Source organism: Macaca fascicularis, chromosome X, assembly GCF_037993035.2.
Source record: "Macaca fascicularis isolate 582-1 chromosome X, T2T-MFA8v1.1".
Taxonomy (NCBI): domain Eukaryota; kingdom Metazoa; phylum Chordata; class Mammalia; order Primates; family Cercopithecidae; genus Macaca; species Macaca fascicularis.
In genome coordinates, this window is record NC_088395.1 from 77,843,992 (window position 1) to 77,914,748 (window position 70,757).

Here is a 70,757-nt window from a genome sequence, read left to right on the forward strand (position 1 = left end):
AACTCCTGATCTCATAATCTACCTGCCTCAGCCTCCCAAAGTGCTGGGACTACAGGCGTGAGTCACCGCGCCTGGCCTAAATTTCTTACTTCTAATTGGATTGCTACCCTCTCTTCCTCTTCTTCAACATGGCAACACGTTAAAGTACAGGGGCCCTTAGTCTCTTTTTATTTATTTTTGAGACGGAGTTTTGTTCTTGTCGCCCAGGCTAGAGTTCAGTGGCACAATCTTGGCTCACTGCAACCTCCGCCTCCCAGGTTCAAGTGATTATCCTGCCTCAGCCTCCCGAGTAGCTGGGATTACAGGCATACGCCACCACGCCTGGCTAATTTTTGTATTTTTAGTAGAGACAGGGTTTCACCATGTTGGCCAGGCTGGTCTTGAACTCCTGACCGCAGGTGATCCGCCCACCTCGGCCTCCCAAAGTGCTGGGATTACAGGCATGAGCCACCACACCTGGCCCCTTAGTCTTTTAAGAAGCGGCAGTGAACCTTCTCAACTAAATGTTGCAGCCATAAGCTTTCCTCCATGGGGGATATACCATTGGGATTGAGGAGGGGCCCTTAGGCCAGGGGAAACATCAGTGGAACCTGATTCTTCCACAACACCCCAGATGTTGGGCCTCAAACAAGCTGGGGAGGGTGGAGATGACAGACACTGCCTACGCTTCTTGTCATCTTGTGTGGTCCCCATCATGCACCAAGTGGCATACCTTTCATAGGACAGAGAACTTCCCTGAGAGTCACATGCCTGGATGAAAAATTGCCCTCCATTGGCATGTGCCATCATAGAATAGGTCGTGCAAGGACCGCTTGGTTCTAGGAGGAAGAAAGACCAGTAAAAATAAGCACCCTTTCTCTCTCTGCCCTGCTGCCAGAACTGCCTGTTCTCACATGACCCACCTTGGCAGTTACCCAGGATGACTGTTGCTCGCTCCCATTTTACAGTAGAGAAAACTCAAAACTGTTACCCCAGAGTCACATTTGGAGCTGTGGCAGGGCCATTCTCGCCCTCTTGCTTTCCAGTTTGAGTTCTAGATCCAAGGCTGTCCAGGAGAGCCAACTCGTTTACTACAATGGAGTCTTGGAGTCTTGGAGTCTTCTGCCCTGCCTAGCTAGGGCTGGAAGAGGATCAGCCTCAGCCTTGTGAGTGGGTGGTACAGGATGATTTGACAACTTAAGGATAACATGCAAGCCATAGTTGCACCCTATTACTGGGAAGTGTCTAGTGTGCTGGCAAAAACCAGGAGCGCCAATCAATACCCAAGTTATAAAAAATAAAATAGCCCTCTTTGAGGCCCACGAAGCCCTTGCTTATATGGGACTTACCAAGTTTAAGAGTTGCGTGCACAAGGAATGGAACTCCTTGACAGCGTAAAGGCAAACGTGACCGAAACTTTCTTCTCCCTTACTCTATCCTGACAAACATTCTGAGGAGTCACAGGAGTACAGGCTTGGCTGGGATGAGGGACATTCAGCGGGGCTTGGGGGTTGCTAAACAAACGGCAGGTGCGCCACATACAAAAACACAAGACACAAAGACACTGAACCTGGAGGGGAGAGACTGAAATGGTCAGACAACTGGCATGCTGACAGTCTGAGTCTGACATGCCCCAGCAGAAGCAGCAGAAGGGAAGAGCACTGACCTTTGGGAGAGTGACAGGATGAGAGCAGAGTGGCCCCACTGGTTGCTGCTTGGGTAGTGCTGGTGCTGAGAAGGGATGCTGACTGAGGTGGAGGTGTGTTTTTGTGTAGTATGACTGAGGGTTCCTGCAGGCAGTGCCTCAGTTTCTCCCTTTGGGTCAAGGTCTCAAGCTTTGCAGGTAAAGATTGGGCTAGCTGCCCTGGAAGATCACCTGTCTGATAGCTTGCAATCTGAGGTGTGTGTGTGCGCGTGCATGAGAGGGAGCGGAATGTGCCTGAGCATGGGGGGAATTGGGCCATGCCCCAGGACTTGAGCCATCTCTGGCACAAAAGGAGTTAATGGCAGGGACCGCGCCCCCCCGTGTCCGGGCACGCGCAGCGCGCCCCCTCGGTGCGCGGGCACAGCAGCCAGGCTGCCGGAGAGCTGATCTCGGGGATTCGGGTGCGGAGCCCTTGGCCTGGAGGCGATATGGGTGGTCCGTGGCCCGGTTCAGTCGCTTGCAGCAGCCCGGGGAACAGGTGAGGCCGCCTGCCCCGGTCTCTCATCCTCTAGCTGCCCATACCTTGCCCCCATCCTAACCCCTCCCAATCCCAGGCTCCTCCACTCCCCAGCCAGTGGCCCCCATCCCTCTCAACCCCATGTTCTCCATCGGCACCCCTGACCCCCGATCCTCCCCTGCTTCTGTTCTCTCCTCTACCTCCTCCCTAAATCCCGCATCCCTATCATCCTCCCGCCCATGGTTCCTCTATTTCCACAGCCCATCCTGCATGCTCATCAAAATACCCCTATTGAGGGCCCCCAGCCCCATCCCGGGATTGCACATTGCCAGTCCCCCCTCCCCTGCAGTGCAGCTCCATCCCCCTTCCATCATAGCATCTCATAGCCAGGCTCCCTCCCCCACTCTCTGCAGCCCCCCCACCCAATGGAGGCCTTTATCCTATCCTCCCCCATTCCAGTGCAACTCCATCCCCCAATCCGTTCCAAGCCCTCATAGCCCCCAATACTGCAGTTCTCAATATTGGTCCATTCCTGCACAATGCCCCGCGCCCAACACCTCTGCAGCCCCAAAAGTACCCCCAGATGCCATTCTCATCCCCGGCATTGCTGCCTCCCCTTGTCTTCTCCCAAATTGCAAGTTGGGCAAGGATGGAGATCTTGGCCTTGGGGATTCACAGTGGGTCCTAGGGTACAGAGGGCGTTTGGGGGTCGGTCCGATTGTCTAGGTGTTCACGGGGGAGGGGCTGCAGGGAATTGACTCAAAGGAGAATTTGGCATTTGGCGCCGAAGGGTTACTGGAGAGGGGGTTATCCCGAAAGGGTTAATGGAATTTGTGGGGTGGGGGCAGCACCGAGGGGGTTAATGTGGGGGGGTTGCTGGCGGGGAAGCTGTGTGAATGAGCGGTCTGTGCCCTGGAGTTGCCATGGAGACGGTGAATGGGGGGATTGTGTGAACTCAGCTGCGGACTATCCCCCCCCATACACACACCCACCCACTCCCTCCTGCCCCACCTCCCTACTCCTACCCCTTCCTTCCCCTTCCCCTCCTCCCCCGACCCGGGTGCATTCTGGGCAGTGTCTGGGATCTTCCCCCTCAATACTTTGCTCCCCATTTCCTCATTTCCTCTGAGCCCCCACCCCTTAAGCCACTTTACCCGCCCTCCCTCCTCTTCCTTTTTCTTCTTTCTGTCTCTCTCTCTCTCTCTCTCTCACACACACACACACACACACACACACACACACACACACATTCTCATTCCCCTCTCGTGGTGGCTGATTGCCGGGCGTTCCCAATCTCCCTCCCCCACCCCTTCAACCAGTTCTTAAAGGAGCAGGCCTGCAATCTGGGAAGGCGGGAGAAATGGAGGAAAACTAAATGTGCATGTGGCGTGCATGTGGCGTGCATGTGGCGTGCGTGTGCATGTGTGTGCGTGTGTGTGCGGGAGCATGCGGGAGTATCTGTGTGTGCCTGTGTCTATGTGTTGACTGTGTAACTGTGTCAGAAGGCCTGTGTGTCTGAGTGTGTTGCTATTTCTGTTTCTGTCTCCACCTATGTGTCACCATTATGCTGCATGTGTCTGGATATTTACCTATGCGGGTATGTGTGATTATATTTCAGTAAGTCTCTGTGTGTGTCTCTGAATGTATCACTCTGTGAGGCTCTGGCTGTGTGAGGCGCTCTGTCTCAGAATGTGGGACTATATGAGGGGATCTCTGTGGGTTTGGAATGTATGTCTCTGTGAGTGAATATCGCAGTGTCTGTGATCCTGGCTTGGTCTCTCTCATTCCCTCTTTGAGTCTTTGTGAGTTTATTTCTATGAGTCTCTGAATATGTGTTCCCCACGCTCCGTTGTTTATTTTATAATACACCGGAAGAGCATCCACAATGCCTAGGGTGCTCGGCAGAACTCTTTCTACCTCACTTCTGGAATTCGGTGTGAATTAAGAGAGAGCCAACTGAAAGGACCAAGGCTTAAGGATTTGGGAGCAGTGAGGGCTGAGGAGAAATGTACAGAAGGGGCGCAGGAGGGTCCAGGGACTCCGGTGAATGGCTGTCCTGCCCTCTGCCCTGCCTGAGGGTGAGGGAGTCTCTCTGTGGGACTCTGCCGATTCGCTGCTTTCTGTTCTTGTGTCTTAGTGTCCCGGAGTGAGGTTGACAATCCCACCCTGTCCTGAAGTGGAGGTCCCTGTGTGGGCTTACCAGGTCCCAAGGGCTACACAGCTCCGTTCAAGCAGCATGCCCGGGGACCTGAGCTCCATCTTTGTTTCTCCCCACCCCCTGGCTGTCACACGCTACTCTGGCTCCAGCCGACCCTGATGAACCTCTTCGGCTGTGGGGTTGAAGTTGGGCACCGGGAACTTGCAGTGGCAACAACTGTCACTGTCAAACCCCTTGGATTTTCCAGCCATGGCCAGGCACATAGAATGGTTCTGATTGGCAGTGGATCATCTGTGAGTCCCTGGGCCCCTGGCCATGTGAAACCTCTCCTGCCTATAAGAGAATAGCCCAAGCCCAGCGGGGCCCCCAAAGACCAACTCTGTCGCCCTCCCAGACCATCTTGGATGACACATACTTCCCTCTTTCCACAGGCCTGTCTGGCCCTGAGGGAGTTCCCCTTTCTGAAGCTGTGGTGCTTGGACGACCCGCTCTCTACGTTGCTGGGCACCTGTAGGTGTCCCTCGAGAGCTCAGTTTTGAGGTTCAAGTCAGTGTGGCCATGAAGGGGCTGCCTATTGGGCTGATGCTGTGACCCTGGAGTCTGCCTCTCCTGCCAGTCCCCCTGCCCGGAACATGTGGCTGCGGCTTGGCCCGCCCTCGCTGTCCCTGAGCCCCAAGCCCACGGTTGGCAGGAGCCTGTGCCTCACCCTGTGGTTCCTCAGTTTGGCGCTGAGAGCCAGTACCCAGGCCCCAGCACCCACAGTCAACACTCACTTTGGGAAGCTAAGGGGTGCCCGGGTACCACTGCCCAGTGAGATCCTGGGGCCTGTGGACCAATACCTGGGGGTGCCCTACGCAGCTCCCCCGATCGGCGAGAAACGTTTCCTGCCCCCTGAACCACCCCCATCCTGGTCGGGCATCCGGAACGCCACACACTTTCCCCCAGTGTGCCCCCAGAACATCCACACAGCTGTGCCCGAAGTCATGCTGCCAGTCTGGTTCACTGCCAACTTGGATATCGTCGCTACTTACATCCAGGAGCCCAACGAAGACTGTCTCTACCTGAACGTCTATGTGCCGACGGAGGATGGTGAGTGCTGCGGCCAGGCACTGTGCCCTCCCTGCCTCCCGCCTGCCCTGTTGTGTTTGTGGCTTGCATGTGGTTGTGTGCCCTGCAGCATGCGTCTGTCTGTCTGTGAAAATGCTTCTAACCATCACTCTGCTTGGCCTCCCACCCCCCTCCCCGTTCTTCCCTCTCCCAGCATTGTCTGAGCTCCCATGTGTGAGTGACACTGTTGCCAGGAGGGGCCTGGCCCGGCCTGAGAGCTGTGATGGGTCTAGGTCCAGTGCTGGATGGGGGTCCCCTGGGGGAGTATGGGTCACGACTGGCAGCTGCCCGCGGGAGGATGCTGGCTCCACCAGGCCCCCCTGTTGCCATTCCACCTGCTTCGAAAGGTGGTAGGTGTGTGTGGCCAAGGACGCTGGGTGTGTGGGGGGCGGGGGGCAAGCCTGGTGGGCAATGCTTAGGTGCCGCCTCTTTCACTAGCTGATGCCTCCTCCCGCGGGGGTCACACTAAGGTAAGTGACAGAAACAAGGAGATGGTGGGACAGGCTCTCTGCCATGTGCCGCCTGCAGAGCAGCTCAGCTCTTGGGGCCTGGGGGGTGGGGGGTGCATGCCCCTGGGCAGAGGCCTCCTGTTATTTTTTAGTTTTTTATTCATTTTACAGTAAAGCGGATTTCCAAGGAATGCGCCCGAAAGCCCAACAAGAAAATTTGTAGGAAAGGAGGTAGGTAGCGAGCCGGCGGGGAGGGAGAGAGAGAGAGAGGGAGGGCTGCCTGCCCACCTGCCCTTGCCCCCAGGACCCAGCCTTCCTCTAAGTAGCCCAGGCTCAGGGGGCAGTGAGCAGGCATAAGCGCCACCTCATCCGAGGGCCCTGGCTGCCTTGCAGGGAGGATTTGGTGGCCTAAGGCAGCCTCAGAGCAGAAGCAGCAACCCTATTTCTTCCAATATTCCCAGCCCCAAATTCCACCCTAAAGTGTGTGCCAAAGGCAGAGCCAGTGGCTCTCTCGGTGACACCTCAGGAGAAACTCTAGGAAGCCAAGATGGAGCCAGAGGCTCCACCCTTTTCCTAGTGGGTGGAGCCAGAAGACCACCCCTTCTGTGTTCTTTCTCCTGGATTGAAAGTCTAGACTCAATTGTCCCACCCTGAAGCTTAGACCAAACACGTGTACACAGGTTTAATAACTCCTGCCATACACACCTCTGCCTCCCACCCCACCACCTCTGGCCAGAGTGTAGCTGATAGACCCAGGCTGCTCTGGTGGCAGAACTTGGGGGTCTCTGGGAACTATGGACTTTAAAGGAGGCACAAGATCCTGAATTTTAAATTTGCCCTCATGCTGAGAGGAGTTTCTCCCCCTGTATAATAATTCTTCCTGTTGGAATATCACTTTATGTTTTCTGTAAAGTGCCTTGGCATTTACCTTGTAGAATCCTCCCTACATCTCTGGAAGCATCTAAGGCAGGAATCAGTATCCCAATTTTACAGATGAGGAAACAGGCCCAGGGGAGTGACTTGTTGCTGCTCAAGGCCCCCGTCGCTGGTCTGTGGCAGAGCTGGGACCAAAACCTGGGTCTCTTGACCCTCAGGACATGGTTCTTTCCACTGTAGCACACGGAAGCAACTCCCATCTGCTCATTCCCATCTCCCCAACTCAAAAAAATGGTGAGATGTGGCTGGACTGGGGAGAATTGGAACAGTAACAGCCTAAGGAACAGGTGGAAAAATCACAGCTTGATCCCTACAACCCTCTGGCAAGCTGGGAGTTTGTTTTCCTTTGATGTCCTAGGGCAGGGTTTCTCAGAATGGGGTTGTCAGGATTCCTGGGATGGGGTGCTCCTTACTGAATAAGAATTTCTGGGGGCAGAGCCTGGGAATCTATATGTTGAACATGAGCCCTGAGTGCTTCTAATGCACACCTGAGCATGGAGTAAGACCCGCTGCTCTAGGGATAGTATTTCACCACAGCCCCATATCCCACCCAGGACCTCACACACTATAGGCAATTGATGTTTTTCGTGTAATTCAGAAGCATCATGGTGCTGCAGAAAGAGTACAGGTCTGGGAAGCACAAGGCCTGAGTCCCAGCTCTGCTGCCAACTCACAGCGAGACCTTAGCCAAGTCTTTTCCTTCAAGAACCTCTGTTTCCACATCTGAGGTTGGTAGGGGACAGTTCTGGCCTTAGCATTCCATTAGTCTATAAATGAATTCAGGAAGAAGGTCTCTTAAACCTGCAGGAGCGGCTGGGCACGGTGGCTCACGCCTGTAATCTCAGAACTTTGGGAGGCCGAGGCGGGCGGATCACGAGGTCAGGAGATCAAGACCATCCTGGCTAACACGGCGAAACCCCATCTCTACTAAAAATACAAAAAATTAGCTGGGCGTCGTGGCGGGTGCCTGTAGTCCCAGCTACTTGGGAGGTTGAGGCAGGAGAATGGTGTGAACCCGGGAGGCGGAGCTTGCAGTGAGCCAAGATCGTGCCACTGCACTCCAGCCTGGGCGACAAAGCAAAACTCCGTCTCAAAAAAAAAAAAAAGAAAAAGAAAAAGAAAAGAAAAGAAACCTGCAGGAGAGGAGATGGCATTCACATTAACCATTTCTTAGGAAGAATGATCTCCCAGTAAGAGCCTTGGGCTGTCCAGTCCAGCCCTGAGAGTGTGGCCAGAGAGCAGACTGGAAGCCCCGGCTCAAACATGCACATTTACCAATTGTGATTGTTGACTGTGGGCAAGGCCATGTGCTAGGTGTTGTTGGGATGTGGAGGGATGTAAGGTAGAGGAAAGATCTAGAAATGGCTAAAGGCCTAATCACTGCTCTGAAGAAGCTCTTAGCCTTGTATTAAAACTCAGCTGGTTTGGCCGGGCGCAGTGGCTTATGCCTATAATTCCAGCACTTTGGGAGGCCAAGGTGGGTGGATCACTTGAGTTCAGGAATTCGAGACCAGCCTGGCCAATCTGGTGAAACCCCATCCCTACTAAAAATACAGGTGCATGGTGGCACGCACCTGTAGTCCCAGCTCCTCAGGAGGCTGGGGCAGGAGAATCGCTTGAACCCGGGAGGTGGAGGTTGCAGTGAGCTGAGGTGGTGCCATTGCACTCCATCCTGGGCAACAAGGGTGAAACTCCATCTACAAAAAAAAAAAAAAAAACAACTCAGCTGGTTTCCCTAAGTCCCATGGGCCAATCAGGAAGTGGGTTCCAGACAGTGCAAGGGAAGGCATTTGGTCATTTCGCTGTTCAAATTAGTTCCCTACCCAGGACCTGGTGGCCATTTGGAAGAGTGACAAATCCCGCCTCTTGAGGGAGACCCATCCCCAGAGGTCGTTAGGGTTGTGGTGTGCAGAGGTCTGGGGGCTGGCCTGGCTGGGATCCCTCAGCGGCACAGGGTCTGGGAATGGTGGTCGGCAGTCAGGCTGGCCTGGGTAAGAGGCATGGCAGCTAGGAGCCGCTCAGCAAGTGCCAGGCTGAAGGAGCAGAGGCATCTGTGTGAAGGAGGCTGGGACAATGCAGCAACCCAGGGACACTCTCAGAGGGGTTCACACGGGATGTATCTTCTAAGTCAGGGATGATGGGAAATGAAGGGTTTCCTGGGGAAGACCTGCCCCATCTCCCAACACCCCACCCCATCAAGTTGGAAGGAATTCGTGTCGGGATAAGTGACTCCTTTCCGTTTGGTAGGCTGTCCACAGTGTGAGGGATGATACCCATGTCCCATTAGGTTTCTGAGGACAGCAGTGGCAGGTGTTGAGCTAATGTATTAAGACGGTAGGTGCCACCGGAAGTTCAGGGAGCCAGAGGCAATTTCTCCCCTAGAGCTGTGCTCTTGTCCTAGTTGAAAAGCCATTTTGTAGGATGAGGGCAGTTCCTGTTTTGATGAATGGCTGTAAGGAAATCTAGTCATCAGAGTCCAGACCGGCTGGGAAAGAGGGCTCTTTGCTCCTTCCAGGCTGAGGGTATCTGATGTCATAGATGCAAGAGAGCAAGCCCTGGGGTGGCAGCACAGCCCCCTCTGTTTCCACACACTGACCAGCATCCAGACAGCCGGTCCTCTCCCTCCTTGGCCATCACCAGGATGCGCTTCTAGCCTCCTTAGAACAGGAAGGAGAATTTGTGCCAGCTTAGCCCCAGATCCTAAATGTTTCCCTTCTCACCTCTAGTCTCTTCTTTTCTCTCTACCCTCCTTTCCCCTTCTCTCCCCTCCCCTCCATGCCCCACTGCTTTTCTCATCTAATTCTTCCCTCCCCTCCCCTTTCCCCCACCCCAGAAAGGTGGCATGATGCAGTGGAAAGATCATGGGCTTTGGAGTCAAGCAGACCTGGGTGTGAATCGCACCTCTAGCACTTCCTAGCTGTGTGATCTTGAGCAAGTCACTTTACCCCTCTGAACCTCAGTTTCCCCATCAGTGAAACAGGAATAAAGATAGGACCTATCTCATTGGGGTATAAGGATCAAACAATATGGCAGAAATAGAGTGTCTGGCACATGGTGAATATTCAGTACATGGTTGGAGCTGTGACCATTATTCCTATCTCTTTGTTTCTCTTCTATTTTTTTTTCTCTCTCTCACCATCCCTTTCTCCTCTTCCCCTTTCTTCTCTCCCTCTGTCCCTCTCTGGCTCTCTCTACATCTCAGAGCAATGCTTGCTGCTCTCGACACTGGTTCCTGTGGGCAGGAACCCCATTTGCCATTAACCAGAGCAGGGGCTCCAACAAGGAAGACCAGAGGGAAACTTCATCTCCCATTTTCTCCTGTGGGGATCAGGGTCAGCTGAGGCCCAGCTTGAACCTGCCCACTGGGCCCCAGGAGCTCAGGCCTGGGGTCCCTGTACACATCTCTGCCCTAAGTACCTCGTATCCACAACCTCCACACTTGCTGGCAATGTCGCCCCTCACCCTTGGTACCTGACCCTGCTCTCCAGCTCAACCTGCCTGTGTACACACGAGCAGCCCCTTCCACCCAGAATGAATCCTTCCCCTGAGTGGGTCTCTGGCTCTGTGCCCTGGCCCACTTGCTGCTACCTCCTTCCTCACTGGAAAGGTAGTTGGTTGAGATGGGCTGTTGGGGACAGGGAGGCGGGGCAGGGCGGCGCAGAGAGGCCAGCACAGCAGGGACCTGCAACACCATCATCCTGGTGAAGGTCTGGGCCTCAGCCCACCCATTCCCTCAGTTCTTGCCATCCCTCCTGCCTGTCCTGGGCCCAGGCCCGGAGCTGGCTTGCTGGGCCACACTGCAGTCATGCTGTTTTTGAATTCTCTCTCTGTTTTGTTCTCTGTTCTGTGCTGTTGTGTCTCCCCGTGTCTGGTCCCCAGGATCCGGCGCTAAGAAACAGGGCGAGGACTTAGCGGATAATGACGGGGATGAAGATGAAGGTATTTGGGGGCTGCAGGGCGCGGCGGCTGGTGCATGGCACAGAGCCCCTCCCCTTCTCGATGGGGAGAAGCCCCGTCTGTCTGTCTGTCTGTCCGTTGGTGTGTTTCTGTTCCTGTACAAGGCCGTTGGGCTGTTCATCTGTCTTTGGCCCCGTTGGCCACTGGGAGTTCCGGGGTGATGGACATGGCTGGCAGGAGCAGGGGACCACAAGCAGAGCCATGGGGAGGACATCCTCCTTGCCTGGGTCTCCCGCCCCTTTCCCATCTTCTGTGGTTCAGAGGCACCTGCCCCTACTGAGCAGCAGGGAGAGTGGAGAGAAAGCAGGACCACTGAGGGTGGGGAGAGGACAAAGGCAACGGAACGGCAAGGAGATTACCTGTGTTTCAGTGAAGAGACCCCTGTGTCTCACAGGGAGCCTGGCTTCTGGGAAAGGGACCCCGCAGGACGGCGAACTGGGGAGTGAGGCAGTGACAACCAAAGGGGCTGGAAAAGCAGCACCAGAACCTCCCCAGCCTTATCCTAGAAAAGAGAGAGATGGTCTCGGGGCCAGGGGCTGCAGTAGGTACAAGACAAGGCCAGAAAGAGTGGGCTAAAATGCCAGGCTAAGGCCAGGACACCACAGCCATCAATAAATGGCATGAGATCCTTGGGCAATGATCGGACCAGCCTTCCTCCTTGGAGAAACAAGTTCTGTTTGCTCTGCAGCAGAGAGCATCCCTTCCTCCTCCATGCCCTGGCCCCGCCCCTCTGTCCCGAAGGGGCCAGGCAGCTCAGGGGGGCCCAGTGGTGATGGGTAGGGCTGTGCTGGCATGGCAGAGAGTACTGGTCCAGTTCACAGACTGACAGGCTACAGGCAGAGGTGATCAGGCCTGGAGCCTTCTCTTGACTGCCCCAGCCCTGATGCCGTGCCACCTGGGCTTGGGAGCAGCTGCTTGATGGTCCCTTGTTGAATGGCCTCTGGGGAGGCTCCATCTTCATCTTGGTGCTGACTGGGAGCAGGCTCTGTCATTCTTAGTTCTGCCCCATCCCCAATGCTTCTGGTTAAGTCTGCCCGGGGAGAATGGGGAAATGGGCACATGGCTAAGAAACCATGTCAACAAGGTTCCCCCCACCCTATCTCTGCCATTCACTCCCCTTTCCCCACATCCTTCCTTGTTCTCTCCCTGTGCCACCCCTTATTCCCACACCTCTTGTCTCTGTCTGCACTGGGGGGCCAGCTGCTGCCAATGGCCGTTTTTCCATGTAACTGGTCTAGTCTTGGGGGTTTCAGGGCTCCCCAGCTCCTGCTCTCTAAAGCCATGTCAGGTCCCAGGACTCCTGGGTGCCCAGGGCAGCGACTCACCTGATGTGGCTAAAGGACCAGCCCTTCCTCTTTCTGCTGCCCCCCGCCCCCAGGGCCCAGCCATGGCCCACTGAGGCCTGGCTATATCACATGCCTGGCTGCCTTCAGCTGGGAGACACTTGAAACCAGAGCCTTCAAAAACATCACTGAAGTCCCACTGTCTCAGGCTGATGCTTGAGCTCCAGGTTGAGCAGCCTCATGAGTCCTGCCCTCAGGGATGGCGGTGGTGTCCTGGCACCTGGGATAGCTTTGCTGCCCGCACCCACCCCCCGGGCTGGCGGGGGTTGGGGAGGAAGGGCATCCCACCCAGCCTGTGTCTCACCCCTTCTCCTTGCAGACATCCGGGACAGTGGCGCTAAACCCGTCATGGTCTACATCCATGGAGGCTCTTACATGGAAGGGACAGGCAACATGATTGATGGCAGCGTCCTCGCCAGTTATGGCAATGTCATCGTCATCACCCTCAACTATCGGGTTGGAGTGCTAGGTATGGTTCCCTGTCTGGTGCCTAGAAGGAAGACTGGCTTCTTAAGGAGGGGAGGAAAGAATGCTGGAGAATTTAAAAACAGAGAGCCTTGCTTCTCTAGCTGGTGCTAATAACCACAGTCAAAATGGTGTTATCCTCTGGCCCCTACCCAAATGCTAGGGGCTTCCCCATATCCCCAGGCCCTTTCTTAGAAGGTTTAGATGCCACTGGAAATTCAATTCAAACTTCACACCTTCTCTCAGGTCCCAAGCCAGGTCTCTGCTTCCAGACTTTCACTTGGCTGGGTTTTGTAGGATGCTTCAATTTTCCACTGTCCCGTCTTCACCTCTACCCACCCGCCCCACATCCCTAAACACCCCACACATGTACAGATATTCCTTCCAGTCCACTCCATGGCCACACACCTATTTACCTTCACGTGTTTACACATCCACCCCGCCATGCAGCTGCAGGCAGACGGTGCTTTCTCACTCACCCCCACAAAGTACACACACCTAGCCCCACATTCACATCTCCAGGCCCCTCACACAGAAACACATTCTCCCAGCACTCCAGGTAACTCCACTCACATAGTCTCTCCAGAACACACACCCGCACACCCGCACACCCGCACACGCGCACACGTGCACACCCGCACACGCGCACACCCGCACACGCGCACACGTGCACACCCGCACACGCGCACACCCGCACACCCGCACACCCGCACACGCGCACACCCGCACACCCGAACACCCGCACACGCGCACACCCGCACACGCGCACACCCGCACACCCGCACCCGCGCACACCCGCACACGCGCACACCCGCACCCGCGCACACGCGCACACCCGCACACCCGCACACGCGCACACCCGCACACGTGCACACCCGCACACGCGCACACCCGCACACCCGCACACGCGCACACCCGCACACCCGCACACGCGCACACCCACACACCTGCACACCCGAACACCCACACGGTCTGTGTACTCCACATCTGCACCCCGCAGATGGCTCTCACCCTCTGCATGTGCACACACATGCTCATGTGCTTCTCCCCATGTCTCTGGAGCCACATCCACACCCATACCCACGACGCATACACACCCACACCCACACTTTACCCCCGTATTTACAGCCCACACAAAAACCTACACCCTGCACATCCACGTCCACACCCAAACTCCACACATATGCACCTTAAACGTATATAAATATTCCTTCCACCCACCCCGCACACATACCTGTACACGCCCGTATCGCCCTGCACACCCCACTTCTACATCCACTTTACACACCCACCTGCTACCACACACACCTGTCCCTATCTCCTCAGAAACACAAACCAACATTCCCCTTCCCTACACACATATACTCTTACCTGTTTGTCCACACTGTCCCACCCTACACATACACAGATACTACACACACACCATATCCACATCTACATACATCCCACATACTGCCCTTATGTCATTCCCCTACACATACACTCCCCCACACACACACATCGTGCATGCATGCATATACATGTGCACACTCTTCCATACACAGCCTGCATATGTACACCCAGCACACACCCACGCACTTCTCCCCTCACCCCACCCCACAAATACATACACATCCGTGTACATGGGGCTGCACCTGTATCCATACATGCACACACACCTCTACCCATGCCCAACCGCATCCCCCCAAGTCCCACACTTCCTTACCCCGTATATGCACACATACACACTCCTTGTACTCTCTCTATGCATGTCCCCTGCACACTCCCACCCATCGCACACATACTCCCATTCATACGCGCTCATTGCCCAAATGCCTCCTCATATGCACCCATACACCTCCCCACCCGCGCATTCTCTGCTGTGCACAAGCTTGTGTCAGTCATTTAGGCTGCCCCTGAACCCTGTACCTTCCTTGGTGACCACCCATGCCTATCTATGGTGAAGGTCTTGAGGTAAATGAGGTGCCTCAGAGAGGGTGACTAAGCACACAGGGCCCTGCTCATGCTTCCCCAAGCCCCGCATCCCTGTAGTGGCATGAAGAAGCCAACTTCTTCCTGGAGAAGAGTTTCAGCGAGAGTATAGGCTCTTGGTCAGGTCTGTAGGCATATGGGTGCTAAACCAGCAGTTAGGCATGGCTTATTCCATGGCTAGTTAGGGTACATGACCGTATTTTATTTCATTTCATTTCATTTTTATTTAATTTTTGAGACAGGGTCTCACTCTTGCCCAGGCCAGTTTTGAACTCCTGAGCTCAAGTGATCATCCTCCCACCTCAAGGGCCTTATTTGAATTTTTTTTTGAGACGGAGTCTCGCTCTGTCACCCAGGCTGGAGTGCTGTGGCCGGATCTCAGCTCACTGCAAGCTCCGCCTCCCGGGTTCACACCATTCTCCTGCCTCAGCCTCCAGAGTAGCTGGGACTACAGGCGCCCGCCACCTCGCCCGGCTAGTTTTTTGTATTTTTTAGTAGAGACGGGGTTTCACCGTGTTTGCCAGGATGGTTTTGATCTCCTGACCTCGTGATCCGCCCGTCTCGGCCTCCCAAAGTGCTGGGATTACAGGCTTGAGCCACTGCGCCCGGCCGGCCTTATTTTAATTTGCTTTTTCTCTTTTTTTTTTTTTTTTTGAGACAGAATCTTGCTCTGTTGCCCAGGCTGGAGTTCAATGGCACTATCTTGGCTCGCTGCAACTTCCACCTCCTGGGTTCGAGTGATTCTCCTACCTCAGCCTCCTGAGTACCTGGGATTACAGGCACCTACCACCATGCCTGGCTAATTTTTGTATTTTTAGTAGAGACAGGGTTTCACCATGTTGGTCAGGCTGGTCTCAAACTCCTGACCTTAGGTGATCTGCCCGCCTCAGCCTCCCAAAGTGCTGGGATTACCGGCATGAGCCACCACGCCTGGCTCTTAATTTTCTCTTGACTATATTGCTTTGTCAGTTCCAATCCCAGAGGCCCCGGGGCTGCATTTCACTTCTGGGTGCAGTTGTATGCGCAGAATGGCAATCTTCTCTTGGCTTACAATTAATACTATGTGAGATAGGAAGGTACCTTTTTGGGGTTCAAACTGCAGAAATGATATTCCTTGAAAAAAGCAAAGTCTGTGTCCCCTTCATTGGCACCTGGGACACTGAATATGGAGCATGCAGGCCATTCACGCTGGTCTCCCCAGGGTCTGGTAGGCTTGGGATGTTGGGATGTCATGGTTCTGTCCCTGCCCCTCTGTCTTTCTGCATTACCTCAGACACCATGGTGAGGCTCTTGTAAGCTGTTCTGTCCTGTTGAATCTCATGGTACCGTGAAGGTGGCTGGAAACCCGCACACTAGGGCTGCACACTTTCTTTTTTAATTAATTAATTAATTAATTAATTAATTTTTTTGAGACAGAGTCTCACTCTGTCACCCAGGCTGGAGTGCAGTGGTGCAATCATGGCTCACTGCAGTCTTGACCTCCCAGGCTCAAGTGATCCTCCCACCTCAGCCTCCTGAGCAATTTGGGATTATGGATTACAGGTGTGCACCAACACACCCAGCTAATTTTTGTATTTTTAGTAGAGACAAGGTCTCACTGTGTTGGCCAGGCTGGTCTGGAACTCCTGACCTCAAGTGATCCGCTTGCCTTGGCCTCCCAAAGTGCTGGGATTACAGGCGTGAGCCACCGCGCCCAGCTGGGCTCCATAGTTTCTAGAGAGGAATGAACGTGCAAATGTAATCACAAACAGATATACAGACACATGTACACGGTAGTTCAAAGCCAAAAGTAATTTTGCTACTTTCTTTCCTTAGAGTGACAGAAAACACTCAACTCAGCTGCTTAAAAAAATATAAACACAATGCTCCATTCTATAAGGTTTACTGGAAAATACAAAGAATATTAAAAATGTGCTTCAGAGCAGCTAGGGATGAAGAAAGAGAGCACGGAAAAGAGGGCGAGAGACAGGAGAAAGCAAAGAAGAGAAGAAAAGGAGAGGACGAGAGAGTCAGGGAGAGGAAGCAGAGAGGAGACAGAAGGAGAGACTTAGGATTTGGAGAGAGGCTCGGCATTTCACGTAGGATGTGAACTCTCCACAGTGTCAGTTGGGAACTGCGGGCCGCACAGAAGGCTGTCGCTGGTGAGCATTCCGTATGATATCCTGATTTGCTGATTACTTCAGAGTCCTTCAGCTGCTGTAATCCTTAAGCTTCTACACCAGAAGTTCTTAACCTTTTGGGGGGTCTTGGACCCTTTTGAGATTCTGATGAAAGCTCTGGACTCTCCCCTGGAACGATGCACACATGCACGCGCACACACACACAGACACACACATGCTTAAGAAAACAATTTTACAGGGCCGGGTGCGGTGGCTCATGCCTGTAATCCCAACACTTTGGAAGGATGAGGTGGGTGGATCACCTGAGGTCAGGAGTTCAAGACCAGGCTGGTCAACATGGTGAAACCCTGTCTCTACTAAAAATACAAAAATGAGCTGGGCGTGGTGGCGGGCGCCTGTAGTCCCAGCTACTCAAGAGGCTGAGGCAGGAGAATCGCTTGAACCTGTGAGGCGGAAGTTGCAATGAGCCAAGATCATGCCACTGCACTCCAGCCTGGGCAACAGAGTGAGACTCCATCTCAAAAGAAAAAGAAAGAAAGAAAGAAAAAACAATTTTACAGATCCCTCTTAAGTTCATCCATGAAAATCAGGTTAAGAACTCGCACTTGACAGCCCCCTGTCATTTGGATAACCAGAACAGCACATCTGGGGGGCAGGAACATTCTTCTTTGGGCTTAAGCAGTTGATGATCAAATATTACTGAAAACTCAGAAGGAGTCCTACACTGAGATTTGCTCAGAAGTTCCTCACCACTTCCTACATACCCTTCAGTTCCTGTTTTGGAACACAAATATAATCAATAAGCCCATATTGGATCCTGGGTACATATAAGATGTTTTTGTCTCTTGACACCAGATGTAGAACATGGGTTTGTCCCTGATGCTTGGGAATTTTCCTGTGTAGTGGAGCCTTTGTTGTTTTGTTGCCCAAAGCATCCCAGAACAGGTGGCTTGTTTTGGACCCCAGTCACAGGCATTCATTCACTCTCCTTCCCATCAGCTTTCCTGAGCACTGAACTCATCAGGCGGATCACTCTAAGGTGCTTTTCTTTTTTCTTCTCTTTTCTTTTTCTTTCTTTCTTTCTTTCTTTCTTTCTTTCTTTTTTTTTTTTTCTTTTTGAGACAGAGTCTCGCTCTGTCACTCAGGCTGGAGTACAATGGCGCGATCTTGGCTCACTGCAACCTCCGCCTCCCGGGTTAAAGCAATTCTCCTGCCTTAGCCTCCCAAGTAGCTGGGACTACAGGCACCTGCCACCACGCCCGGCTAATTTTTGTATTTTTAGTAGAGACGGGGTTTCACCATGTTGGCCAGGCTGGTGTCGAACTCCTGACCTCAGGTGATCTACCTGCCTCGGCCTCCCAAAGTGCTGGGATTATAGGCATGAGCCATCACACCCGGCCTCTAAGGTGCTTTTCTAGATATCTTGGGTGATTCATGCATGTTGAGAATGTCACAGGCTAATCCATGAATCCTCTCCAAGGCAGAGGGGTAGCTATTATTTGAGAAGGCCCCACTGGGCTTGAGGCCAACAAAGAAAGGGACTCCAGCAGGATATAGGATGTGGATATCCCTGAGGCTGAGCAAGCAGGAACTTGCCAAGTTTTTACTCCAGGTTCCAGAATTGAATCCTACGTGCTTGCTCAGGTACCCTCCAGGCAAACCGAAAACCCAGTAAACATCAAGTCTTGAGTGACACAAATATCTGGTTTTGTTGCAATCTGCCAGATTCCCCCATCTTCTGTTGACGAGCAGTTTACCATGAACTACAGTATAAACTTGGGCCCAGGGAGACTGGCTCCGATTTATTCTGACAGTTTATGGAGTTGGATATTTCAGCCTTCATTCTCACACGGTTTCTGTGGATGGCTGAGTTACTGGGAACTAGCAGTGAGTGACCTCTCCCAGAATGCCAGATTTTGTGTGCTTGCGGTTGGTCAGGTTTGCTGTCATCTTCCTGAGCCTGTTAGAGATAGTATTTCTTTTTCTTTCTCTCTCTTTTTTTTTTTTTAAGATGGAGATTCATTCTTGTTGCCCAGGCTGGAATGCAATGGCACGATCTCAGCTCACTGCAACCTCCGCCTCCCAGGTTCAAGCGATTCTCCTGCCTCAGCCTCCCTAGTAGCTGGGATTACAGGCATGTGCCACAGGCGTGCCTGGCTAATTTTGTATTTTTAGTAGAGACGGGGTTTCTCCATGTTGGTCAGGCTGGTCTCGAACTCCCGACCTCAGGTGATCCACCGGCCTCGGCCTCCCAAAGTGCTGGGATTACAGGCATGAGCCATCGCGCCTGGCCTGGAGATGGTATTTCAAGTAGGACTCTTCGTGGAGTAGGGATCATTGACATGGCATCATCCACATGCTTCAGGGCCCCTTATCCAGAGGCTCATAGGATCTGAGGGAGCAGAGAGTGATGGTCAAAGCCTCTATCCAATCACCTGAGGTCAGGAGTTCATGACCAACCTGGCCAACATGGCGAAACCCCATCTCTACTAAAAATACAAAAATTAGCCAGGTGTGGTGGCGTGCACCTGTAATCCCAGTTACTTGCGAGGCTGAGACAGGAGAATCACTTGAACCTGGGAGGCGGAGGTTGCAGTGAGCCAAGATCGTGCTATTGCACTCCAGCCTGGGCGACAAGAGTGAAACTCCTTCTAAAAAAATAAAAAATCCAAAAAAAAAAAAAAAAATCCTCCATCCAGCCCTTTCAGGCCTTTGTTCCTAACCCAGGAAATTGATACATGTTGGAGAAGTCTGCTCTATTACATCCAAATGCAGGCTTTGCCTGCTGATCAGGGCAGACATGTTTGACACATTTCAGTAAATGATGCCTTGGAAAAGGCTGAAGCCAAGACCACTATTGCCTAAATGAAAGAAAAGGAAAAGAGAATACAGGGGAAGGAGAGAGGAGGGAGGGTGGACTGAAAGAAGGACAGTGATTTCTGCCAGAGGGTCCCAAGGCTTGGGCAGCTGGGTTGGATCATGGTCAACAGAGTTGGGGTTTTGAGGGATTTTGTTTGTTTGTTTGCTTTTTTAGAGATGGAGTCTCATTCTGTCCCCCAAGCTGGAGCGCAGTGGGGTAATAACAGCTCACTGCAGCCTTGACACCTAGGCTCAAATCATCCTCCAGCCCCAGCCTCCTGAGTGGCTGGGACCACAGGCATGCACCACCACAACTGGCTAATTTATTTTGTTTTAAAAATAAAAGGAGACAGGGTCTTGCTACATTGGTCAGGTTGATCTCAAACTTCTGACCTCAAGTGATCCTCCCACCTCAGCCTCCTAAAGTGCTGGGATTACAGGCGTGAGCCACCGTGCCCGGCCAAGGTTTTAAGACTCAAAGGAGCAGTTTCAATTTCTGAATGGGCCACGCAAAGGAAAAGCTGGTTTCCTTGTCTGGAAGAGCAAGGGTTCCTTTGTTCATCCTCATGCAGGCTTTCTCTAATTCATTCTCATTTCCTCCTCTGCAACCTGGGGCTAAAGGGGACTTGTGACTAGGGCCCGGGAGAAAGAACTAAGTACTTTACATACTTAATTGTACCAGAGGTAAATTAATAACACACTTGAAGAGGATGAGATGAGCTCTTTTGCAGAAGCTAGGTACAGAAGGACTTGAGAAAGACAGTGGTGAGGTCTTGTGACTGCTTGAGTCTATTTGAATTCAGCCTCTGCCTATGGACTGCAAGGACCACCAGAGAACTCCCCATGAGCTCTGGGAGCCTTCTCCAACATGGCCTCTCACAAAGTTGATTCCAGGTGCTGTGAATGAGCTTTTAACCGGGGAGTAAAAATACTGATCCAAGTGTGGGTTTCCAATGTGTAGGAGCTCCACAATTACCCACCTCCAAAGACTTCTTCCAAAAGCCTATGGCAGGAGAAGACAGAGCCTTCCAACGGACCCAAGGATTCAGGGAAGAGAGATGAAATAAGGCCGCAGGATCAGTCTAAAATGGAAGCAGAGTAGGGGGGAATATAGGACATCTCTGTGGGATAGCCAGCAGGTGGGCAGGAAGGTAGTCTCCATGGCAACAAGTCTCCACAGCAGCAAATCCCAGCAGGTGGGTGGGAAGGTAGTCTCCATGGTGACATGTCTCCTCAGCAGCAAATTCCAGTGGGGGGGCGGGAAGACCTGTTTCTGTGGTAACGCACTGCGCTACTTCCCTATTTCTCCACCAGATGAAAAAGATGGTCTGATCCAGTGGTTTCTCAACTTTAGCAGGTGTCAGCATCACCTGGAGAGCTTGTTAACACAGATTGCTGGGCCTCACCCCCAGAGTTTCTGATTCGTTAGGCCTCCAAGGCAGGGAAATGAGGACCTGCCCTGAAAATGAGGGGAAGGGGGCCATCGAGGCCCCAGAAAGAAGTGGAGAGGGACTGATTTGAACAGGAAGGGCAAGGAGAGTTTAGGGATTGTTGCCTCTTGGGATCATCTACACTTCCTTTGGAGAGAGAAGAACGGGGAAAGAGGAGTAACTATAGAGCTACAATGTGCTGAGCATGTTCTAGATGATTATATTCGTTTTATCCTTGTTACAACCCTGTGAGGTATTTGTATCCCCATTTTACAGAAGAGGACACTATGGCTCAGAGATTTTAAACTAAGTGCCCAAGGCTACATGGCTGAGATGTGATAGAGCCAGGATTCAAATCAAGGACTGTCTGACTCCAAGGTTTCCATTCTATCTGGCCAGATGTTAGGGTAAGGTCCTCAATAGTAGCTCAGAATGCTGAGTTCTAGACATTTGCAGTTTCTGCAGTTTGTCTCCTACCTGGAGGCATCCACTTCAAATGGTCTGCAGACCCCTCCTTCCAAGCTGGATAACAGGTGGGAGGCAGGGAGCCGACCCCTCCTCTGTTGACGATGCTGGACATTGCAGAAAGGAGCACTGGTTTAAGTTAGCTAGGTGGGAAGAACTACGCTGCGTGCTCATTCTCTATCCCCACCTCCCCTGTTGACCCTGCCTGCCGTCATCACCCAAATCCTCCATCCCTCTGCCTTCATTGTCCTCATGCCCTTTGTCGAATCCAGGTTTCCTGAGTACTGGAGATCAGGCTGCCAAGGGCAACTATGGGCTCCTTGACCAGATCCAGGCCCTCCGCTGGGTGAGCGAGAATATTGCCTTCTTCGGGGGAGACCCCCGCCGGATCACCGTCTTTGGCTCGGGCATTGGTGCATCCTGCGTCAGCCTCCTCACGTTGTCACATCACTCAGAGGGTGAGTAACTCCTGGGGCAAAACATGAACTAGCCAAGTGCTGGCTGCCCAGCGTGCTCCATCCATGTCCCAGGGCATCCAAGGGAATCAGCCAGCTCTCTTCTACCAGCTTGGTATCCCTTTGGCAAGAAGTGGAAGAGAAATGTTCCTCTGGGAGAAGTACTTCTCCCAAAGCTGGAGAGGGAAGGAAGAGAATCCCATTTATGTCCCGGGAAAGCAAGATTCTCCTTCTGATGTGGGAGTCTTATCTGGGGGAGTGGGAATAGAACAACTGTCCCCTCAGAGGACAATAGTTTGACAGGGGTTGGGGGAGATCTTTCAGTATGGGAAGGACATGTTACTTCTCAGTAGAGATATAGGGTGGAAATTGGTTTCTAGGTCTAAGAAACACCCATTCTCTGCCTTTCTCTCTGAAGAACAAGTCTGTACAAGAGGGGAAACGTCCTAGAGGGGAAAGTGGATCTGAAATGAGAGTCCCTAACCCGTGAGGTGGGCTCCTTCCATAGGACGATGGTCTATTATCGGACTCCAGACCTCTTCCTGGACTGTGCAAGCTGCCGGGGAGATTTTCATTTTTGGTCTCTCTCCTTGTGGTGGGTCCCTTTGCCAGTGACACTTCCAAGAGAGCAGAATAGGTCCTTTTTGCTCGGCAGGAAATGTTTTCTCCACCTCTGGACTACAGGGAACATTCTATCTCTAAGAGGCAAAGCTGAGCTTCTCAAGAAGGAAAGATCTTCCTGAAATAGGTGCCCTTTTTTTTTTTTTTTTTTTTTTTTTTTTTTTTTTTTTGAGACGGAGTCTCGCTCTGTCGCCCAGGCTGGAGTGCAGTGGCACGATCTCGGCTCGCTGCAAGCTCCGCTTCTCGGGTTCACGCCATTCTCCTGCCTCAGCCTCCTGAGCAGCTGGGACTACAGGCACCCGCCACCGCGCCCGGCTAATTTTTTGTATTTTTAATAGAGACGGGGTTTCACTGTGGTCTCGATCTCCTGACCTTGTGATCCGCCCGCCTCGGCCTCCCAAAGTGCTGGGATTACAGGCGTGAGCCACCGCGCCCGGCGTAGGTGCCCTTTTCTGAAGTAAGGAAATCTGTGAGCGAGGATGCTTTCTTTCTTTTTTAATTGAACACTAACCCCCTGAGTTAGGGACATTCTCACAGGAAGACCTTCTGTCTCTCGGAAGAAGTTATCTCTCTGAGAGAGAAGAACCACCTTCTTTGACCTAGAAATTCTGTCTTTGCCCCTCCAGGGACTACCCTGGTGAGGGAGGACTCAGGTGGGATCTGCATCTCTAAAGAGAGAGACTGTGTTCCTAGGTGACCATAGTGGGAACAGGAATCTCCCCTTTTTCCCCAAAGGAGGGTGAAATGACAGGCTGCAAGGGTGCCTTGGCCTGAAGAAACGTTCTGTGCCTCCTCCGACTGGGGACTCCTCCCCCTGGAGTGGTGCTATGCTTTGTCTCATAGGGGGCCTGTGTCTCTGGAGGTTTGACTTTTTTTTTTTTTTTTTTGAGACAAGATCTCGCTTTGTCCCCCAGGCTCTGTCTCCCAGTGCAGTGGTGCGATCACAGCTCACTGCAACCTCCGCCTCCCAGGCTCAAGTAATCCTCTTGCCTCAGCCTCCAGAGTAGCTGGGGACTACAGGTGCATGCCACCATGCCCGGCTAATTTTGGGGAGAATTTTTTTTTGTAGAGACAGGTTTTTGCCATGTTGCCCAGGCTGGTCTCGAACTCCTGAGCTCAAGCGATCCGCCTACCTCGGCCTCCCAAAGTGCTGAGATTACAGGCGTGAGCCACTGTGCCTGGCCAAGGTTTGACTTCTTTAAAGACCTGTTCTCTCTGTTTTTCTGTAATTGATGCATGGAGAATAATTTTTGGGAAAATGAGGCTGTCTTTTAAGTAGTAATCTATCATTTCTTTCCCTCTCTTTCCACTCATGCAAACTGGCTTTCTCTTAAAGGAATGGAATTGTGTGCCTAAGGGACAAATTCTCCCTTGGGAATGTTGGGGCCAGGGAGGGAATGATATCCTTTTTTTTTTTTTTTTTTTTTTTTTCCTAGAGGGGGAAAATTATCTTCTTTTTGAGTTTGGGGGACTGGTTCCCTCTCTGCTGGGGGAAAATCTGAATTTGAAGTATCAGTAGCTTCAGATAAAAGGAAAGCCTCTGCCAGGTGCGGTGGCTCATGCCTGTAACCCCAGCACTTTGGGAGGCCAAGACAGGCGGATCACCTGAAGTCGGGAGTTCAAGACCAGCCTGACCGACATGGTGAAACCCTGTCTCTACTAAAAGTACAAAATTAGCCTGGCGTGGTGGCGCATGCCTGTAGTCCCAGCTACTCGGGAGGCTGAGGCAAGAGAAATGCTTGAACCTTGGAGGCAGAGGTTGCGCTGAGCCAAGACCCCGCCATTGCACTCCAGCCTGGTCAACAAGAGTGAAACTCCATCTCTAAAAAAAAAAAAAAAAAAAAAAAAAAAAAAAAAGCAAAGTCTCAGTGGAGACCACAGATGGGGAGCACAGGTTCCCTGGAGACTTTCAGACCCCAAGGCCTTTGCCCTTGGGCTCCTTCCCCAAACCCTCAGAATGTGGGGCTCTTGCCTGCCTGCATTTCTCATCTCTCATGAAAAAGACTCCTTTGTGGTGCAAGTGCCAGCTCCCTGGTGGTGCGCTGGCACAGAGCTGGGCCCAGCTGGGCAGGAAGCAAGAGGGGAAGACAAGGAGAGATAAAGAGAGGCGGCATAAGGGGGCTGACGTCTGGGATTCAAGGGGTTAATTCTTCCTGACATTGCCTTAACCCCTAAGTTACCAGTCATTGCACCAGGACAGGGAAGGGATGGAGGAAGCTGTCAAGGAAGGGGTTCAGCAACCCCTCCTTTGGCCCTACATCATCCCCTGCCAAAAGAGTTGTTCCCCCTTCCTAGCCCATTTAAACCATGGGGCAGCCTCAGTGACAAAGGAATGAGGGGATTTATGGCTATGTATGACACGACAGATCTGACCTAGTGCTACCTGTCTTCTGTAGGACTTTTCCAGAGAGCCATCATCCAGAGTGGCTCTGCTCTGTCCAGCTGGGCTGTGAACTACCAACCAGTGAAGTACACCAGCCTGCTGGCAGACAAAGTGGGCTGTAATGTGCTGGACACCGTGGATATGGTGGACTGTCTTCGGCAAAAGAGTGCCAAGGAGCTGGTAGAGCAGGACATCCAGCCAGCCCGCTATCACGTGGCCTTTGGCCCTGTGATTGATGGTGATGTCATTCCCGATGACCCTGAGATCCTCATGGAGCAGGGCGAGTTCCTCAACTATGATATCATGCTAGGTGTCAATCAGGGCGAGGGTCTCAAGTTTGTGGAAGGGGTGGTGGACCCTGAGGATGGTGTCTCTGGCACTGACTTTGACTATTCTGTCTCCAATTTTGTGGACAATCTGTATGGCTATCCTGAGGGTAAGGACACCCTGCGAGAGACCATCAAGTTTATGTATACAGACTGGGCAGACCGTGACAACCCTGAGACCCGCCGTAAAACACTGGTGGCACTCTTCACTGACCACCAGTGGGTAGAGCCCTCAGTGGTGACAGCCGATCTGCACGCCCGCTACGGCTCACCTACCTACTTCTACGCCTTCTATCATCACTGCCAGAGCCTCATGAAGCCTGCTTGGTCAGATGCAGCTCATGGGGATGAAGTACCCTATGTTTTTGGGGTTCCTATGGTAGGCCCCACTGACCTTTTCCCCTGCAACTTCTCCAAGAATGATGTTATGCTCAGTGCTGTCGTCATGACCTATTGGACCAACTTTGCCAAGACTGGGTAAGGAGAAAATAGGGTTTTTTTCTTCTTTGAGACCCCAGCATGCCCTCCCCTCCGCTCCTCTAGCTAAATCTCTTCCATCATATCCCTTCCTAAGATGTTCCCAAAATCTTGCTTGGTACCCCTTCACTCATCTTCCTACCTCCCTTTCCTGAGTCTTTCATGCCATTTTTCCTTCCTTCAGAAATGTCGTTGAGGCTCAGAACTCAGTTAGCATCGGGACTAGGAAGGAATGAGAGTTACTGGAAGAACTGTGAGATTGAGCCAGGCCCAGTGGCTCACGGCTGTAATCCCAGCACTTTGGGAGGCCAAGGCAGGCAGATCACTTGAGCCCAGGAGTTCAAGACCAGCCACGGCAACATAGAAAGACTCTGTCTCTAAAAGGAAAAGCATTAGCCGGGCATGGTAGTGTGCACCTGTAGTCCCAGGTACTTGGGAGGCTGAGGTGGCAGGATCGCTTGAGCCCCGGAGGTTGAGGCTACACTGAGCTGTGATCATGCCACTGTACTCTAGCCTGGGTGACAGAGCGAGACCTAATCTCAAACACACACACACACACACAAACACACAAACTACGGGATTCAAGGTTTGCTGGTCAGAGGTCATGCGAAATAGGAATGCAGTACTTCAGAAAGAGCCTTCAGGGCCAGGCGCGGAGGCTCACACCTATAATCCCAGAAGTTTGGGAGGCTGAGGCAGGCGGATTGCCTGAGCTCAGGAGTTCGAGACTAGCCTGGCCAACATGGCGAAACCCTGTCTCTACTATAATACAAAAAATTTCCCAGGCGTGGTGGCAGGCGCCTGTAGTCCTGGCTACTTAGGCAAGAGCATTGCTTGAACCCAGGAGGCAGAGGTTGCAGTGAGCCAAGGTTGCACCACTGCACTCCAGCCTGGGTGACTCTGTCTCAAAAAAAAAAAAAAAAAAAAGAAAAGAAAACAAAAGAAAAGAAAGAAAGAGACTTCAGGTTCAGCAATTTCTGCTTGCTTAATGAAAGAAAGAAAGAGCCTTTATTAGGGGGCTCCTGGCAAAACTGGGCAGCTGAAAAGATTGATAAATGCTCAGTAGCATGTGCAAAGAAAAAGCATCTATAGCCTTAACATTAAAGGATGAGTGCCGGGAAGGAGGAGATAGGAGTTCAGGCTCTGGGGAAGAAGCAGGTGTGGGCAGAGCAGGGGGACCCTGAAAAAGATGGAAACGGTAGGAAGTTCTGAACTGGGAAAGAGGTTTGGCTGTCACAGGAAAAATGCTGGGCCTTGTCCTCAACCAGATAGAGTGGTGACCCCAGATTTCCATGTGGTATTTCAGGGATCCCAACAAGCCGGTCCCCCAGGACACCAAGTTCATTCACACCAAGGCCAACCGCTTTGAGGAAGTGGCCTGGTCCAAATACAATCCCCGAGACCAGCTCTACCTTCACATCGGGCTGAAACCAAGGGTCCGAGATCATTACCGGGCCACTAAAGTGGCCTTTTGGAAACATCTGGTGCCCCACCTATACAACCTGCATGACATGTTCCACTACACGTCCACCACCACCAAAGTGCCGCCTCCGGATACCACCCACAGCTCCCACATCACCCGCAGGCCCAATGGCAAGACCTGGAGCACCAAGCGGCCAGCCATCTCACCTGCCTACAGCAACGAGAATGCCCAGGGGTCCTGGAACGGGGACCAGGATGCAGGGCCACTCCTGGTGGAGAACCCTCGTGACTACTCCACTGAATTAAGTGTCACCATCGCCGTGGGGGCCTCCCTCCTGTTCCTTAACGTTCTGGCCTTCGCTGCCCTCTACTACCGTAAGGACAAACGGCGCCAGGAACCCCTGCGGCAGCCTAGCCCTCAGCGGGGAGCCGGGGCCCCGGAATTGGGAGCTGCTCCAGAGGAGGAGCTGGCAGCGTTACAACTGGGCCCCACCCACCACGAGTGTGAGGCCGGTCCCCCCCATGACACGCTGCGCCTCACTGCGTTGCCCGACTACACCCTGACCCTGCGGCGCTCCCCAGATGACATCCCACTCATGACCCCCAACACCATCACTATGATCCCCAACTCCCTGGTAGGGCTGCAGACATTGCACCCCTATAACACCTTTGCTGCAGGGTTCAACAGTACCGGGCTACCCCACTCACACTCCACTACCCGGGTATAGCTCCAGCTCAGAGCACAGCCAATGTCCCGGCTCCCTCCCTCCCAGATCCAGGAACACACGCACACACACACACACACACACACATGCAGACACACACGCACACACATATATGTATACGCACGCACCCACACCCTACAGCAGACCCACCCGCACAAACATAGACAGATGTGGACATGCACCCGCATGTACAAAAACACAAATACGGAAGTAAACCTGAACAAACCCTTTAAATGGGGACGCAGATGAGTCCTTGGGAAACCGAGGACCCATGAAACAGCAGCTGAAGCCAGCTCCCTGAGCCTGACCACAGACACTCCTGGGGGGCCTGAAAGCAACAGCCGGACACCCCCTTGGTGCTCGCCTTCGGCCTCTCTTGGAACTGCACCACCGACCAACTCCAGACTTGGGAGCTCTTCCTCCCCAGGACTTGGTCTTTTTTCTGGGTCTTGTTTTGTTGATTTTTCTTTTTTAATTTTGGAACAAATGCTTTTCCAACCCGTGAGTGCTAAGAGGCTCTGGAAGGGAGGGCTCCAGGCCCGAAGGTCTCTCTGGCTCTAGGACCCCCCAGTGCTCACACAATCAGACCAAGGAACAGGACCCCCAGGAAGGAAACAGATTCAAGCAAGACCATGGGGTGGAAGGAGAAAGGGGCTAGCACTGGATGGGGCTGGAGGGCCGTCGGGGAGAGATCTCCAACGCTCTCTGTGTCCGTGTGGAGGGCTGCAGAGCCTGCAGGGTGACCTGCTTCCCCAGAAGCCAACAGCGTTGGCCTGGCCAGACCAGGGGACCTTAGATTTGGGGAACAAGGTACTACGGAAGCCACGTCACTATTGGGCCCCCGGGTCTGATCTGGGTTTTGCCTCTGCCCTTGGGGAAATGCTATCAGAAATTCACCCCATTTTCTTTACAGTCTCTTTTGTGTCTGTCATTTCTCTTTCAAAAAGGCGGTGTTTTTGTTGTTGTTGGCTTTTTTTTTTTTTAAAGAAAAGTTCTTAAAACACTAACGGAAACCCATGGAGTTTGTCCTTTGTAAAAATTTTAAACACAGTGTCTTGATATAAAAATAAAAAATCCAGTTAGCACTCCCAACCTGCCTCCCTTGCACAGGCCTTGCCCCAACAGACCTCTGAACAGGGTGCCCCTGTGGGCTGGGAATCAGGCAGTCTCCCCCTGCCTCCTGTATCTCTAAGCTGATACGAGTCTGGGCTGCACTGTGCGGGGTTGGGCGGGGGGTTGGCGGCCCCTGCGTGAAGGCCTCTCCAATCTTAATCAGGTTGCTCTTCCCATCCCCCTGCCCCCAGCGCGCTGGGTTCCTGCAGCTGAAGCCTCATCTCAGCACTTCAGGCCTCCTAATGAAATGGCAAAAATACTTCCTTCCTCCTCTGCTATGGCTGCGGCCTCCTCCTCCTCTTCCTTCTCCTCCTCCTCCTCTGCTGCAACCACCCTGCCCTCACCTTGGACTGGGGGCTGGGAGGAAGTTTGACCTCTAACATGCTGAAATTCTTTCTCCTATCTGAATCCAGTGCAGCGTCAGACGTGGACTCCCTGGCCTTGAATGACTGACAGAGCAGGGGCCCTCTCCTTCCCCAGGAATACTTGTTTGCTGCTCTGTGAATTAGAACTGGAGAAGTCCTTGGGGCCCTGGGAGCGATTTTTCTACAGGATTGTGATCAATGACTCCCTGTCAACCCTGGGGCATGGATTCAGTGGGGCCCCACAGGGTTAGCATTATGGGATTTCATATTATTCTCAGTGACTTAAAAGACTGAACTGGGAGTGTGCTCAGCAAGTATGATAGTTGGGTGGGGTTGCTGATACCTCAGAAAGCAGGAATAGAATTCTTCAAATGACCCTGACAAAATGAGGGAGATGAACCATCACAAGCAGGACCATGTCCAGAGAGGACGAACACAGGTAGTGTGCACAAAGACCAAAACCCAGAACTAATACACTAATATGGTACACTGGACAAGGGAGATGGGCAGTGATTGACTTGACACAAGTATAGTTAAAAAGAAGAACTGGGGAGATGGTGTCAGGGTACATCACAAGTGAGTCCATGATATAAAACTGGTTTTCTCCCTCCTTTCCTCCCACCCTTCTTTCCTTTCTTTTTTCCAAAACTAATGTGGATCCTGCATATAGTAACAAAAACCCAGCATGGAGGAGCTGAGAAGCCATCCAAGTGTGAGATTTAGAACCAGAAGTCACCTGAGAGTCATCTAGTCCAACCCATTTATTTTATAGTTGGGGAAATGGGCCCAGAAAAGCCCGTCACAGTTAGTATTAGAAACAGACGTAGGATGCCACCCAGCACTACATGACCCTTGCCACAGTCCCACTCAACTTGTTCCATTCTACCTGCCATTGGTCATACCTTTCAAAGCATGATGGGTCTACCTTTGACCAACACATTTTTAGCATAAGTGGAAAGCTAGAGAGGATCTGGAGAAGAGCATAAATAATGCCACAGGACTGGGTGCTGTGTGCGTGTGTGTGTATGTGTGAGTGTGTGTGTGTGATCTAGAAAGGAAAAAGCTGATGAGGTAACATTCAATGGTTGTAGAGCACCTACCATGTGAAAAGTGTGCTATACCCATCTTCAAAATTTAACTCCTAAATAAGGACAGAGCTGATGACCTGTTCTCCATTTCTTTTGAGAATGATAGAAGGGAAAATGAGATCAAGTGACATACAAGGAATAACTTTGCTATGAATAGGAAATGATCACAAGCACCTAGTGAGTCCTCAATAACAGTTGCCAAATTGAGTGAATGGCTACTAAGGGAAGCACTGGTATTTCTCATCTTCCTGAAAGCAGAGGGCTAGATTATATGTCTTTTTTTTTTTTTTTTTAAACAGAGATGGGGTTTCACCATGTTGCCCAGGCTGGTCTCGAACTCCTGGGCTCAAGTAATCCTCCCACCTCAACCTCCCAATTGACCTTTTGAAGTCAATCCAGAGTCTTTGTTCTTATGTTCCATCCTTTGATTGGTCCATTTGAGATATTACGTGGCCTCCTATTTGAGACCATACCTGGCCTCCCGCTCTGGAGTGGGAAGTGTACCTCCAAGTTAGGAGGGCTCTCTATTTTGGGATGATTTAGACACTGCCTCTCCTCTAAGAACTCAAGGCGCCATAGCAAAACCAGCTCCAATCCTATTAGGGACCCATCAGTGAGAGATTACAATTGGTCTTCACACTTTTGAAATGTCTAGGTGGAAGAGGTGATCTCCAAGACAGGCAGGATTTCAATCTAATTGACAGTCAATTCCATGCCCATGTAGCTTCAGGTTCTCAGCCCTGTTGCTGACAGCTGGCCCTGGGCCCAGCTAAAAAGCCCAGCTCCTTGTTTGAAGTGAAGTTGAGGATATACTTGGATTTTATTTAACATTACAAAACGCATTAGTGCCTAGATGGGGTCAGTCCACATCCCTAGATTTATCTGGTTTCTATTTTAGTCTTTTAAGGAGCTGGACACAGCTATCATATGATCTGAATTTGTAGTGTGTGTGAAGGGTCAGAGGTTGGTCACTGGAAATCTCCATAGCTTGAAGTATGGTTACCAGGACCGTAGGCTTGGCCCTGTGCTAGTTTACATACTATGGGGGATAGAAGACACCAGTTGCATACGGTCAGGAAAACAAAACGGAACCACAATCAAATGAATGAAATGCATGTGCTTCAATTGTATGGTAAAGGTTAAAGGGATTGGAGAAACTGTAAAAGAGGCTATGATGGGATTGGGGTGGGTGGGTGGATAGAGTGGGCATTGGAGGGAAAACACAGCCAAATCATGGAGATGAGAAGGTCTAGGTGTGCTTGAGGGGACTGGCCAAAATGGTGGGAAATCAGCTTGGTGAGGCAGCTCATGAAGATCTTCACAGCAGAAGAGTTTGGCTACTATTGAATGAGCAACTGGACACCCTGATTGAACTCTTTTGCGAATGGTTTTATGGTGGAACAACAAAGCCTCCTCAGCTCCTCTTTCACTCCTTCTCTTCTACAAGGAAAAGGATTTTCACACTAGAAAGGACAAGGTGAACACCAGAGAGAAGCTCCTGAAGGCAGTCTAGTCCAAGAGAGCCGTAAACTGCCCTGAGTAACTCCATTTCATTGTCTGAGTCAGTAACATCCCAGGGCACTTAAGGACTTGCAGCTCAAATTGCAGGACAACGGGTGGTGGCCCTGAAAACCCCATAGAGAAGGGAAGAGATACGTGCTGCAGCCTAGAGATGGGCAAACATGGCCCCACTTTGACAGATGGGAAAAGGTAAACTCCACAAACTTTAGATCAATACGTTTGATATTGATGGAGGGCAAGATTCTAGGACAGATGATTAAAAGGATGGTTGGTGAGCACTTACAAAAAGAAGCAACAGCCGGGTGCGGTGGCTCACGCCTGTAATCCCAGCACTTTGGGAGGCCGAGGAGGGCGGATCACGAGGTCAGGAGATCGAGACCATCCTGGCTAACATGGTGAAACCCCGTCTCTACTAAAAATACAAAAAATTAGCCGGGCGTGGTGGCGGTGGGCGCCTGTAGTCCCAGCTACCCCGGAGGCTGAGGCAGGAGAATGGCATGACCCCGAGGTGGAGATTGCAGTGAGCCGAGATCGCGCCACTGCACTCCAGCCTGAGCGACTGAGCCAGACTCCGTCTCAAAAAAAAAAAAAAAAAAGAGGCAACGATCACGCAGTCCCCACATGGATTCAGGAAAAACAAATCATGCCCCGCTGGGTTAATTTCCCTTGACAGAGTGACCGGAGAGGTAGAGGAGGGAAAAGTTATCACCCACAGCGTATCTGGAGTTCAACCAAACATTCTCTCAATGCTTTTGGGACAACATGTATACATGTGGGGTGGGTAAAGGTAAACCTAGGCGAATTCTTAACTGGTTGAATGACTACATACAAAATAGTTCTGTTTTAATGTCACTAGATCAAATTTACAAATTACACAAAGTTGGTAAAGTCCCTTATTTGAACTTCAAAATGTGGCAGTACAAATGTAAGATGTGAGAGATGTGGCTTAGAGGGGTTTTAGAGTGAATGAAAGCTTATGAGTTGAAAGTGCGGTTTGGTTGCTATAAAAAGTATTGTGACCTTGGGCCATATTACTAAGAGTACAACTTTCAGAACAAAGGAGGTGATCATCTTGTGCTACTCTGCACTGCTCAGACCACATCTGACGCCCAGTGTTCAGTTATGAGCACCAGACTTCAAGGGAGATGTTAACAAAAGTATATCCAGAGAAGAGTGAGAGGACTGAAGAATCCCAGGAGAAATTTGTCTACTGTCAGTGAATAATTACTGGGCTCACAGTAGATTTGTTCTGTGTGACTTCAGGGCTCCAAGATCTAATGGATGGAAATTATAGGAAAACAGATTTGGGTTCAACATAAGGAAGAGGCTCCTTTTCCTTCCTTTTTTATAATGAAAAATTATAATAAAAGTTTCAGCTCCTGATTCCAGCCTCTTGAAGTCCTTTAAAATGTATTACCAACAGTTTCAGAAACAGAAGAAAAATGTCCTAATCCCAACATCTAAACGTAAGCATTTTGCTGTGTTTGGGAAGACCTTTCTAGTATTAGTAGTACTCTCTGCAATTAAAATGGACTGCCCCTAAAAGTAGGCAGCTCTCCATCACAGAAATATTCAAGCAGGGACTCCATGTTGGTGATGCAAAGACGATTAAAGCATCTGATAAAGGACTGAACCAGATGACCTTTAGGGTTACTGAGATTCTATCGTACATGAGCTGGAAGGTCTCATGGTAGAATATTCAAGAAAATATTTCTAGAGCCTACGTGCAAGGTGAGCTGGAGGAGGAAAGCCTGGAAGCAAAGATAATAACTAGTTCAGAGGTACCTACTCTGAGGGCTACAACTATTTTCGCCTCCAACCACCCCCCGCCCCGACTTGAATTTCCAAATTATAGTGTCAGAAGTAGCTTTAGGCTAGGTGCGGTGGCTCATACCTATAATCTCAGCACTTTGGAAGGCCGAGGTGGGAGGATCTCGAGCCCAGGTGTTTGAGACCCGCATGGGCAACATAGGAACACTCTGTTTCTAAAAAACAAAAAAATTAACCAGGCGTGATGATACATGCCTGTGGTCCCAACTACTCAGAAGGCTGGGGTGGGAGAATCACTTGAACCCAGGAGGTCGGGGCTACAGTGAGCTGTGATCGAGCACTGCACTCCAGCCTGGGTGACATAGAGAGACCTTGACTCAAAAAAAAAAAAAAAGAAAAGAAAAAGAAGCAGCCGTCTTACTGGTTACCTAGTTCCCCTCCCTTATGATCTGGTGCTTTATTCCCTTCTGCAGTCTCTTTGCCAAGTAGTTATTTTGCCTCTGCTTAAATATTAAATACTTCCATTGATAGGAAATTCTTGTCCTCCCCAAAAAGACTAGTGCATATTATAGCATCTTAAACCATTATGAAGTTCTATCTTATGTTGATTCAAAATCAGCTTTCCCACAGCACCCACCCATTGCTCCTGATTGCACACTGTTACAAAGCAAAACAAGGTGAATCCCCCTTCTATATGAGGACTCTTCCAACACTTGTATTGTTTTCTCTTTTTAATTTTTTTATTTATTTTAATTATTATCATTATTTTTAGATGGAGTCTTGCTCTGTCATCCAGGCTGGACTGCAGTGGTGTGATCTCGGCTCACTGCAAGTTCCGCCTCCCAGGTTCAGGCAATTCTCCTGCCTCAGCCTCCCGAGTAGCTGGGACTATAGGCACACACCAGCTAATGTTTGTATTTTCAGTAGAGACGGGGTTTTGCCATGTCGGCCACGATGGTCTCGATCTCTTGATCTTGTGATCCACCCACCTCAGCCTTCCAAAGTGCTGGGATTACAGGCGTGTGCCACCAAACCCAGCCAAAATTTTTTTTTAATATTTTTATAGAGAAGGGGTCTATGTTGCCCAGGCTGGTCTCCAACTCCTGGGCTCTTGTGATCCTCCCACCTCGGCCTCCTAAAGTGCTGGAACCACAGGCATGAACCACCTTGACCTATCCCAATATTTCAAACCTGTATTTGAAAACTGGATCCTGAACCACCATCATCACCCTGTTGATCCCTACTCCAGGTTAAATAGCTCCAGTCATTCATACACAGTGATTTTCAAGTCTTCCCACACTTCTGGTCTCTTGCTTTTGTACATGCTCCAGGTTGCTAACATCCCTGTTCATATACGGTAATTCAAGGCTAAAGACAATCATCCACTGTGGTCTAATGAGCAGACAGGAAAGCAGAACTGTAATCTCTCCCATTCCAGACCCTAACATATTAGCATTTGGGGCAGCTAGTGTCAAAAATAGTGAGGTTACAATTACTCCAAACACTTAAAACCTTTTCACACATGTCTCTCTTACCTTGCACTTAAGCATTTGGTTTCAAAAACTTGATTATGAAACTTTACATTTCATCTTCCTCGTTCATTATGGACTCTTGGGATTCTTTCTGAAGCCAGCTTCATGTCATTTGCAAATTTGATCAGTGTGCCATCAATGTCCTCATCCAAGTCATTAATTAAATTATTGGCTAGGCAAAGGACCTCCCTCCAGGCTGACAAAGATCCGTTAGTCACCAGCTGTGAATACACCCAACTGTCCTGTCTTCACCCCACATTTTTCATTCTTATCTACAAGGACATCTCACGCCAGGGCATTCTTCAACAAAACAAGATTGCATTTTGAAATTCTTTTTGGAAACAGGGAGTGGGGAGGAGAAGGGAGTGGGAACGAAAGGCGTTTGACCTTTAGATCTTCTCCTCCCTTCTCCCCAGCCCCCAGGATGAGCCCTGTGGCTTCAGTCTCCAAGAAGGAATTTTCCAACCAACAGCTCAGATGTAGAAAGTTGAAATAACTGGACTTAGGGTCAGGAAACATGCATTCAGATCCATCTCTGCCTCTTCCTAGCTGGATGACCTTGGTTGAAGTGTTTAACGTCTCTGAGTCTGTTTGCTCATCTGTAAAATAGGGACAGGCCGATTACACCTACCTCACAGGGTTGTTGTGAGGATTAAATGAGATGTATGTGAATGTGCTTCGGAAACTGTAAGCGTTATACAAATGTAAGATATTATTATTATGACTGACTGCCTACTGTGTTCCCCAGTATAGGCTATAAAAAGATGAATACGACGTAGTCTTTGCCCTCAGGGAGCTCACAGTTCTGTAGGGGAGATATGTTCACAAATAGCCATGGTATAAAGTATAACAGGGAAAATGACCCAAGTTGTTACAGTAATTCAGAAGAGGGAGCAGGCCCTTCAGACTGGGGGGAACCAAAAGAGAGGCTTCAAAGAGTTTGATCTGTACCCTGACAAATGGGATAGATCTGACACATGGACACGGCTGAGAGAAGACAGCATTCCAGGTGGAGGAGTCTAGGAATGGGTATTTATGGAACGCGTCTGTGGTGCTGGAAGCAGGCCTGTTTGATTGTAAGAAGTAATGAGGCTGGTCAGCCACATCACAACTTTTTTAGACACGGTCATTTTCAGCATGCCCAGGGTAGAGCATTCAGTCCTTCAGAATGAGGACTAGAATTTAAGCAGAGCCTCTGAGGTCTCATGTCCACTGTTCAACTGACCTCCTTGGAGAAAAACAACTCTTCTGGAGGGTGGAGGCATCCACAAAGGTTCTAGGAAAATCACCCTTTTCCTCTTCTGAAGCTGAAAAATAGGTCTCTGGGAAGAGCAGGGACTAAGGCCATATTTAAATCCTAAAAATTGGCCGGGCGCGGTGGCTCACGCCTGTTATCCCAGCACTTTGGGAGGTCAAGGCGGGCGGATCACCTGAGGTCAGGAGTTCCAGACCAGCCTGGCCAACGTGGTGAAACCCCATCTCTACTAAAAATACAAAAATTAGTTGGGCGTGGTGGTGGGCACCTGTAATCCTAGCTACTCGGGAGGCTGAGGCAGGAGAATCGCTTGAACCCAGGAGGCAGAGGTTGCAGTGAGCCAAGATCACGCCATTGCACTCCGGCCTGGGCCACAAGAGTGAAACTCCGTCTCAAAAAAATAATAATAATAAATCCTAAAAATCTTCAGCTGGAAGTGGCTCTGGCTTAAGAATTCAAGAGTTTTAATTGAAGGAGGGTCATCCACCATATCTGAAAGGCTTCACACTCTTCAATTTCATGTGGGGAGTGGGGAGGGAGAGGAAAATAGTTCAAGGGCTCTCAAGGTCCATTTCCTGATGGTTTCTTTGCAGCTATGGTTATGATTTGGTGCCACCTGGTGTCCAAGACAGAATATAGCGCCCTCGTGTAGAAGCTGCCTTCCCCCTCCTTCCTAAATCAAGAGCACTGAACTGCTTCCCAGCATCTAGGGATGGGACTAGCTTCCTTCCAGCAGGATAGAGCCAGTCATTCAGAGGCATTCTGGGGTCTGTGTAAATGGAAAAGAAGAGGAGGAAAGGGAAAGTCCTGCACCAGGCCTCATAGCCATCCTTTCCTATGTTACCAAAGTTTCTATTTTTTCCCAGAGCACCCCTGGGGTAAATGGAGTATCTTCCCCCAGAGTACCTTCCCCAGAATACTACAGGACTGGGTTTGCCATGTCCCCCTCTCTCCACCCACACACATTCTCTTATGATGGCTTGAGTATCCACAAAAGATTATTACAATACCTCTCTCTCAGACGTGACCAAGAGAAATTGTCATGATTGTCTAGGGTGGCCAAGGGAGGAACAGTAAATGAGTCTTGTTCCCCACTCAGCTCAAGTTTAAGTGCTGTTTCTTCCTGAGTGGGCTATACTATTCTAGAATGACTGAGCTAGAATAGCTCCTCCGTAAGAAACCTGTTTATTGAAACTACACTTAGAAATCCTACAGCCCCTCTTAAAGGTTAGGGGAGGGAGAAACGGTGCCTCTGATAATAGAACAGATGGTGGCCCCCTTTTCCCTCAAGCCCCTTTCCTAAATAGATTCAACAGGATCAATAAAACTGACACTGCGGCTGGGTGTGGTGGCTCACGCCTGTAATTCCAGCACTTTGGGAGGCTGAGGTGGGCAGATCGCTTGAGGTCAGGAATTTTCAAGACCAGCCTGGCCAACGTGGTGAAAACCCATCTCTACAAAAAATACAAAAAATTAGCCAGGCATGGTGGCAGGTGCCTGTAATCCCAGCTACTCTGGAGGGTAAGGCAGGAGAAGGCGGAGGTTGCAGTGAACTGAGACCGCGCCACTGCACTCCAGCCTGGGTGACAGCATGAGACTGTATCTCAACAACAACAATAAACAAACAAACAAACAAACAGGAAAAAACTGGAGTGGTCTGATGATGTCTTATAAAGGAGTATTAGTAGAGCATAGTTTGAGGGGATGGCTTGAACTGGGATGGCCAGAGCTGAGCAAGGACAAGACTGAGCTAATGAAAAGGTTAATCCTTCTGCCACTACTTCCATTCCTAGGTACCCTTAAAGTCTGAGTTTCTGTTGTGTCCACCTCAGGCTCTTCTGGGTGCTGGAGAATCCTGGACCAGCTCTCAGTTTGGATTGTCAATTGCAGGTGAGGGGCATGAAAATGGCAGAAGTGCAAAAGAAAGAAACCATCAGCTAGATTAGCATGCTTCAATTCATGGATCACTACTTTTATTTGCCTCAATTCTTCCCTGGTCCCTACATTACAGGGCTGCCAGAGTGCATGCCCTCTAACTGTACTGGCTAAGAAGTAAACAAATTCCTTTTTATCTTTTAGTTAAGACAAGGCTGCAATTTTTGAAAAGTAACATTTGCTAGGACACTAATGGATAAGAAAGTAACCAAAAAAGGTAACAAGAGAACACACAAACTAATGGGCTTACAATGTTCACATTTCTTATCCTGTATCAACTAAAGTTTAACCATAGTTGGCCGGGCCTGATGGCTCACACCTGTAATCCCAGCACTTAGGGAGGCCGAGGTGGGCAGATCACCTGAGGTCAGGAGTTTGAGACCAGCCTGACCAACATGGTGAAACCCTGTCTCTACTAAATAAAAATAAATTAACCCCATCTCTACTAAAATACAAAAATTAGCTGGGCATGGTGGCACACTCCTGTAATCCCAGCTACTTGGGAGGCTGAGGCTGGAGAATAGCTTGAACCCGGGAGGTGGAGGTTGCACTAAGCTGAGCCACTGCACTCCAGCCTGGATGACAGAGCAAAATTCCATCTCAAATAAATAAATAAAGCTTAACCATAGAGGAGGCTGGGTGCAGTGGTTCACGCCTGTAATCCCAGCACTTTGGGAAGCTGAGGCAGGTGGATCACCTGAGGTCAGGAGTTCGAGACCAGCTGGGCCAATATGGTGAAACCCTGTCTCCACTAAAAATACAAAAAATTAGACAGGCGTGGTAGCAGGCACCTGTAATCTCAGCTACTTGGAAGACTGAGGCAGGAGAATTGCTTGAACCCAGGAGGCGTAGGCTGCAGGGAGCCGAGAGAGTGCCATTGCACTCCAGTCTGGGCAACAAGAGTAAAACTCCGTTTCAAAAAAAAAAAAAAAATCATAGAGGAAGTTATCTGGTTCAATGTATAGGGCACCTTAGCAAATCCTTTTTTGCCAGGGCAACCTTTCCCAATTCATGATAGGTCAGAGGTTAGACAAAGCTGCCTAGACCCGAACCTGAAGGTTGGTGCAAAAGTAATTGCGGTTTTTGCAATTAACGTTAATGGCAAAAAACCGCAATTACTTTTGCACCAGCCTAACAGATCTACTGAGTTTCACAGTACCTGGTGGAATCAGTTTCCCATACTGCTCTGAGTGCAGAGACCCTAGTGGGTGCCTTCTATCCTGGCACGTGCTGCTTGCCGGTTCTACAGTCACCCTGGCCCTTGGGTTTCCCCCACCCTCCTCCCACCCTTTTCAGGCCTCCGGAAAGAGAAGACCCTCAGTGAAACTCTACCCCTTCACATAGTTTTGATGACTTAGGACATGTGTTCGGACAAATACAAATAAACGTGCTTACGATTCTAATTAGAAAAAGACACTTAGAATTGAGACTGCTTCTGAAAATCTGATCCTGTGCTGGCAGTTCCTGTTGATATCAGCTAGTATTTCGTTTTAGTCCCCTAAAGTGGCCATGTGACCTTGATGGCAAACGCCATCTTTCTGCGGAGCACGCCTGCGCTGCATCAGGCTGCTCTGACGGCTCTCTCGCGCTCCGCCTTTTCCGATTTCAAAAGCTTTAGACCGCCCACCAAGACCCTTTTTCCGGTCGGAGAGGCCAGGTAGGCTCTCAGTTCATTTGCGGAGCAAACGTGATTGACACAATCTGCGTCTAATGAATGTTCGTCTGCTTCCCAGCTCGGATTACTAGTTCCGCTCCCTTTCCCAGCTTCTTTTTGATGACTCATCCCTCAAATTCTTCACACGCTCGCCTGATTCCCGCCCCTCCCGTCCTCTCTCGCCTCGTTCCCACTTGACGCCCACCCCCCCACCTCCGCCGCCTTGCTCTAGGGAAATGGATTTGGTGAATCCTATCGAGGATCGTTTTTTACAGTGTATTTTGAACATATAGAAGCAAAAAGCACAATTTCCGCACAGGAAAGAGGAGGTTCATTTCCTTATAAGGAGCTTAACCCCTCATTGTTCTTTGAGCTTTCTCCCTTCCGCAAGATCGGGGTGGGGGCAGGGGCGGGAGAAACGACAGCGGGCCTTTTGCCTCTCGGTTTCCAGTTCAATTCCAGACCCCCCGCAGCTCTGAGTCCCTAGCAAAGGTCAGCTGCCTTGCCCCAACCGCCGGCCCCACCGAGAGAGGAGTCTGGGGAAGTACAATCCAGGGTTGAAGATTTACAAACATTTCTCCGGGTCTTGGGCATCTGCAGTGGGCACCTGCAGTGGGCACGTATGACAGTTTTGCCGGGGACTGCAAATGCAAAATTACAGCCCTAAAGAGGAAACAGACCTTCAGTCGTTACTAGGAGGAGGGGAAAAGGTAGGAGGAGTAAGAAAAGTAGGGAGCTGAGACTGAAATAACAAGCTGTTCTGGACCCAAACTCCTGAAATAGGCGAATGAATGGACTTCCACCTGCACAAGAAATCCTAGCTTTCCTGGATAGGGTCAAATGAAGCCAATAGAACATCCATAGTGGGAAGTTGGCAAGAGACTGGCTAAGTTTGCCCCCTTTGGGCTGCTGCTTGTAGTCTCATTTGCTTTTTGATGCTCACGCAACCATCACCACTTCTCTGCTGTGTGTCTTCATCCCACAGCTAAAGCATATGATTGAAAACTTGCAGTTTGACCTAAGTTTAACACTGCCTTGTATAGAGCTTTGTGAATAATGGGTGCAGGATCAATTCCCCGGAGCCTGAGTATCATACCAAAGGCTAGAGACTCAGGGGCTTCCCAGTCTGCAAAGTGCTCTCAGACTCAGGCACATATTCTGAGAGAGCTTTTGCATTTTGGTATTGGATCTCCAGGAGAGGGGAGGAGTTTCCGATTGGGAAAACAAAGAAGGTGCTAAGAAATAGGTGGCCACCTTATTTTTCGATTCCCTCCTAGGCAGCCCTGCTGCTCTCCCTTTGGAGGCCCCTTGGCTAAGTCTCATCCAAAGTTCATTTGCATTGTCCAGCTTGCCCCTCTGGCCTCAGAGAGGAATGTAGCCAATGAACAGGAAAGAGGAGGCATGCTTTCTGTCCCTGCTGGGGTGAAGAGTAAGTGGAGACACAAATCCTACCCCCTCCCCAGCTTCTGCTTCCAGCGCCTCTCCTTCATCTTCATCACAAAACGTTTCTAAGGCATTTGTCTGTCCAATACTCCGTCCACATTAGTTTACACGCAGTCGTTGCCTTGACAATCAGAGACAACAAGGGCTGAGTGACACTGAAAATGCAGAAAGCGGCCAGTCATGGTGGCTCATGCCTGTAATCCCAGCACTTTAGGAGGCCGAGGCAGGCGGATTACTTGAGGTCAGGAGTTCCAGACCAGCCTGGTCAACATGGCGAAACCCTGTCTCTACTAAATTACAAAAATTAGCTGGGCATGATGGTGCATACCTGTAATGCCAGCTACTCAGAAGGCTGAGGCAGGAGAATCGCTTGGACCTGGGAGGCGGAGGTTGCAGTGAGCCAAGATTGCGCCGCTGCACTCAGTGAGACCCTGTCTCAAAAAAATAAAATAAACAAAGAAAGAAAATGCAGAAAGCACATATATGCAGGGTGGGGAGAAGTAGGTTCATGTGTAAAATATGTAATCCACAAATGTTCACACCAGCCACACATCTGAGATCAGTGCAATTTCACGGGGAAGGAATCAGGATAAATGCATGTAACAGATGAAAAGTGGAAGTGGGCAATCGTGAGAGTTTTTGATTTATCTAGGCAGATTGGGACCAGGAAAGCTATTGGCTCTCGACTGCACAGGATTCCTAGAGGACATGGGATTGCAGAAATATCTGAGCGACAGAACCAAATGGTGATAAGGTACTTGCCTCCTGAGGTGGGAGTGGGATTAGCAAATGGAATAGACTTTGATCAGGAAATGGAATAACCAGCGATTGTTATTTCTTTTCCTCCTCCCCTCTCAACACACATTTGTTGAGTGCCAATTCTGTCATAGATACTGGAAACATAAAAACAATAATGATAGAAAATAGTTCTTGGATATTTACTTGGGTGCCAGCTACTATATTAAGCATGTTATCTTCTTTAAATCTCACAGTGACGTTCTGATGTAGGTATCATTATCATGCCCATTTTGCAGATGAGCCAGCTGTGGTTCAAAGAGATGAAATGACTTACCCCAAGACCACACAACTGGTTGTAAGTGAAAGAAGTGGGATTTGAATCTAGGAAATTAAAGTCTAGAGCCTGTGCATTTAATCAGTATGCTCTACCTTATCTTTTAGCAGGACAGTGATAGAAATTGGATTCCTTTGGTGACAGGGGATGCTAGAACAGGGAGGGTCAGGACTGTGAGAGCAGACAGATGGTCCAGGGTAAAGCAGATCCCAGAAGTAGAAGCAGAGCCTCAGCCAGCTATTTAGACAGGCAGGTAGAGCAAGCATCTGGGTAACCAGGATGCAGCAGAAGCCAGGAGGAAGCCCAGACAGGCAGGTGGTTGGCAGCCAGAGTGTCTGGCAGCCAGTGACAGAGGCCCTGCCATGGGGCCTGGGCTTCCAGGGAAGGATGCCAGGTGTCAAAAGGTCTGGCAAGAGCTAGACAAGCACTATCCCTGTGAAGATGAAGGTGCCAGACAGGGCACTAAGGTAGGATGCAGGAGCTGGGGGCACCAGAACAGATGCTTCAGGTAGGGGCTTCTGTACAACAAAGCAGGAAACAGTCTTATGAGAGCAGGGACCAGCTTCACTCATTCACCCTTCAATCTACTCTTTCAACAACATTTTTTGAGCTCTTGCCATGTTCCAAGTACTATGCTAGGCTCTGAAGTAACACACAGTCCGGCAGGGGAGCCAGACCTGTTTTACAGGTATCTCCAATACTGTGTGATAAGTTCTATATTAGAGGCATAGACAGTGTGGGGATGGGGGTGGGGAATACTAACTTAATCCTGACAGAGTTCTCAAATAATTTGGTTTTTTTTTTTTTTTTTTTTTGGATGGAGTCTCGCTCTGTTGCCCAGGCTGGAGTGCAGTGGTGCAATCTCGGTTCACTGCAACCTTTGCCACCCAGGTTCAAGCGATTCTCCTTCCTCAGCCCCCTGAGTAGCTGGGATTACAGGCATGGGCCACCATGCCCAGCTAATTTTTGTATTTTTAGTAGAGACGGGGTTTCACCATGTTGTCCAGGCTGGTTTTGAACTCCTGGCCTCAAGTGATCCGCCCTCCTCAGCCTCCCAAAGTGCTGGGATTAGAGCCAGCCACTGTGCCTGGCCCACAAAGAATATTAACTCTGAGCTGGGTCTTTAAAGAAGAGAAATTTTGGCCGAGCGCGGTGGCTCACACCTGTAATCCCAGCACTTTGAGAGGCCAAGGCAGGTGGATCACGAGGTCAGGAGATTGAGACCATCCTGGCTAACACAGTGAAGCCCCATCTCTACTACAAATACAAAAAAATTAGCCGGGCGTGGTGACGGGCACCTGTAGTCCCAGCTATTTGGGAGGCTGAGGGAGCAGAATGGCGTGAACCCGGAAGGCGGAGCTTGCAGTGAGCCAAGATCATGCCACTGCAGTCCAGCCTGGGCGACAGAGGGAGACTCCATCTCAAAAAAAAAAAAGAAGAAGAAGAAGAGAAATTTTCCAGGCTCAGAGTGGTGGGGAGGATTTCAGACAGAGGGAATAAAGTTTTGAAAGAGTAAGGCACATTTCGGGGACAGTAAGCAATTCATACAGGACAGTGGGTACATGGTAGGGAGGGGTGGGGAACATGAATCTGAAGAAGACCTAAGGCAAAATTTTAAAGGCTTTTCTGAGAGCTGCTGAAGATCTTGGATACTCTCCCATAGGTAAAGGGGAGCCAGCTGTGGTCTTTATGTCAGCAAGTACCTGGATTACATTGGGGTGTTTTAGAAAGACCGAAAGGGATAGTACCCGGATGCACTGGAGGCAGGCAGATAACCCAAGAGGTTCTTGCAATTGTGCAGGCAAAAAAAAAAAAAAAAAAAAAGAATGATAGGAGCGGCCAGGCGCAGTGGCTCACGCCTGTAATCCCAGCACTTTGGGAGGCCGAGGCAGGCAAATCACAAGGTCAAGAGATCGAAACCATCCTTGCCAACATGGTGAAACCCTACTTCTACTAAAAATACAAAAATTAGCTGGGCATGGTGGCACATGCCTGGAGTCCCAGCTACTCGGAAGGCTGAGGCAGGAGAATCACTTGAACCCAGGAGGCAGAGGTTGCAGTGAGCCAAGATTGCGCCACTGCACTCTAGCCTGGCGACAGAGCCAGACTCAGTCTCAAAAAAAAAAAAAAAAATGATAAGAGCTTGAACTAAGATAGTGACAGAGAAGATTAGTTTGGGAAAACATTTCTGAAGGAGAATTGACAAGGCTCAGTGATTGATGTTGTCAGTGAGGGGGGAAAAGGAGTCATAAACAACTCAAAAAATTTTGTGCTTGAGAAACTGGGCCTGTGGTGACATTATTCACGTAGGGACTGGGAATCTAGGATGGGGAGCAGGTTTTACGGAGGGAGATAAGTGATTCAGTTTGGCATATGTTGAGTTGGAGGTACCCAGTGGTGTGCTGGAAGACATTTAACTACTGGCTCTAGATGGTGGGAAAAGCCTTGACGAACCAATTCCTGTGGTAAATACTCCCACCCCTAATTTCAAGCCACCCCTAATGTGACATCAATCACTCGAAAAATTCCTAAAATTTTAACAACTGGTCTCAGAGACCCATGGAAAGAACTATACCAGATACTTTGAGAGCACAGGCTTCTGATGGCATTGCTTAAATAACTTTGAGACTGTACCACTGGACTAAGTCGAGATTTCCAGAACTCCAGTGGAGAAGCCGATGGGGTCACAAAACTGCTAACCCAGTATCTTAACAGAAAAAGAATTAATTACATAGGACTGAATAAACTGATGAAAGATTATTATGGTTTTTATTTAGAATATTGCTGCTGGATTTAAGAAAGCCCTTTTCTCTTTTCAGTTATCTATAGTCATAACAACTAGTAGATTATACTTTTATTTATTTGTTTATTTTTATTTATTTGAGATGGAGTCTCGCTCTGTCGCCCAGGCTGGAGTGCAGTGGTGCAATCTCAGCTCACTGCAAGCTCCGCCTCCAGGGTTTACGCCATTCTCCTGCCTCAGCCTCCTAAGTAGCTGGGACTACAGGCGCCCACCACCACGCCCAGCTAATTTTTTTTTGTATTTTTAGTAGAGACGGGGTTTCACCGTGTTAGCCAGAATGGTCTTGATCTCCTGACCTCGTGATCCGCCCACCTCGGCCTCTCAAAGTGCTGGGATTACAGGCGTGAGCCACCACACCCGGCCTATTTATTTATTCATGTATTTATTTTTGAGACGGAGTCTCACTCTGTCACCCAGGCTGGAGTGCAGTGGCGTGATCTTGGCTCACCGCAACCTCTGCCTCCCAGATTAAAGTGATTCTCCTGCCTCAGCCTCCCTAGTAGCTGGGATCACAGGCGGTGCCACCACGCCTGGCTAACTTTTGTATTTTTTAGTAGAGATGGGGTTTTGCCATGTTGGCCAGACTGGTCTCGAACTCCTGACCTCAGGTAATCCACTCACCCTCAGCCTCCCAAAGTGCTGGGATTACAGGCATGAGCCACCGTGCCCAGCTTTTATAAACAGAAATGAGATATTTATCTTCTCTCCCTGACTGATTCCTATGGAATTTGGGAACTCTTATTGAGTACTCTTATTTTCATGGCAATATAATTATCTGCATAAATTCAATAAGAATCTGTCCTCTTCTAACAGGACATAATTGAAAACATTGGTTCTATAACCGGGACTCTGACCGGAATGTCATATTCAAGAATAGTATGCATAGAATGAGATATGACCAAACAGTTTTAAGAAGCTAAGGTTGACTTTATGGACCAAATGCTTACAAAGCCCTCATGAGAAAACTGACCTGGTACCTGGCTTATAGGGATCCCAACCTTATTCTTGTTTATAAAACAAGCCTGGTCTCATTAGATTCAGTGTTATTCCCCGGGCATGATGGCTCATGCCTGTAATCCCAGCACTTTGAGAGGCTGAGGCGGGTGGATCATTTCCCCAGGTAAGACAAGGTCACTTCATGGCAGGCAGGCTCAAAAACCTTAGGATATTTATGGGACCTTGAGAAGAGAGGAATTCACCCAAATTTATAAGTACTGCAGGTAAAATCTGGTCACAAGTTCTTGGCTTGGCTTCCTAGCCTCCAGAAGGCTTTTAAAAATCTAATATGAAACTCCAGGCCAGGCACCGTGGCTCATTCCTGTGATCCCAGCACTGTAAGAGGCCAAGGTGAGTGGATTGCTTGAGCCCAGGAGTTTGAGACCAGCCTGGTCAACATGACAAAACCTCATCTCAACTAAAAATATAAAAAAATAGCCAGGGATGGTGGCATGCACCTGCAGTCCCAGCTACTAGGGAGGCTGAAGTGGGAGGATCACCTGAGGCCAGGAGGTCAAGGCTACAGTGAGCCGAGACTGCGCTGCTACACTGCAGCTGGGGCAACAGAGTGAGACCCTATCTCAAATAAAAAGAAAAGAAAAGAAAAAACTAATATGAGTTTCCTTATTAAAAGTTACAGCAAAGCAAACTGAAAAAGTCCTACGTGGCCACATACCATTCTTCCTGCTCTTATGTAAATAATAACCCCAAGTTATTTTATTTATTTATTATTTATTTATTTATTTTGTTTATGTGTTTATGTATTTATTTTGAGACGGAGTTTCGCTCTCGTTGCCCATGCTGGAGTGCAATGGCATGATCTCGGCTCACTGCAACCTCCGCCTCCCGGATTCAAGCGATTCTCCTACCTCAGCCTCCCAAGTGGCTGGAATTATAGGCATGCACCACCATGCTCGGCTAATTTTTTGTATTTTTAGTAGAGACAGGGTTTCTCCATGTTGGTCAGGCTGATTTCGAACTCCCGACCTCAGGTGATCCACCCGCCTCGGCCTCCCAAAGTGCTGGGATTACAGGCGTGAGTCACTGCACCTGGCCCATTTATTTATTTTTGAGACAGGGTCTCACTCTGTCACCTAGGCTGCAGTGCAGTGGCATGATCTTGGCTCATCGCCACCTCTGCTTCCTGGGTTCAAGCGATTCCCCTGCCTCAGCCTCCGGAGTAGCTGGGATTACAGGCATCTGCCACCACATCCAGCTAACTTTTGTATTTTTTAGTAGAAACGGGGTTCACCATGTTGGCTGGGCTGGTCTCAAACTCTTGACCTCAAGTGATCCACCTGCCTCAGCCTCCCAAAGTGCTGGGGTTACATGCATGAGCCACCATGCCCAAACAATAACACCAAATCTAATGAAACCAGACTTGTTGTGTAAACAAGAATAACCTTACTGGCCTGGGTGTGGTGGCTGGCTCATGCCTATAATGCCAGCACTTTGGGAGGCTGAGGCAGGTGGATTACCTGAGGTCAGGAGTTCGAGACCAGCCTGACCAACATGGAGAAATCCCATCTCTACTAAAAATACAACATTAGCTGGGCGTGGTGGTGCATGCCTGTAATCCCAGCTACTTGGTAGGCTGAGGCAGGACAATGGCTTGAACCTGGGAGGCAGAGGATGCGGTGAGCCGAGATTGCGCCATTGCACTCCAGCCTGGGCAACAAGAGTGAAACTCCATTTCAAAAAAAAAAGAATAATCTTACTCTGATTATTTTTTGTTTGTTTGTTTTTGTTTTTTGTTTTTGTTTTTGTTTTGAGACAAAAAAAAAACGACCCTCTGTCACCCAGGCTGGAGTGCAGTGGCACCATCTTGGCTCACTGAAAGCTCCACCTCCCAGGTTCACACCATTCTCCTGCCTCAGCCTCCCAAGTAGCTAGGACTACAGGTGCCCGCCACCATGCCCAGCTAATTTTTTTTTTTTTTTTTTGTATCTCTTAGTAGAGATGGGGTTTCACCATGTTAACCAGGATGGTCTCAATCTCCTGACCTCGTGATCCGCCCACCTCAGCCTCCCAAAGTGCTGGGATTACAGGTGTGAGCCACTGCACCCGGCCTCTTTTTGTTTTTAATTGAGACAGAGTCTTGCTCTCTCACCTAGGCTGGAATACAGTGGCATGATCTCGGCTCACTGCAACCTCTGTCTCCCGGGTTCAAGCGATTCTCCTGCCTCAGTCTCCCGGGTAGCTGAGATTACAGGCACGTGCCACTATGCCTGGCTAATTTTTGTATTTTTAGTAGAGATGGAGTCTCACCATGTTAGCCAGGCTGGTCTCAAACTCCTGACCTCAGGTGATTCCCCTGCCTCGGCCTCCCAAAGTGCTGGGATTACAGGCGTGAGCCACCGTGCCGGGCCTTGTTTGTTTGTTTGTTTTTAAACTCCCCTTCTGCACACTGATTTTGGTTGTCATTGATCAAAAAAGGGGGTGACTATAGAAAGAAATTTTATGTTTCAATAGAAAACTTTAGCACACCCTTGTGGGTTATTAGATTCTAGTCCTGTTCATTGTCTTTGAAATATTTTTCACCACTTGGCAATCTACATTTTACGTTTTACTTTGTTATCTACCTATAAGTTGGACTAGATTCTGCTGTCCTGTGCATTTTGTTAGTCCTCAACAAATTCTCAATTCTTCCAGTTTCCTTCAATATATAGCTATAACTCTCTAAATTGATCTTTCCAATTATTTTCCCACCCTCCTGACTTGGTGACACTGGGAACTAAAACCTGACTGCCTAGATCCTTACTGGGACTCTAGATTGTCTTGTAGCTGACTTTCTTTCTCCCCAGGATCTAAAGAAGCCCTACAAGTGAAAGCAAGACACCTTGATATAAAACTTCAAAAGGATTTGTCACCAAAGCCGATCATGTATGAACAACCTTCATGCCTGCTGCTGTGTGGGCCACTCAGGAAGTTCAGTGGAACTTCCATGCTCTTCCATGCTTCGCTCCAGGAAATAACCATGCAAACTGCAAATCAGAAAATCCCTTGGCTTGCCACTGCTGTCCTCACTCCACCATCTAAAGATGCTTCAAGCCCAGTGTATAGAAATCTTCTCAACTGGTTGTCCTCTGGACTCATGAATTTATAGTCTGCTCCAACCATCAGTCTTTTTTTTTTTTCTTTTGTTTTCACAGAAACCACCCTCATTAAATACCTGATTGCAAATATCCTCTACTACCAAGTCTCAACACATGGTTCAGCTGGTCCTTAATGAACAAAAGGCTACTGAATAAGAAATGATTTTAAATTGTTCAGAGGAAAGAAGAATGTCACTTCTTGCCTTGAACAAGAGGAAGGACTGAAAAAGAATCTCTCATTGACCAAACTTTATTTAGGCTCCTCTGAGCTCTCTTTTTGACTAGGCCTCTACGTTGGCCCTTGTCCTTCCTTGTCCTGCCCAGTCAAGTCTTAGCAGGGAATCCTGCTAAGTTATCCCCATCTCGTTAATATCTGATCAAATTCTTCATTGCCCCACTTTTTGCTTTGTTTTGTTTTGTTTGGATGTTTTGTTTGTTTGTTTTGAGACGGAGTCTCGCTCTGTCACCCAGACTGGAAAACAGTGACGCGATTTTGGCTCACTGCAACCTCTGCCTCCTGGGTTCAAGCGATTCTCATGCCTCAGCCCCAGAAGTAGCTGGGATTACAGGCAACCACCACTACGCCTGGCTAATTGTTGTACTTTTATTTTATTGTATTGTATTTATTTATGTATTTATTTATTTATTTTTGAGACAGAGTCTTGCTCTGTCGCCCAGGCTAGAGTACAGTGGCATGATCTCGGCTCACTGCAACCTCCACCTCCCAGGTTCAAGCAATTCTCCTGCCTCAGCCTCCTGAGTAGCTAAGACTACAGGCGCCCGCCACCACGCCTGGTTAATTTTTTGTACTTTTGGTAGAGACGGGGTTTCACCCTATTGGCCAGGCTGGTCTCGAACTCCTGACCTTGTGATACGCCCGCCTCGGCCTCCCAAACTGCTGGGAATGCAGGCATGAGCCTTATTTTATTTATTTATTTATTTATTTATTTATTTATTTTATTTTATTTTATTTTATTTGTGGAGACAGAGTCTCACTCTGTTGCCCAGGCTGGAGTGCAGTGGCACGATTTCAGCTCACTATAACCTCTGTCTCCCAGTTCAAGCGACTCTCCTGCCTCAGCCTCCCAAGTAGCTGGGATTACAGGCGACTGCCACTACGCCCGGCTACTATTTTTGTACTTTTAGTAGAGACGGGGTTTTGCCGTGTTGGCCACACAGGTCTCAAACTCCTGACATTGTGATCTGCCCACCTTGGCCTCCCAAAGTGCTGGGATTACAGGCATGAGCCACCGTGCCCGGCCATTCCCCTACTTTTGATCTCTAAATCCTTAGTCCTACTCTTGATGTCTCCTCTCAATAATTGTCCATCCACTGACCCCTTACACCACTCCTCGGCTATAAATAAATCCCCACGTGTCCTTACTGTATTTGTATCGTATTTGGAGTTGAACTCCACCTTTCTTCCCTATTGGAATAGAATAGTCTTTTCTTTCTTTCCTTCCTTCTTTCCTCCCTTCCTTCCTCCCTCCCTCCCTCCCTCTCTTTCTTTCTTTCTTTCTTTCTTTCTTTCTTTCTTTCTTTCTTTCTTTTTCTTTTCTAGAGACAGGGTCTCACTCTGTCACCAAGCTAGAGTGCAGTGATGTGATCATAGCTCACTGTAGCCTTGAGCTCCTGGGCCCAAGTGATCCTCCTGCCTCAGCCTCCCAAGTAGCTAGGACCACAACAGGCTAATTTTTTATTTTTTAATTTTTATCTATTTATTTCATTATTTATTTATTTATTCTGAGACGGAGTCTCGCCCTGTCGCCCAGTCTGGAGTCCAGTGGCGTGATCTTACCTCACTGCAACCTCTGCCTGCCGGGTTCAAGCAATTCTCCTGCCTCTGCCTCCCGAGTAGCTGGGACTACAGCTGCCCGCCACCATGCCCGGCTAATTTTTTGTATTTTTAGTAGAAACGGGGTTTCACCATGCCAGCCAGGCTGTTCTCAAACTCCTGACCTCGTGATCCACCCGCCTCGGCCTCCCAAAGTGCTGGGATTACCAGGCATGAGCCACTGCTCCCAGCCTATTTTTAAATTTTTATTTGTTTTTCTTAATTTTTAAAGTATTGTGTAGAGATGAGGACTTGCTGTGTTGCCCACCCAACTACCCGGGAGGCTGAGGCAGAAGAATTGCTTGAACTTGGGAGGCAGAGGTTGCAGTGAGCCAAAATCGCAACACTGTACTCCAGCCTGGGTGACAGAGTGAGACTCCAGCTCAAAAAAAAAAAAAAAAAAAAAAAAAAGGCCGGGTGCGGTGGCTCACACCTGTAATCCCAGCACTTTGGGAGGCTGAGGCGGGCGGATCACGAGGTCAGGAGATCAAGACCATCCTGGCTAACATGGTGAAACCCCGTCTCTACTGAAAATACAAAAAAAATTAGCCGGGCGTGGTGGTGGGCGCCTGTAGTCCCAGCTACTCGGGAGGCTGAGGCAGGAGAATGGCGTGAACCCGAGAGGCGGAGCTTGCAGTGAGCCGAGAGCATGCCACTGCACTCCAGCCTGGGCAACAAAGCGAGACTCCATCTCAAAAAAAAAAAAAATTAACAATTGGCTGCCAGTATAAGCTGACTTCAGCACATCAGTAGAGGTGCCTGAGGAACATCCAAGAGATGTTTACAAGAGCACTGGAAACACAGATCTAGAGCTAGCAAGTTTGGGGCTGCTCTGCCTTTATCCTCATCCTTGCCCCACCCCAGCTGTTCCTGCCTATGATGAGCTGATGAGTCCAGCTGATGAGCCTGCCCACGCACCTGTACTCTGAGGCTATGCTCCCCTCAGCCTTGCCTTCGAGTCCAGCAGGTCAGGATGAGGAATCTGTCCCCCGCATACCAACTGGATTGGTAATTTAACCTTTTTCACAATTAAATGCAAGAGTGTCTTGCTAGACTCTCCCAGGACACAGTTTAGCTTAGTTCTCACCTGAATATTCTGGCAAAATTTCCCAAACTTTAGTTATTCAAGTATCACATTCACAATTTTTGCTCTATTTGCGTGACTACTTGTACTATTATTTACTTAACATTTTTCTTTAAATTGCCTTTAAATCAACTCCTTCCCTCTTTTTGTAATATTGCCTCTTCCGAAGCAACAATAATCTAACTCACCCTAAAAAAAATCCATGAGGAGTATGTCACACTAGAGACCAACATTCTTTCTCTCAAGAAATTCAACACAGTCATCTTGAGACAGATTTCTGTTTCTTTCTTTTTCCTTTTTTGTTTTTGAGATGGAGTCTCGCCCTGTTGCCCAGGCTGGAGTACAGTGGCACGATCTCTACTCACTGCAAGCTCCGCCTCCCAGGTTCACACCATTCTCCTGCCTCAGCCTCCCAAGTAGCTGGGACTACAGGCGCCCACCACCACATCCAGCTAATTTTTTTATATTGTTTAGTAGAGATGGGGTTTCACCATGCTAGCCAGGATGGTCTCCATCTCCTGACCTGATCCGCCATTCGCGACCTCCTAAAGTGCTGGGATTACAGGCGTGAGCCACCATACCCAGCCCTTTATTTTTTCCTTTCTTTCTTTTTCGAGATGGAGTCTCGCTCAGTCACCCAGGCTGGAGTGCAGTGGCGTGATCTTGGCTCACTTCAACCTCTGCCTCCCAGATTCAAGCGATTATCTTGCTTCCACCTCCCACTTAGCTGGGATTACAGGCGTGTGCCACCATACTGGCTAATTTTGTATTTTTAGTAGAAACAGGGTTTCATCGTGTTGGTCAGGCTGGTCTCGAACTCCTGACCTCAAGTGATCCACCCGCCTTGGCCTCCCAAAGTGCTGGGATTACAGGCGCAAGCCACCGCACCCGGCCTTCTTTTCTTTTCTTTTCTTTTCTTTTTTCTTTTTTGCTTTTCTTTTTTTGAGACGGAGTCTCACTCTGTGGCCAAGCTGGAGTGCTGGAGTGCAGTGGCATGATCTTAGCTCACTGCAACCTCCACCTTCCGGGTCCAAGGGATTCTCCTGCCTCAGCCTCCCAAGTAGCTGGGACTACAGGCGTACGACAACATGCGCAGCTAATTTTTGTATTTTTAGTAGAGACGGGGTTTCACCATGTTGGCCAGGATGGTCTCGATCTCCTGACCTCGTGTTCCACCCACCTCGGCCTCCCAAAGTGCTGCGATTACAGGCGTGAGCCATCGCGCCCGGCCTGTTTTCTTTTTTTTGAGATAGGGTATCGTCCTGTCACCCCTGCTACAGTGTAGTGGTGCAATCTCGGCTCACTGCAGCCTCGACCTCCCAAACTCAGATGATCCTCCCACCTCAGCCTCCCTAGTAGCTGGGACTACAGGTGCATGCCACCACGCCTGGCTAATTTTTTATATTTTTGGTAGAGATGAGGTTCTGTCATGTTGCCCAGGCTGGTCTCAAACTCCTGGGCTCAAACAATCCTCTCACCTTGGCCTCCCACAGTGCTGGGATCATAGGCATGAGTCACAGTGCCCAGCCTGGAATCTCATATCAGATTTTTAAAAGCCTTCTGGAGGTTAGGAATCAAGTCAAGAACTTGAGACCAGATTTCACCTGTGGTATCTATAAATTTGGGTGAATTCCTCTCTTCTCAAGGTTCCATAAATATCTTAAGGTTTCTGCCAAGAAGTGACCTTGTGACTTACCTGGGCAAGTAATCCGCCTGCCTCAGCCTCCCAAAGTGCTGGGATTACAGGCATGAGCCACCGCACGCCTGGGCAATAACACTGACTAATGAGACCAGGCTTGTTTTGTAAACAAGAATAAGGCTGGGATCCCTGTAAGCAAGGTACCGGGCCAGTTTTCTCACGAGGGCTTTTTTAGCATTTGGTCCATAAAGTCAACCTTAGCTCCTTAAAACTATTTGGTCATACCTCATTCTCTGTCTCAAAAAAAAAAAAAAAAAAAAAAAAAGGAACAGGATGTGGTCATCACCCCCAAGGTCTCATAGTGTAGTAAGAGACAGACATCGAGATCCAGGAGCACAAGAAGGGAAGATAATTTCTATCAGAAGAAGGGGTTGGGAATCTGAGAAGTCTTCACGGAGGAGATGACATTAGAGTTGGGATTTGAAAGATGAGGAGAAGTTATCCCAGTGAAGAGTGGGGAGGGCATTCCAGGTAGAGGGACACATGAGCAAAGGCATTCAGATGTAAATGTCTGTGACATGGTTGGGGATGACTAACAGTTCAGTGCAGCTAAACTGCAGGCTGCTAGGGGCTAGACTGTGAAGGGACTCCTTTAGCCATGTTCAGGAGTTTGGACTTTATTCTGTAATGTAGATAATGGGAGCCTTCAGAGATTTTTTTAAGCTGGATTGATCACATGTCCGGAATTGGAAGGGTAAAATTGCAAGTGGCGAGACCATTTGAGACACTTTCATAATTGTCTGAGCAGGAGGGGATGAGGGCCTGTTCTAAGCCAGTGAAAAAATGCTGGGGGAGAGTGAAGTAGAAGTAGAAATAGAGAAGTAAGGGAGGTGATCTGATTTAGGAAATAAAGATAATGACTTGATTTTTAGATCGATTATAGCGAAACTATTAAGCTCTCAGGCTGTGGAATCAGGAAGAATGTTGACTACATGACACCCCAGTTATGTGACCTTGGACATTATTTAACATCTCTGGGCTGGGTGCTGTGGCTCATGCCTGTAATCCCAGCATTCTGGGAGGCCGAGGCGGGAGGATCACTTGAGCCCAGGAGTTCGAGACCAGCCATAGGTAACATGGTGAAACCCCACCTTTACAAACAATAGAAAAATTAGCCATGCATGGTGGCAGGCACCTGTAGTCCCAGCTACTCAGAAGGCTAAGATGGGTGGATCACTTGAGTCCTGGAGACGGAGGTTGCAGTGAGCCAAGCTTACGCCACTGCACTCCAGCCTGGGCAACAGAGCAAAACTCTGTTTCGAAAAAAGAAAAAATCTCTGACCCTCAGCTTCCTCATCGACAAAGTGGGGATAATAAAATACCTACCTTGTAGGATTGTTATAGGATGTAAAGGAGATAACATATGTGATATGCTTAGTACAGGACTCACAATTAAGTACTGAGTGTTAGCTATTATCATTAGTATTATTAATTTTACTGCAAGCTAAATTTAATAATTTAAATAATACTATTTAATTTAATACTATTTAAATTTAAATCATACTATTATCATTAGTATTACTAATTTTACTGCAAGCTCAATTTCAGTGACTGGTAGAAATGTCCAATAGACAGTTGGAAATGTGAACTGAGGTGCGAAAGGAAGGTGTGAACCAGAGATTTCTGATCCACCTTGTAGAGATAACAGTTGCTATAGGAGTGTGACTAAGTATCTGTGGAGGGCAGAGAATGAAAAATTTTTTTTTTTTTTGAAGCGGAGTTTTGCTCTTGTTGCCCAGGCCGGAGTGCAATGGTACGATCTCGGCTCACCGAAACCTCCACCTCCCAGGTTAAAGTGGTTCTCCTGCCTCAGCCTCCCAAGTAGCTAGGATTACAGGCATGCACCACCATGCCCGGCTAATTTTGTATTTTTAGTAGAGATGGGGTTTCTCCATGTTAGTCAGGCTGATCTCAAACTCCCAACCTCAGGTGCTCCGCTCGCCTTGGCCTCCCCAAGTGCTAGGATTACAGTCGTGAGCCACCACGCCCGGCCAGAGAACGGAATTTTACAGAATGTTCACATTTAGAGATGGTAGGAGAAAGGTCATAGGAAATTAGTGGCTTGAGAGGGAGGGGTCCTTACCTTGGAGAGGATCTTTAAATTGCTAATCAGTGGCTTCATTTAAGTCCTCAGTCTCTGATGCCTCTGCAGCATTGGATGCAAGTGACCTCTTAAAGCCTCCTTTCAGAATCTCTCTTCAGTTTCCATGGTGTTCTGTACACTTCGATCTTCTGTGATTATGCATAGATGTCACAGCTGAGAGCCTTATAGAGCTTACTTACTCCAGCCCCCTCATTTTACAAATGAGGAGACTAAAGAGTCAGAAAATGGAAGTAGCTTGTTCAAGGCTCACCGTCAGTTGTTCCTTCCTTGTCTTCCCCCCACCAGCTTCTCTCACTTCCCATGGTTCTTCGCTCTTTGCTCTCATATACTCATTTCCTCTTTTGATAAACTCATCTGTCTGCATAGCTTCTAGTGTTGCTTTCAGGCTTTTGGTTGCCAAATCGAAATCTCTCCCACCCTTGCCTCTCTTCAGAGCTGCTATCCCACCCTTTGTACAGTCAGCTAGATGTTCCACTAACACCTCACACCCAGCGTGTCTGCACATCATCTTTCCCCATACAACTAGCTTCCCTCTTTGACTCCACCATCCTATTAATGGCACCTCCACTTTCCTAGTTAATCCTTTACCAAGTCTGGTAAGTTAGTCCTACATAAAGCCCCATGCAGTATAGTCGTTAAGCACATTCCAGCTGTAGGAAACCTTAAAGGTATTTATTTCTCCCAGCTTCGCCTTTTCCTTTCTCTTTCTTTTTCCTTCTTTTTTTTTTTTTTTTTTTTTCCTGAGACGGAATTTTGCTCTCGTTGCCCAGGCTGGAGTGCAATGGCGCGATCTTGGCACACCGCAACCTCTGCCTCCCAGGTTCAAGCAATTTTTCGGCCTCAGCCTCCTGAGTAGCTGGGATTACAGGTGCGTGCCACTACACCTGGCTAATTTTTGTATTTTTAGTAGAGATGGGGTTTCGCCATGTTGGCCAGGCTGGTCTTAAACTCCTGACCTCAGGTGATCCACGTGCCTCGGTCTCCCAAAGTGCTGGGATTACAGGCATGAGCCACCATGCCGGGCCAGCTTCGCCTTTTTTGAAAGAAAAAATTGAGTCTGTGGGAGGCAAGGCAATACAGCCTGTGAATAGAAGTCAAGACTAGAACCCAGGGGGCCAGACGTAGTGGCTCACACCTGTAATCCCAACACTTTGGGAGGCCGAGGTGGGCAGATCACCTGAGGTCAAGAGTTCAAGACTAGCCTGGCCAACATGGCAAAACCCTGTCTCTACTAAAAATACAAAAATTAGCCGGGCATGGTGGTGGGCGCCTGTAGTCCCAGCTACTTAGGAGGCAGAGGCAGGATAATTGCTTGAACCTGGGAGGTGGAGGTTGCAGTGAACGGAGGTCACGCCACTGCACTCCAGCCTGGCCGACAGAGTGAGACTCTGTCTCAAAAAACAAAAAAAAAAAGACTAGAACTCAGGGATATTGGAAACCCCGTCCAATGTACTTTGTACCACACCACATTGCCTCTTGCAATCTTATTAGATTTGTCACTTCCTTTTCATCATTATTGCCACCTCCCTAGATTAAACCTTCATAATCTCATGCCTAGATTGTTGACATGGCCTCCTACCTACCTTTGCAGCCTCTAGCCTACCTAGTCCCCAGTGCATCCTGCCACGTTAATCGCCCTAAAGCATTGTTTCCACCTTGTCTTTCTCACTGAAAAGCTTTTAGTGGTTCCTCACTGCCTACAAAATAAAAAATAAAATTCAAATTTCCAAGCCAGGCACTAAAACTCCTCCAAACTCTGGTGCCTCATTACCCACATTACCCTTTTATACCCTATGGCCCAGCCATATCCAATACCCTGTGCTCCTTGAACAGCTTATACACTTTCATGCCCTGTTGCCTTTTTACACGCTGTCCTCTCAACTTCAAGCGTTCTTCCTTTGATTTTCTCCTGATCCAATGTCTACTACTCACCTTCCAAGGCCCAACTCAAACGTCCTAGTGCATGAAATTATTTCAGATTCCCCTAGTCAGAATTAATCTCTGTGAAAACATGTGTGACAAGACTTCCTGTCATAGGTGTTCAGTAAATGTGACTTCCCATCCCCCTTCCCCTTTTCACCTGTGTTCCCATAACGTATTGCTAATACCTCTGTTTAACACTGATTTCACTTACCTTGTAGTAGAGCTACTTATTTAAACAACCAGTGAGACTCATCTCATTCATTTTGCATCCTCCACAGCCCCTAACAGAGTTCCTGGTACACGATAGGTACCAGGAACTTAACAAATATTTATTGAAATGAAATCTGTGGTGCCAAGTTTCATTAGTAATTCAGCAATACCCACTCCTGTTTCTGAACATGAAGTGATATGTTGAGAGAAGAGAATCTGGGAAACCTTGTTGGAAAATCGCCAACAATTTGCTTCAGAGCAGCCTCAGTAACTTTCAACCTGACTGTTTGCTTGAGGATGATGAGGTATGAGGTAGGAAGGGTGACAACTCAAATAAGGCTCTTGTCCACGCATTCTTTTTTTTTTTTTTTTTTTTTTTTTTTTTGAGACAGAGTTTCTCTCTTATTGCCCAGACTAGAGTGCAATGGTGCGATCTCAGCTCACGACAACCTCCACCTCCCTGGTTCAAGTGACTCTCCTGCCTCAGCCTCCCGAGTAGCTAAAATTACAGGCATGCGCCACCACGCCCAGCTAATTTTGTATTTTTAGTAGAGATGAGGTTTCTCCATGTTGGTCAGGCTGGTCTCAAACTCCCGACCTCAGGTGATCCACCCGCCTTGGCCTCCCAAATGCTGGGATTACAGGCGTGAGCCACCAAGCCTGGCCTGTCCACGCTTGCTTGCTTGCTTGCTTTTTTATTTATTTATTTTTTTGAGACAGAGTCTCACTCTGTCAGCCAGGCTGGAGTTCAGTGGCGTGATCTCAGCTCACTGCAACCTCTATCTCCCAGGCTTAAGCAATTCTCCTGCCTCAGCCTCCCAAGTAGCTGGGATTACAGGCGTGTGCCACCACACCCGGCTAATTTTTGTATTTTTAGTAGAGACGGGGTTTCACCATGTTAGCCAAGCTGGTCTCGAACTCCTAACCTCAGGTAATCTGCCCGCCTCAGCCTCCCAAAGTGATGGGATTACAGGCGTGAGCCACCAAGCGTGGCCTGTCCATGCATTCTTTAAAATCAGCTGAGGTCCAGCTGAGCACGGTGGCTTACGCCTGTAATATCAGCATTTTGGGAGGCCAAGACAGGAGGAACATGAGGCCAGGAGACCGAGATCATCCTGGCCAACATAGTGAAACCACGTCTCTACTAAAAATACAAGAATTAGCTGGGCATGGTGGTGCGTGCCTGTAGTCCCAGCTACTCGGGAGGCTGAGGCAGGAGAATCACTTGAATCTGGAAGGCAGAGGTTGCAGTGAGCTGAGATTGTGCCACTGCACTCCAGCCTGGCGACAGAGTGAGACTCTGTCTCAAAATAAATAGATAAATAAAATAAAATAAAATAAAATAAAATAAAATAAAATCAGCCTTAAGTCAATGCAGGCCCATCATCCCAAGCCAGTGGGTTACAAGTAGCTGGAGAGAGCAGTGACTGGTGCTGAAGAAGTGAGGAAGTGGAAGCAGAAGCTCCTTGGAGCCATTCAGAAAAAGAGGCTACCATGATCCAGAAGTCAATCTTTCCCTGGAAAGGAATTATTGACCTTGGAAGAGTGGGTAACCATGATGGATGATGCGGGCCAAGTAGGTTGGCATGTGTGACACACCTTTATGGTCTCTCTAGGCCATACTGGACACAGCTTTTATAATAGCTAAGGCTGCTGTGCAGATCATTCCAATTCTGGAAGTGCTGCCTGAAATGTGGCCAAGATAAAAAGATGACTGGATTCTCATGCCTACAGCTGAAGGACAGCTTGAAGGCCTCAAGTCATTTCTTTGTTGATCACCTTCATTCATTCATTCATTCATTCATTCATTCATTCATTCATTCAGTCAATCATCATCAAACATATTCTAAACACCTACTATGTGCGAGGCACATAGGTGCTAATACAAAGATGAATGGTTCCCTGTCCTTAAAACGTATTTTGTCTAGGCCAGGTGCGGGAGCTCATTCCTGTAATCCTAGCACTTTGGGAGGCTGAGGCGGATGGATCATTTGAGGTCAGGAGTTTGAGACCAGCCTGGCCAACGTGTTGAAACCCTGTCTCTACTAAAAATACAAAAATTAGCCGGGTTTGCTGGCACATGCCTGTAATTCCAGCTACAGGGGAGGACGCTGAGGCAGAATTGCTTGAGCCCAGGAGGTGGAGGTGGCAGTGAGCCAAGATTGTGCCACTGCACTCCAGCCTGAGTGACAGAGCCAGACCCTGTCAGAAGAAAGAAAGAAAGAAAAAAAGAAGGAAGGGAAGGGAAGGGGAAGGGGAAAGGGAAGGGAAAAGAAAGAGAAAAAGAAAAAGAAAAAGAAAAGCCGGGCACGGTGGCTCATGCCTGTAATCCCAGCACTTTGGGAAGCCGAGGCAGGTGAATCACCTCAGATCAGGAGTTTGAGAGCAGCCTGGCCAACACACTGAAATCCCGTCTCTACTAAAAATACAAAAATTAGCCGGGTGTGTTGGTGCGCACCTGTAATCCCAGCTACTTGGGAGGCTGAGGCAGGAGAATCACTTGAGCCCAGGAGGCGGAGGTTGCAATGAGCCGAGATGGCACCAGTGCACTCCAGCCTGGGCAACAGAGCAAGACTCTGTCTCAAAATAATAATAATGTCTCATGTGATGACAATTTTATTTTAAAAGCATATATATATATATATATATATATTTCTTATTGAAAAATGAATTTAAGGGGCTGGGCACAGTGGCTAACTTCTGTAATCCCCAGCAATTTGGGAGGTCAGGGTGGAAGGATTACTTGAGCCCAGGAATTTGAGACCAGCCTGGGCAACAAGGTGAGACCCTTCCTCTACAAAAAATTAAAAAATTACCGGGATATGGTGGTGCATGCCTGTGGTCTCAGGTACTCAGGAGGCTGAGATAGGAGGATCACTTAAACCAGGGAGGTTGAGGCTGTAGTGAGCTGTGAGCTGTGATCGTGCCACTGCACTCCAGGGGACAGAACGAGATTGTCTCAAAAAAAAAAAAAAAAAAAGAAAAAAATGACTCTAAGGTTTCACATCTGTTAGTAATGTTTTTTGTTTTTTGGGGATTTTTTTTTTTTTTTTTTTTTTTTTTTTTTTTTTTTTTTGAGATGAGGTCTCGCTCTCTCTCTCAGGCTAGAGTGCAGTGGCGTGATCTTAGCTCACTGCAACCTCTGCCTCCTGGGTTCAAGCAATTCTTTTTCTTTTTCTTTTTCTTTTTTTTTTTTTTTTGACACAGTGTCTCACTCTGTAGTCCAGGCTGGAGTGCAGTGGCATGATCTCGGCTCACTACAAGCCCCACCTCCCGGGTTCATTCCATTCTCTTGCCTCAGCCTCCCGAGTAACTGGGACTACAGGCGCTTGCCACCACGCCCAGCTAATTTTTTTATTTTTATTTTTAGTAGAGACGGGGGTTTCACCGTGTTAGCCAGGATGGTCTCGATCTCCTGACCTCATGATCTGCCCGCCTCGGCCTCCCAAAGTGCCGGGATTACAGGCGTGAACCACTGCGCCCAGCCACTCAAGCGATTCTTGCGCCTCAGCCTCCAGAGTAGCTTGGATTACATGCATGCACCACCATGCCCGGCTAATTTCTGTACTTTTAGTGGAGACAGGGTTTCATCATGTTGGCCAGGCTGGTCTCAAACTCCTGACCTCAAGCGATCTGCCTGCCTCGGCCTCCCAAAGTGTAGGGATTACAGGCTTGAGCCACTGTGCCTGGTGACTATTTTTATTTTCACCCTTACCCTTATGATTTTGTTTTTTCTTTTTTTTTTTTTTTTTCCTTGTTTTTTTTCTTCTGAGACAGAGTCTCACTCTGTTGCCCAGGCTGGAGTGCAGTGGCACAATCTTAGCTCACTGCAACCTCCACCTCCTGGGTTCAAGCAATTCTCCTGCCTCAGCCTCCAGAGTAGCTAGAATTACAGGTGCGTGCCAGCACACCCAGCTAATTTTTCTATTTTTAGTAGAGACGGGGGTTTCACCATGTTGGCCAGGCTGGTCTCGAACCCCTAACCTCAGGTGATCTGCCTGCCTCAGCCTCCCAAAGTGCTGGGATTACAGGCATGAGCCACCATGCCTGGCTGATTTTCCTTTTTTAATTTTCAGTTTCTTATTTTATTATAAACCATTATTTCTTCTTTATTTTCTTTATGTTTTAACTTTTCAGTTCAGGAGTACATGTGCAGGTTGTTACACAGGTAAACTTGTGTTATGGGGGTTTGCTGTACACATTAAACCTAGTACCCATTCGTTATTGTTCCTGATCCTTCCCCTCCTCCCACTCTCTGCCCTCCAATAGGCCCCAGTATGTGTTTTTCCCCTCTCTGTGTCCATATGATTTTCTTTGTACTTCTCAGTTTTTCTGTAAAGAACAGGCATTACAGCCGGGCATGGTGGCTCACGCCTGTAATCCCAGCACTTTGGGAGGCCGAGGCAGGTGGATTGCTTGAGCTGAGGAGTTCGAGACCAGCCTGAGCAACACAGTGAAACCCTGTCTCTACCAAAATACAAAAAAATTAGCCGGTCGTGGTGGCGTGTGCCTGTAGTCTCAGCTACTTGGGAGGCTGAGGCAGGAGAACTGCTAGAACCCAGGAGGCGGAGGTTGCAGTGAGCCGAGATCTCGTCACTGCACTCCAGACTGGATGACAGGGTGAGACTCCGTCTCTGGGGGGTAAAAAAAAAAAAGGAGAAAAATAAAAGGATGAAATGTTTGATGAAGGTGGGAGTGGTCAACTGTATCAAACACCTCAAAGAAGTGCAGTGAGGCTAGTCCTGAAGGGTGTCCATTGGATTTAGCAACAAGGTGACCTTGGCAAAAACCATTTAAATGAAATGGGGAGTGGTGGAGGAAGCCAGGTTGGAGGGGAATTGAAGAGTAAATAGGAAACGAAGAAGTGTAGACAGCAAATATAGAGTTGTCATTGAGGCCAGGTGCAGTGGCTCATGCCTGTAATCCCAGAATTGTGGAAGGCCGAGATGGGAAGATCACCTGAGGTCAGGAGTTCGAGACAAGCCTGGTCAACATGGCAAAACCCCATCTCTACTAAAAATTTAAAAATAAAATTTAAATTAGCGAAGCGGGTGGGGCGCAGTGGCTCACGCCTGTAATCCCAGCACTTTGGGAGGCCAAGGCGGGCGGATCACAAGGTCAGTAGATCGAGACCATCCTGGCTAATATGGTGAAAACCCGTCTCTACTAAAAAAAATACCAAAAAAATTAGCTGGGTGTGGTGGCAGACGCCTGTAGTCCCAGCTACTCGGGAGGCTGAAGCAGGAGAATGGCGTGAACCTGGGAGGCGGAACGTGCAGTGAGCCAAGATCGCGCCACTGCACTCCAGCCCAGGAGACAGAGCGAGACTCGTCTCAAAAAAAAAAAAAAAAAATTATCCAGGCATGGTGGTGGGCGCCTGTAGTCCCAGCTACTTGGGAGGCTGAGGCAGGAGAATCACTTGAACCCAAGAGGCAGAGGTTGTGATGAATCAAGATCAGGCCACTGCACTCCAGCCTGGGAAACCGAGCGCGACTCCATCTCAAAAAAAAAAAAAAATGTGTCTTTCAAAATATGTGGTTAAGAAGGAAAAGAGAGAGAGCAGAATCCCGGTTTAAGATATCTTCCAATTTGGGGGCCAGGCACTGCGGCTCACCCCTGTAATCCCAGCACTTTGGGAGGCCGAGGCCGGCAGATCACTTGAGGTTGGGAGTTCAAGATGAGTTTGGCCAGGATGGCAAAACCCTGTCTCTACTAAAAATACAAACAAATTAGCCAGGCATGTGGTGCACACATATCATCCCAGCTACTCAGGAGGCTGAGACATGAGAATCGCTTGAACCTGGGAGGCAAAGGCTGCAGTGAGCCAAGATCGCACTACTGCACTCCAGCCTTTGCCACAGAGTGAGGAAAAAAAAAAAAAAAAAAAAAAAATCTTCCAGTTTGGGAATCCCACTCTAAGTGTGGTAGCTTTAAACATGCTGAAGGCAGGTAGATTATGAAGGTCATCTGACATCCAGCTTTTCAATGTAAGGGGTATATACAGCAGAATGCGGAATTGGAAGTGGTAGCCAGCTCAGGGTATCAACATCAGAAATTGCTCCTCAGAATCAGAGATAAACTTATTATTATTATTATTACTACTACTATTATTATTATTATTATTACAGGCACCTGCCACCTTGCCTGGCTAATTTTTGTTTTTTTTTTTTTTTTTTTTTTTTTTTTTTTTTTTTTTTTTGAGACGGAGTCTTGCTCTGTCACCCAGGCTGGAGTGCTGTGGCCGGATCTCAGCTCACTGCAAGCTCCGCCTCCCGGGTTCCCGCCATTCTCCCGCCTCAGCCTCCCGAGTAGCTGGGACTACAGGCGCCCGCCACCTCGCCCGGCTAGTTTTTTGTATTTTTTAGTAGAGACGGGGTTTCACCGTGTTAGCCAGGATGGTCTCGATCTCCTGACCTTGTGATCCGCCCGTCTCAGCCTCCCAAAGTGCTGGGATTACAGGCTTGAGCCACCGCGCCCGGCCTAATTTTTGTATTTTTAGTAGAGACGAGGTTTCGCCATGTTGGCCTGGCTGGTCTCGAAATCCTGACCTCAGATTATCCATTCGCCCACCTCAGCCTCCCAAAGTGCTGGGATTACAGGGTGAAGCCACCGTGCCCCGCCAATAAACTTATCATTATTAAAACTGAGCAAAATAGCTGGGCGCGGTGGTCATGCCTGTAATCCCAGCACTTTGGGAGGCCGAGGTGGGTGGATCACAAGGTCACGAGTTCAAGACCAACCTGGCCAATATGCTGAAACCCCGTGTCTACTAAAAATACAAAAATTAGCTGGGTGTGGTGGCACGCGCCTGTTATCCCAGCTACTCGGGAGGCTGAGGCAGGAGAATTGCTTGAACCCGGGAGGTGGAGGTTGCAGTGAGCTGATATCATGCCACTGCACTGCAACAGAGGAAGACTCCGTCTCACACACACACACACACACACACACACACACACAAAAGCTTCCTCCCTGCCCCCAACTCCGCCTCCAAGGCTTGTGATGCGTATGAACTAGTTATGGAAGTTCGTATGACTCATGTAACAACAATAAGGCGCTTCTTCTCCGAGAAAACACCAAATGGCGGATGACACCGGTGCAGCGGGGTACCCGGAGGCCCTGGTGGCCCTGGGATGGGGAACCGCAGTGGCTTCCGTGGAGGTTTCGGCAGAAAATGTGGCACATATACACCATGGAATACTATGCAGCCATTAAAAAGGATGAGTTTGTGTCCTTTGTAGGGACATGGATGCAGCTGGAAACCATCATTCTCAGCAAACTATCACAAGAACAGAAAAGCAAACACCGCATGTTCTCACTCATAGGTGGGAACTGAACAATGAGATCACTTGGACACGGGAAGGGGAACATCACACACCGGGGCCTATCACGGGGAGGGGGGAGGGGGAGGGATTGCACTGGGAGTTATACCTGACGTAAATGACGAGTTGATGGGTGCTGACGAGTTGATGGATGCAGCACACCAACATGGCACAAGTATACATATGTAACAAACCTGCACGTTATGCACATGTACCCTAGAACTTAAAGTATAATAAAAAAAAAAAAATCCAAATCAATAAAGTAATAGTATATAAACAGTAAAAAAAAAAAAAAAAAAAAAAATTGAGTTCTTCTAAAGGCCTGAGGTCATTCAATGACATTTACCTCCAGGTGATAGTAATATCTTCGGTTTTCTAGATGGCATGTATCTTTTAAAGTCATGATGCTGATTGCTGCTATCTAAATAATTGACCTACCTGGAAACTAGGCAACTGAATTATAACAAGGTTTTGTGGTACTGTTTAAGCTTTAAAAGATCAATTCTATTCAAACTGAAAAACAAAACTGTGGTTTAAGAGTAGTATTAAGCCGGGCGCGGTGGCTCACGCCTGTAATCCCAGCGCTTTGGGAGGCCGAGACGGACGGATCACAAGGTCAGGAGATCGAGACCACGGTGAAACCCCGTCTCTACTAAAAATACAAAAAATTAGCCGGGCGTAGTTGTGGGCGCCTGTAGTCCCAGCTACTCGGGAGGCTGAGGCAGGAGAATGGCGTGAACCCGGGAGGCGGAGCTTGCAGTGAGCCGAGATCGCGCCACTGCACTCCAGCCTGGGCGACAGAGCGAGACTCCGTCTCAAAAAAAAAAAAAAAAAAAAGAGTAGTATTGAACATTTATTGAACATCTATTATCAATTAGGCAAAGTATTGAGAATTTACAGACTGTAAGTATTGGATAGGAAATTATTAGTCTGCATCTATATATCACAAAATACTGAATAAAATGTCTTAAGTGCCTCAAAAAATAAGAAACAAAGCAATAAGGGCTTCTTTTTTTTTTTTTTTTTTTTTTTTTTTTTTTGAGACGGAGTCTCAGTCTGTCGCCCAAACTGGAGTGCAATGGTGCGATCTCAGCTCACTGAAACCTCTGCCTCTTGGGTTCAAGCTATTCTCCTGCTTCAGCCTCCCAAGTAGCTGGGACTACAGGTGCCTGCCACCATGCCTGGCTAATTTTTGTATTTTTAGTAGAGATGGGGTTCACCGTATTGGCCAGGCTGGTCTCGAACTCCTGACCTTGTGATCTGCCCACTTCTGCCTCCCAAAGTGCTGGGATTACAGGTGTGAGCCACCGTGCCCAGTCAATAAGGGCTCCTTTATCAATATGTGTAGCTCATTTGCAGAGACAATATTGTTTCTCTAGGAATAAGCCAAACCCCAGTGCATTCTATGGCTCAACCCAGCCCCAGCACTGTGAAGTGGAATGTCAGCAGTGAGAAAAAGCTGTTTACGTTCATTGGAAAGCACTAGCTCAGATTCAGAAATAAGTAACTGCTTGACATTCTGCAAAGTGCCCTCATGCTGGCAGATGCAATGCCACTGAACATCCATTTCCTAGGAGACAATGAAGTAGCTCAATTATCCTTGTCTTTTGTAAGAAGAAAACAACCAAAATGGAGGCATCTTCAGAGAGCCTTCAGAAGCGTCTTCAAAGCCCTTGCTTTATATCTGAAGCAGGGGATCCCAAGATTGTGGAATCCTTATTCTGGATGTGTCTGCTTCTGCCATGAGCAGAGGGAGGAGGATCCTACAGGCATCCAGCTAGAAGAGCTTTTCACCCGAGGAGGTCCAGGGTGGCAAAGCCTTACAGGAAAACTGTAGTTGTCTATCAAAGGGAAAGGCAAAGATGAAAACAAAAGGGAGGCTGGACATGGTGGCTCATGCCTGTCATCCCAGCACTTTGGGAAGCCGAGGTGAGATGATTACTTGAGCCCAGGGATTTGAGACCAGCCTGGGCAGCATGGCAAGACCCCCTCTCTACAAAAATAAAAATAAAAAATTAGCTGGACATAGTGGCATGCACCTGTGGTCCCAGCTACTCAGAAGGCTAAGGTGGAAGGATAGCTTGAGCCCAGGAGGTCGAGGCTGCAGTGAGCTGTATTCAGGCCACTGCACTCCTGCGGGGTGACAGAGTGAGATGTTCTCTCCGAAAAAAAAAGAAAAAGAAAAAAAGAAAAGGAAAGAAAGAAAAGAAAAAGTGACTCCCGCCTGTAATCCCCAACATTTTGGGATGCCAAGGCAGGTGGATGGCTTTGGCTCGGGAGTTTGAGACCAGCCTAGCCAACATGGTGAAACCAGATCTCTACTGAAAATACAAAAATCATCTGAGTGTGGTGGCGCCCACCTGTAGCCCCAGCTACTCAGGAGGCTGAGATGGAAGTGCCACTGCACTCCAGCCTGGATGACAGAGCAAGACCCTGTCTCAAAAAGACAAAGAAAGAAAAAAAAAAAAAAAGAAAGAAATAGGAAGACAAAATATTTGGCCAGAAGACTTGGGAGCAAGATTGTTCTGATTGTTCTGTTCAGGTGCAAGACACAAATTCAGACCAGGCACAGTGGCTCATGCCTGTAATCTCAGCAATTTGGGAAGCAGAGGTGGGAGGATCACTTGAGCCAAGGAGTTTGAAACCAGCCTGGTCAGTTTGGTTGACATAGCAAGACCTCATCTTCAAACAAACAAACAAACAAACAAACAAAAAACAGATTGAGGAGAGTAGGTTAGTTAGAATATGAATGTAGGGTCCTGAGTCAGGCACCAAAGGGGAGAAAAAAGATGGATGTAAAGAATGAAGGGTGGGGCGCAGTGGCTCACACCTGTGATCCCAGCATTTTGGGAGGTTGAGGTGGGCAGATCACCTGAGGTCAGGAGTTCAAGACCAGCCTGGCCAACATGGTGAAACCTCATCTCTACAAAAATTAGCTGGGCGTGATGGTGGATGCCTGTAATCCCAGCTACTCTGGAGACTGAGGTAGAAGAATCACTTGAACCTGGGAGGCGGAGGTTGCAGTGAGCTGAGATCGTGCGATTGCACTCCAGCCTGGGTGACAGAGGGAGACTCCATCTGAAAAAAAAAAAAAAAAAAAAAGAATGCAGATGAGCCAGGCTCAGTGGCTCACGCCTGTAATCTCAGCACTTTGGGAGGCCAAGGCAGGAGGATCACTTGAGCCCAAGAAGTCAAGGCTGCAGTGAGCCATGATTGCTGCACCACTGTACTCCAGCCTGGGTGACAAAATGAGACCCTGTCTCAAAAACAAAAACAAAAAAGAATGAAGATGTATTAGAGCTCCGGTTTGTTGTTGTTGTTGTTTGTTTGTTTGTTTGTTTGAGACGGAGCCTTGCTCTATTGCCAGGCTGGAGTGCAGTGGCGTGATCTCGGCTCACTGCAACCTCTGCCTCCCGGGTTCAAGTGATTCTCCTGCCTCAGCCTCCCAAGTAGCTGGGACTACACGCGCACGCCACCACGCCCAGCTAAGTTTTGTGTTTTTAGTAGAGACAGGATTTCACCATGTTGGCCAGGATGGTCTCGATCTCTTGACCTTGTGATCCACCCGCCTCAGCCTCCCAAAGTGCTGGGATTATAGGCATGAGCCACTGCGCCCAGTTTCAACTTTGCTTTTGTTCTCCACTCCAAACTGTCCTTAGAGTAAATGGTATATGTCTAACTCTCAAGTGAATTGGGGCACTATCTGGTACAATTCTTCAGAAACCTCCTTGGAAAAATACTGATAACTCCCTCTCGTTGGCTTCTTCAAAGAATATGAATTCCTGGGGCATAGATTCATTCATATGATCATGTGGCCTTTTGAAAAGGATTTGTGAAAAATAATACCAATTATGAGTACAAGACCACTTCCATGTTTCCCTTGCACCTCTCACTGGGAACAGTTTGCATGATTTTCCACAGCCTGAGCTGGCGTGGGGATTTGGGAAATGTTCTGCAGCTTCTCGGCGTTAGCCATCTCCTTAAGCCTATGGACCCATTTGGGAAGAGTTTTTGCCTGTGTGTCATAAACAACATTTATATTGGAAGCTGTCCCTTTGATTTCTGAGTCATACAGCAATGCTGTCTCATTGATCAAAGCCATACAAAATGCCACATTTTGTTCGGTAATGAGACCCAGGGACAGGCTGGATGATGGACTCCACATGCGAGGCTGTGCTGCTGCCTGCCATCCCAGAAAGCCTCAAGATTACCGTTGCTGAGGCAGCTGCCACAACTCCCTGATGTAATGAGCAGAGCTCTCACCAGGCTGCCGATTCTGTTTATGAGGCCTAAAGCTCTGAACTATGACAATGTCGGTGGTAAGATGTGCTTTTAAATAATGTGATCGGTTTGTTCCATCAACTCTCTTGGTCTTCAGTGGAACAGGAATGAGGAAAGCCCTTGTTTGGGCTGATGTTTGAGCCATGCTGGAGACAGCAGGCTTGTGTTTAGGGTCTCTTACCTGTCTCAAGATTTAATGAAGATTTCCTTGAGTGAATATCAGGAAATAAGCAGGCTGATTTTTTTTTTTTTTTTAAGACGGAGTCTCTGTCTGTTGCTCAGGCTGGAGTGCAATGGCGTCATCTTGGCTCACTGCAACCTCTGCCTCCCGGGTTCAAGCGATTCTCTTGCCTCAGCCTCCCAAGTAGCTGGGATTACAGTCATATACCACCACGCCTGGCTAATTTTGTACTTTTAGTAGAGACGAGGTTTCTCCATGTTGGTCAGGCTGGTCTCGAACTCCCGACCTCAGATGATCTGCTCGCCTCAGCCTCCCAAAGTGCAGGAATTACAGGCATGAGCCACTGCGCCTGGCTGTAAAGTTTTTAAATATTCCCCCAAAACATTCATTGTAATGAGAAAGACTGGGCAAAGTTATCTCAGCACTTTGGGAGTCCAAAGTGGACAGATCACTCAAGTTCAGGAGTTCGAGACCAGCCTGGTCAATATGGCGAGACCCCCCCATCTCTACAAAAAATTTGAAAAGTAGCCGGGTGTGGCGGCACACACCTGTAATCCAAGCTACTTGGGAGACTGAGATGGGACGATTGCTTGAGCCCTGGGGGTGGGTGGAGGTAGAGGCTGAAGTGAGCTGTGATGGCGCCACTGCACTCCAGCCTGGGTGACAGACC

General features: G+C 49.0%; 1 protein-coding gene and 1 long non-coding RNA gene across 9 annotated transcripts; one reads left to right on the forward strand and one right to left on the reverse strand.

Moving 5' to 3' along the window:
• The first annotated feature begins 2,040 nt into the window (after positions 1–2,040).
• On the forward strand, positions 2,041–28,902 carry NLGN3 (neuroligin 3). 6 transcript variants are annotated; one of them, XM_045383692.2, is made up of 9 exons: positions 2,041–2,162; positions 4,279–4,592; positions 4,731–5,388; positions 6,027–6,086; positions 10,671–10,730; positions 12,411–12,560; positions 21,674–21,859; positions 24,874–25,663; positions 26,970–28,902. In XM_045383692.2, exons 3-9 carry the CDS (start codon positions 4,932–4,934, stop codon positions 27,811–27,813), a joined length of 2,547 nt encoding a protein of 848 aa, XP_045239627.1. In that variant the 5' UTR covers positions 2,041–2,162; positions 4,279–4,592; positions 4,731–4,931; the 3' UTR covers positions 27,814–28,902. The 6 variants fall into 6 exon arrangements, with proteins under 6 accessions (XP_045239627.1, XP_073886313.1, XP_045239626.1 ...); XM_074030212.1 differs by lacking the exon at positions 6,027–6,086; XM_045383691.2 differs by lacking the exon at positions 4,279–4,592.
• On the reverse strand, positions 6,295–56,466 carry LOC123571107 (uncharacterized). Of its 3 annotated transcripts, none has more exons than XR_010584095.2 (3): positions 56,153–56,466; positions 41,815–41,917; positions 6,295–8,488 (listed from the first exon to the last, which is right to left on the reverse strand). It is a non-coding gene; the product is annotated as an uncharacterized lncRNA (long non-coding RNA). The 3 variants fall into 3 exon arrangements; XR_006695275.3 differs by lacking the exon at positions 6,295–8,488 and adding an exon at positions 19,656–22,032; XR_012430371.1 differs by lacking the exons at positions 6,295–8,488; positions 41,815–41,917 and adding an exon at positions 19,656–22,032.
• Between the last annotated feature and the right edge of the window lie 14,291 nt (positions 56,467–70,757).

Bases quoted from the DNA above. Each gene is read 5' to 3' on its own strand.
- NLGN3 (XM_045383692.2), top strand. From the start codon at position 4,932: ATGTGGCTGCGGCTTGGCCCGCCCTCGCTGTCCCTGAGCCCCAAGCCC. The intron at 5,389-6,026 runs GTGAGTGCTGCG...TTCATTTTACAG, and splicing joins CTATGTGCCGACGGAGGATG to TAAAGCGGATTTCCAAGGAA. The intron at 25,664-26,969 runs GTAAGGAGAAAA...GTGGTATTTCAG, and splicing joins ACCAACTTTGCCAAGACTGG to GGATCCCAACAAGCCGGTCC.